At 37.3% G+C, this 69,763-nt stretch overlaps 8 protein-coding genes across 11 annotated transcripts; 2 read left to right on the top strand and 6 right to left on the bottom strand.

The window, feature by feature from the left end:
• Window positions 1-17,074: 17,074 nt before the first annotated feature.
• On the top strand, window positions 17,075-23,264 carry LOC130710669 (chaperone protein ClpC, chloroplastic-like). The gene is made up of 10 exons (XM_057560011.1): window positions 17,075-17,286; window positions 17,675-18,256; window positions 18,948-19,063; window positions 19,174-19,299; window positions 19,409-19,594; window positions 19,823-20,038; window positions 20,720-20,937; window positions 21,235-21,310; window positions 21,397-21,486; window positions 21,782-23,264. The coding sequence occupies exons 2-10, from the start codon at window positions 17,692-17,694 to the stop codon at window positions 22,958-22,960; spliced, it is 2,772 nt and encodes a 923-aa protein (XP_057415994.1). The 5' UTR covers window positions 17,075-17,286; window positions 17,675-17,691; the 3' UTR covers window positions 22,961-23,264.
• An 815-nt stretch (window positions 23,265-24,079) lies between these two features.
• LOC130715547 (pentatricopeptide repeat-containing protein At1g71210, mitochondrial-like) lies at window positions 24,080-27,109 on the bottom strand. The gene has a single exon (XM_057565664.1). The coding sequence runs from the start codon at window positions 26,962-26,964 to the stop codon at window positions 24,358-24,360; it is 2,607 nt and encodes an 868-aa protein (XP_057421647.1). The 5' UTR covers window positions 26,965-27,109; the 3' UTR covers window positions 24,080-24,357.
• An 879-nt stretch (window positions 27,110-27,988) lies between these two features.
• On the bottom strand, window positions 27,989-34,349 carry LOC130714438 (dual specificity protein phosphatase PHS1-like). Its single transcript, XM_057564335.1, has 11 exons — window positions 34,020-34,349; window positions 33,658-33,747; window positions 33,341-33,483; window positions 32,470-32,671; window positions 32,091-32,267; window positions 31,818-31,978; window positions 30,336-31,419; window positions 29,830-29,979; window positions 29,503-29,730; window positions 28,988-29,145; window positions 27,989-28,692 (listed from the first exon to the last, which is right to left on the bottom strand). The coding sequence occupies exons 1-11, from the start codon at window positions 34,038-34,040 to the stop codon at window positions 28,332-28,334; spliced, it is 2,775 nt and encodes a 924-aa protein (XP_057420318.1). The 5' UTR covers window positions 34,041-34,349; the 3' UTR covers window positions 27,989-28,331.
• Window positions 34,350-40,406: 6,057 nt separating this feature from the next.
• On the bottom strand, window positions 40,407-43,521 carry LOC130714954 (serpin-ZX-like). 2 transcript variants are annotated; one of them, XM_057564940.1, is made up of 5 exons: window positions 43,289-43,521; window positions 42,157-42,585; window positions 41,430-42,038; window positions 41,238-41,310; window positions 40,679-40,818 (listed from the first exon to the last, which is right to left on the bottom strand). In XM_057564940.1, exons 1-4 carry the CDS (start codon window positions 43,496-43,498, stop codon window positions 41,260-41,262), a joined length of 1,299 nt encoding a protein of 432 aa, XP_057420923.1. In that variant the 5' UTR covers window positions 43,499-43,521; the 3' UTR covers window positions 40,679-40,818; window positions 41,238-41,259. The 2 variants fall into 2 exon arrangements, with proteins under 2 accessions (XP_057420922.1, XP_057420923.1); XM_057564939.1 differs by having other exon boundaries at window positions 40,407-40,818; window positions 41,238-42,038.
• A 1,502-nt stretch (window positions 43,522-45,023) lies between these two features.
• Window positions 45,024-53,269, bottom strand: LOC130710964 (coiled-coil domain-containing protein SCD2-like). Of its 3 annotated transcripts, none has more exons than XM_057560373.1 (17): window positions 52,725-53,269; window positions 52,363-52,517; window positions 51,251-51,326; window positions 51,050-51,091; window positions 50,897-50,959; window positions 49,780-49,829; window positions 49,644-49,671; window positions 49,472-49,546; window positions 49,271-49,381; window positions 49,130-49,190; window positions 48,891-49,007; window positions 48,684-48,814; window positions 48,396-48,465; window positions 47,718-47,759; window positions 46,922-46,962; window positions 46,009-46,132; window positions 45,024-45,362 (listed from the first exon to the last, which is right to left on the bottom strand). In XM_057560373.1, the coding sequence occupies exons 1-17, from the start codon at window positions 53,046-53,048 to the stop codon at window positions 45,223-45,225; spliced, it is 1,650 nt and encodes a 549-aa protein (XP_057416356.1). In that variant the 5' UTR covers window positions 53,049-53,269; the 3' UTR covers window positions 45,024-45,222. The 3 variants fall into 3 exon arrangements, with proteins under 3 accessions (XP_057416356.1, XP_057416357.1, XP_057416358.1); XM_057560374.1 differs by having other exon boundaries at window positions 48,684-48,802; window positions 52,725-53,268; XM_057560375.1 differs by having other exon boundaries at window positions 52,363-52,513; window positions 52,725-52,856.
• Window positions 53,270-53,906: 637 nt separating this feature from the next.
• On the bottom strand, window positions 53,907-55,691 carry LOC130710966 (acyl carrier protein 1, chloroplastic-like). The gene is made up of 4 exons (XM_057560377.1): window positions 55,503-55,691; window positions 54,753-54,848; window positions 54,538-54,666; window positions 53,907-54,274 (listed from the first exon to the last, which is right to left on the bottom strand). The coding sequence occupies exons 1-4, from the start codon at window positions 55,560-55,562 to the stop codon at window positions 54,149-54,151; spliced, it is 411 nt and encodes a 136-aa protein (XP_057416360.1). The 5' UTR covers window positions 55,563-55,691; the 3' UTR covers window positions 53,907-54,148.
• Window positions 55,692-56,445: 754 nt separating this feature from the next.
• On the top strand, window positions 56,446-59,530 carry LOC130710965 (mitochondrial phosphate carrier protein 3, mitochondrial-like). The gene is made up of 6 exons (XM_057560376.1): window positions 56,446-56,926; window positions 57,337-57,698; window positions 57,783-57,826; window positions 58,605-58,819; window positions 58,944-59,068; window positions 59,205-59,530. The coding sequence occupies exons 1-6, from the start codon at window positions 56,633-56,635 to the stop codon at window positions 59,242-59,244; spliced, it is 1,080 nt and encodes a 359-aa protein (XP_057416359.1). The 5' UTR covers window positions 56,446-56,632; the 3' UTR covers window positions 59,245-59,530.
• A 409-nt stretch (window positions 59,531-59,939) lies between these two features.
• On the bottom strand, window positions 59,940-65,938 carry LOC130713803 (uncharacterized). The gene is made up of 14 exons (XM_057563609.1): window positions 65,674-65,938; window positions 65,530-65,596; window positions 65,295-65,405; window positions 65,063-65,160; window positions 64,646-64,729; window positions 64,369-64,502; window positions 64,150-64,222; window positions 64,013-64,058; window positions 63,751-63,860; window positions 63,558-63,665; window positions 63,423-63,482; window positions 62,667-62,728; window positions 61,069-61,381; window positions 59,940-60,648 (listed from the first exon to the last, which is right to left on the bottom strand). Exons 1-14 carry the CDS (start codon window positions 65,755-65,757, stop codon window positions 60,439-60,441), a joined length of 1,560 nt encoding a protein of 519 aa, XP_057419592.1. The 5' UTR covers window positions 65,758-65,938; the 3' UTR covers window positions 59,940-60,438.
• Window positions 65,939-69,763: the final 3,825 nt, after the last annotated feature.

The following is a 69,763-nucleotide window of genomic DNA, read 5'->3' as shown; positions in this document are numbered from 1 at the left end:
ATTATTTTTGTTTTGTTTTGCGGAAAGCAGTTTTGATTCATTATATATCAAGGTGTATATGTACTCTTTTCGTGATATACGTATCAGTTGTTTTATATTTTAATACAACATGATTGTATTCAATATTCAAGGGACCATTATTATTCTTGAAATGGTTAATCGTCTACTTGGCTCCTGTCTTTGTCTCGCCGTCTGAAATTAGTCCCTCCCCAAAAAAATTGCAAATCAGGATCCTCTAGTTTGCAATTTGTGTGGAGCAGGTCCTCGTCGGAGCACCGATGAGGGGTGATTTAGCTTGCTGGGTAGAATAATGACGCCTAAGTGGAAAATAAAAAATTTACACATCAGAAAATAAATTAATTAATTATGCTGATTTGGAATTCGTTTTTTTCCTAATTAAAATTAGAGTTTAATGGATATGCACTGACATTGTAAAATAGTTTTACACAGTCATCCAATCAAAGCATGCCACATATGAGAGATAATTACATTTGACTTTAATTTTAATTAAAAGAATAAGATATTTTCTGATTTGGCGGAATTCAATTGGATGTCTGTGTAAAACTATTTTACATTGTCAGTGCATATCCATTAAACTCTTAAAATTAATGAAAAAAATTTGATTAATGAAAACTTAATTAAAATATCCATCTTCATCATCCAATTAAAACTCAGAAATCAAATTAATCAATCTTTCATCTTCTTCACCTTCAACAAACCCACCCACCGACCACCATGAACCCCCGCCACCAAGCCACCACCACCCAAACCTAGCCACCGGGCCGCCACCACCACCCAGAAACCCGCCTCCACCTACAACGACCTTAACAACCCAGCAACCATTTTCTTCCCTTTCGATACCCACCATGAAAAAGAGAAAGAAAGATCAACAGAGAAAGACCAACCCCCACCTGCAAATCGAATCTCTCTTTCCCACCCCCACCCCCAACCAAAACCCCAGATCTTCTTCCTTCTCCATCCCCCAACTCATTTTCTTCATCTTCTTCAAACTCAAAAACACAAAAGCTTTTTTAATTCTTCTTCAATGGCTCCATGTCCCTCTTTCCTCTCTCGCTCATTCATCTGTTTCTGTCCCTCTTTCCTCAGTCGCACCCCACCTCACCCTCACCCGCAACCCACCCCCATCCCCACCTTCAGTCGCAACCCACCCCACCTCACCCGCAACCCACCCCCATCCCCACTCTCTCGCAACCTGACCCACCCTCACCTGCAACCCACGCCAGAAACCCACCCCATCCTGCGACCTCAACCCCAAATTACACAGCAATAGAACTGGGCGGTGGAGGCGATTTACAGATCTGAACTGGGCGGTGGAGGACAATTTGCATATCTGAACTGGGCGGTGGAGGATGAGAAGATGAGAACGTGGTTCTGGACTTCTGATTTTGATTTAGGGTTTTTTTTTTTTTGGGGAAATTGATATTTTAGTTAGATTATTAGATTATATTTGTTAATAGTTTTTTTTTTAATTTGTTAATAGATTTAATATTAGTTAATTTGATTAATAAATCTGACTTGTTATTTATTTTTATTTTTTTTAAATCCACATAAGCTTACTAACACAGTCAGCATGCCAAATCATCCCTCACCGGAGCACGGTGCTCCGGTGAGGACCTGCTCCACACAAATTGCAAACCAGAGGATCCAGATTTACAAATTTTCCGGAGAGGAACTAATTTCAGACGGTGAGACAAATACAGAGTCCAAGTAGACGATTAACCCTTCTTGAAAGAACATCATCATCAATTCATCATGTTCACAAAAAAGGAAACTATATTGCAAAACATTTATCAATAATACTCGTTTTAAAAATTTCTTTTCTATCTCCACTCGTTTTAATTTTGTTGCAGAAGCCCATGTGAACAAGTACTACTGTCGGGATTCAGGTTAGGGAACACGAACACCACAAAATTTGATCAATTTGATAATAGTCAATAGATATTGATATTCATTTCAAAAAAACGATATTGATATTGATTTATGAATTATGAGTGATTGTACATTTTTCGTACCAAAAGAAGCATCGTGAATGGTACAACAGTCGACACGTATTGAAAATATTGGACCACACATTTTAAAAATCAATCAGGTGAAGAAGCCCCCACCATAGTCACGTGGAGCGCTTAAATAAAAAACAGAAAATATTATGTTCATATATCACATTAAAAAAATAAATGTAAATAAATTATTTAATATGTGATGTGATAAAAGATGTATAGAGAAATACGAAAAATATGAGTGAAAAAACATGGAAAATAAAGTTATATGTGAATGTATTGAAACTCCGTATATAAACAATTTCCACCTATTTTCTTTTATCATTATTCAGAATAATAAGTAGAAAAAATGTTTGATAGTATCATACGAAATGCAAAAATCACAAATTAACTATTACTTTATATATTTTCTCTCAAATGAAATTTAACTACGAACCACTTTATTCCTTGGGCTTGTTTGAATACATTTCGCACTATAAAAAATCCAATTCATTTTAGATTTGCTGTCATGTGATTATTTAAGGCATCACTTTTGTACCGTTATAAAAAAAAAGAGTTTAATATCCCTCAATTCATAAAATAACATGCACATTGATGTACTCCCTCCGTTCCTATATATAAGTCACAAATAACTAATTCTCTTAGAATAAGAAAAGTAGTTACTAGTAATAAATTTGTAAAAAAAATGATTTACTTTCCTAGATTACCCTTTTTTACTTTCATATGATTTTCTCTCTCCAAGTTAATACTTTTAAAGTTTATCATCTCTTTCATATTAAATATGAGGGTGAACATGAAAAAAATTATTTAATGCTTCCTAGATATTAGAAAGTGACTTATATTTTGTAACAAATTTTTTTCAAAAAATGTGACTTATAATAGGGAACGGAGGGAATAAAAATGAACCAAACTCATTTAAAAAGGAAGAAGAACCAAACTCCTCAATTTAAAATTTGTAGCGGATAAGTCACAATTTATTTATTTTAGCACTAGTACTTTTACCCGTGCGATGCACGGGAGATTTTCATTTTAGTTTATTGCGTATTTTTTTTAAATATGTGTTGTTTTTATTGTGTTTGTTAAAAGATAATTTAAGAATTAAAAAAATTAATTATATATATAAGAAAAGAAAAATTTGTTTTTTTCATAATGAATGTGTTTGGTTATATTTTGTAAAAGCGCAATCATTTTATTTATTTGTGGTTTTTACCCCAATTTTACTAAATGCTACATTTTTTAATTTTTATCCTATAGAACAATTTAATAATTTTTGAAGTCATTGTTAGCTTAAATTTTTATATTTTGCTGCAACTGGATGTGGAGATTTTCGTGAGGAAAGTCTTGGTGCTTTGGACATTGATCTCAAGTGAGTTTCCGACTATGGTGAATGGGTTCCGACTGTTGTCAAAGCAAAATATGAGGGGTAAGGGGTGTAACAGTAGCCATGAGATAAAAGAGGGAGGGATATAATAGTAATAAGAGGAAATGATATGATAGTAACTTTCTAAAGTTATTAACAACCACTCATTTTTTTTAAGTTCTTTTCATATTATTTATGAGACCCAAATTGCTTCTCAGAACTTCTCCATCATGTTCCATATGAATTGTTGATGGACCTTAGTCTTTATCAATCTGATATGACCCTTGGGTGTCAACTTAGAAAAAACTAATTCAAATAATTTCAAAGTAAATTATATATTGTCGGCGTATAAAGATTAAATGGATCATAAATATGAAACAAAAACATAACTAAATAAAGGATTGATCATTCTTCTTTTGTAGGTTTGATAAGTTTGGCATTAAAGCTTCCATAACCATCAATCAAGTAGCATCTAAGACACTCTACAACTATTATCAAGAGCAAAATCAATACTTTCTTTTGCAAACCTTGAAACTTCAGAACCCATTGTGGAATATGCTGCATTAAGGGATGGACAGTGATTATGATATCTGGTTTGTACTCCATCAGCCCTGTCACCCTTCTCTGTAAAATGAGACGGTGCAGTGCCAATTTGAAAACACCCCTTAATTTTATATTTTTATAAATATTAAACATGTGATTTAGATACATTTGAAGAAATTACTGCAATTTTGCATAGTAAAAAGGAAGGACTTGCATTGCAATTCTCGACAAATGAATAGCGGTTAAAGGAGAAGCTATCTAAGAAGTCGTACTTATCAGCTAAAAGCTATATTAGATTATGGTATACTGAATTCTCTGGGTTGGGCATGCTATCTGGCACTAAGAATGCTATTAGAAGTAATAACATCTCGTGTAAAGAACTTGACAAAGTAGATAGATAGATAGATAGATAGATAGATAGATAGATAGATAGATAGATAGATAGATAGATAGATAGATAGATTGATTTTCTATATGATTTTCTATTAGTGTTAATTACGTTGTGGTTTTATAAGGTTAGTGTGTGGTGATTATATTTTTTCTCTTAATTAGTAATTAAGTAGTTAAGAATTTAATTTTCAACTTTTATAAATGAAGAAGACTCTTTTATCGATTATCAGTGTATGGAACCCTGTTTTGAAAATAATAGATAGAAGTTGCATATGTAGGGGGAAATCTCATAATTCTTTTTTGAAACATCTCATAAAAAATTATCACACCTAAACTTTGTCTTCACTATAGATTAATAAAAAATAATGAATAGTGTCAGATGAAAAAAAACGAATGAAAACTACGAGTAGTGTTGTAGTTTATTTCCTCCAATAAATAAATTTTTCTTTTTGAAAACTATTTCCTCCATTATATATAAAGTCGGGAGTTTGATTTTCGTCCATCAAAATAAGGCTTAATACATCAGAAGACCCTTGTAATTGTAAAGGGAATTAAATCCAGGGCATAGAAAAATTTTACATCAAATTGGGTCCCTAATTTTTTTTTTTAATTCAATTAAGGCCAAAGAGTGCCAGCCTTCAATTTTATCCCAATCATCAATTCCACGTGGTTTTTATATTTTTTTTTAATTAAAAAAATTATTTTTAATTCCAACTCAATTATTTAATCAGAAAAAAATAAAAAACTTAATAAAAAACCTAATCTAATAATCCTTAACTAAACAATCTAATAATATAACTAATAAACTAATCTAATAATCTAACCTAATCTAATCTAATAATCCTTATAATCAATTCCTAATTAAAACATTTTCACTCCCAAATTGAACCCTAACTGAGGAGAGAATAAGAAAACTCATTCTTCTTCTTCTTCTTCCACACCCCACCCACCCAACAAACCTAGACAACCAGAACCCCACCGCCCTCAATCCACATGCAAATCCGAACTCAGTCTCACCTCACCAACCTAGATCCGACTCAGATCGAAGCATATCCGGACAAATTGATGCAAGGAGACGGCAAAGGTGCAGCAAGGAGAGCTTGGGTTTGGCAATGGCAGCAAGAAAGGGTTGAGTGTGGTGGTTGGGGTGGGTTTCGGTTTTGTTGGTTGCTGGCTGAAGAAGATGAAATTTTGGGTGGGTAGATGGTGGTGCTGCGTGGGTTTGGTGGTGTTGAGGTGGGTTGGAGTCTTGTTTCTGGATTCTGGATTTTTGGTGTGGTTATGAGTTTTCAATGGTGGAGAGGGAAGAGGTGAGAAAGGTTGCAGGGAGCGTTTTGTTTTATTTTTAGATTTAGATTTTTATTTACAATAGAGATTTTACTATGTTTTTATTTTTTATTTATACTTTAATATATGAGTTGGATTTAAAAAATTAAGTTTTATGATTTTTTTCAATTAAAATTTTTTAAAATGTCACGTGGAAAAGTTGAGTAGGCTAAAATTGAAGTCACTTCAGCATCAGACACATTTTGTCCTTAATTGAATTAAAAAAAATTCTTAGGAACCCAATTTGATGCGAAAATTTTCCAGGCCCTGAAACTGATTCACTTTATAAACTCAGGGGCCTTCTGATGTATTAAGCATTAAAATAAAGTATATTTGTGATTAACCATTTACGGTTTAATGTAAGAATCCGTGGCAAATGAATTAATCACTGTTCGTTATTGATACTCACCTCAAAGAATAAAAAGTTTTTTTTTTAAGTCTCAACAAATAAAGTTAATAGAAAAAAAAATATATATAGAAAAAAAATTGATGTGATGTGTTAGCGGCTCTATTAATAACTCAAAAAAATCTGACTTGTGAAAAATCGAGAAGGCCAAAGATGATAGAAGGTTCAGTGACATCACTCTTCTTTCGTATGCCAATAATGGATCATGGTCTCGTTGCAATGAATAATTATTGGTTGACACCTCAAAAATGAGGTGAAAAGAAAAAGTATGAGAGAGAAAGTATGAGATGTGATAGATGATAAGATGAAAGTAGGGGTGAGCATCGGGTGGGTCGGATCGGGTTCGGGTGAACAGTACCGGGTTTGCTCGGGTTTAAAAGACCATTTTCCTGAACCGATTCCGACCGTGGTCATGATCGGGTGGCGCGGGTTCGGGTGGCGCGGGTAAAAGGGCGGTTCGGGTGGGTTGGAGCGGGTGGTTAACCAGAAAGAGAAAATCAAAGATGAACAGACATGCTGGCATGGAACGGCGCGGTGGCGGCACGAGATCGACGAAGCTGGCCTCGAATATGGAACGACGAAGGATGACTGATGATAAAGATGAACAGCCATGGAACGGCGGTGGCGTGGTGGTGCGGAGGTGGCCTGTTGGCATGGAACAGCGCGGGATCGACGAAGTTGGCCTCGAATCTGGAACGACAAGGGACGATTGATGATAAAGATGAACAGGCATGGACGGCGACGGCGTGGTGTGGCGGAGGTGGCCTGATGAGAGTAGGTTTTAGTGGTGGCGGCGGCGGCCGTGCACCTGGTGAGGAAGAAGGTGAAAGCTAGGGTTTTTAGAATTAGGGTTAATAATAAGGCTTTATACTAGTTGAGATCAGATTTTTTTTATTGGGTCATCTGTTATTGCTTGGGTTGTTAATATTAGGCCTTAATAAAACAAAAAGAAGCAAATATTGGGCCTTACTTCAGGTTCTGACTAAATAAAAAAAACAAAAAAAAAACACTTCGGGTTGGGCCGGGTTCCGAGGGATTTTATTTTCCCACCCGGGCCCGACCGTATATACCCGTGTGGACCCTTCTTTTCCCACCCGCGGGTCTGGCCATCCGAACCGGTCTGCCCGAATTCATTTTTTTGGGCTCGGTTTTTTTCGGTCCGGGTCGAAATGGGCCCGATGCTCACCCCTAGATGAAAGAGATAGAAACAAAAATAGGTGGAAATGAAGTGTTTAAAAAATGAGGTGTGTATATATCATTGCTGCGTTGCAATTAAAATGATTAGATGTTTTTTTCTTCCTTCTTTATCAACACGTGTTTCCCATTCCACACTTCATTCTTTGATCTGTGTTTTTTCTAATGTGAACATGTCCTGCTATTCTCACCATGCTTAATTTCTCTTGTATATCCTGTCTTTTTCTCATTTTTCATAATCCATGTGTGCGAATTTGTTAGAAATTTAGGTTTGATAATCCTTGATAACTTCAAAGAATTGTGTTCGTACACTTTCCGAATAAAGTATTTCGACTCTATTCTTGCCTGGGTTCACAAAATCCTTGTTGGGATAATTCTTGAAGAACAATCTGTTTTTGGCAATAGAGAACAGATCATGAATGTAGAGAGAATGTATGGTTTCTGTTTTCTGTCTGTTTCAATTTGAGGCCAAATGACTCCTTATATTGGAGTTTGTTTCAGAAACCGAAAATGGTTAATAAAACAGTTAACTTTTCGAAAAATTTCGAACGGGGCGATGCCCCGCACCCTGCCCGCTGACCCAGGGGCTCCGCCCCTTGGAACCCCGCAATCTAATCGCGGTCAATTATGCGTTGGCTCAACAAGCGTGCACTCCGCACTACCCTAACTCGTTTTCGAGCTTAACGCGTAATCGCATCGGTCTACAATAAATCACATTACTATTAAAATCCATTGATGATACTAAAATCACCAACAAATCCCCCCATTTTAGTGTAATCCTTGATCTACTCAGTATATATAATAATATATACAAGTGTATAACACACAGATATAACAATCAAACAAATGCATAAATGAAAATGTCTTGCGATTGAATTTTCATCTTAGTACAAATACACATTCCAAATACTCGAGAATCGGGGTGTCATAACGATTGAACCCGTCAATCCACTTGAATATCTGAAGATATTGTACACATATGTTTCTACAACACTCTACTATTCATACTTGACACTTTACAAGCCATGTGTCCTTATCCATTAATAAGGATATAGGAAGCCAAGTCCAAGCTTCTTGAAGCGGCAAAACTTCATGCTCACATAGGTGATCATTTTAATCTTGCACCTGCATTTGCAATTTTTCAAAGAACCATTAAGAAGATATACTTCAACCTAGCCATCACTTGTAGGTCTGAGCACATACCTTGGGAAGATAAACACAATTGCTCAAATCTCTAACTATGATCTTTCCAAATTGAATTCTGCTTCTAACGTTGTATTAGAAGGGAATTGGGTATACCATAGCTAGTAGATTTAGATGGACTTTAATCCCATCACAATTACCGACTTCTTCACTAAGTATCTAGCTAACCCCTCCGTCAAGTGATCAGCTAAGTTTTGTTGCGACCGAACAAACTCAATGGATATCACCCCATTCATGATTAAATCTCTAATCATACTATGTCTAACACCCAAGTGTCTAGACTTTCCATTGTATATTTGACTATAAGCTTTAGCCAATGTAGCAGCACTATCACAACGGATAGAAATAGGTGATATTGATTTAGGCCATATTGGAATCTCATATACCAAGTTTCTTAGCCATTCCGCTTCTTTACCAGCAGCAGCTAATGCTACAAACTCAGATTCCATTGTAGAACTAGTTATACATGTTTGCTTCTTGGAAGCCCATGAGATGGCACCTCCCCCAAGCAAAAACACTCATCCACTTGTAGAGGATGAATCTTCAACATTATTTATCCAACTAGCATCCGAATAACCCTCTAACACCGAAGGAAATCCCACATATGACAATCCATAATTCATAGTACCCTTTAAGTACTTGAATACCCTAGTTATCGCAAGCCAATGATGTCTACTAGGATTACTAGTAAATATGCTCAACTTTCCAACCGCATAAACAATATCCGGTCTAGTGCTAATCATAGCATACATCAAAGAGCCTATAGCTCTTGAATATTCGAGCTGATCCACAGGTTTACCTGTATTTGGCATAAGCTTTTCTCCCGGATCCATGGGAGTACTTACTGGAGAACAACCTTCATGATTAAACTTCTTGAGTATTTTCTCAATGTAATGAGATTGCGTAACTACAATCCCCTTATTCTCCCGTTTAATCTTAATACCAAGAATAACGTCCGCTTCTCCCATATCCTTCATGGAGAACTTTGATGACAAAAAATTCTTCGTTTTATCAACTTGATTTTGGTCGGTGCCAAAAATCAACATGTCATCAACATATAGACAAATGATAACTCCTTTACCGGATGTATCAAATTTGCTATATACACATTTGTCAGCTTGGTTTAGAATGAAACCACTAGACAAAACAACCTCATCAAACTTTTGATGTCACTGCTTCGGAGCTTGTTTCAGCCCATACAACGACTTAACTAGCTTACACACTTTATGCTCATTACCAGACATTACAAATCCTTCAGGTTGCTTCATATACACTTCTTCTTCCAAATCACCATTCAGGAATGCAGTTTTGACATTCATTTGATGGATCACTAGATTGTGAATAGCCACCAAAGCAATCAACAAACTAATAGTGGTGATACGAGCAACTGGAGCATAGGTATCAAAGTAATCAATTCCTTCCTTTTGTCTAAAGCCTTGGATAACCAATCTAGCTTTAAACTTATCAATTGTACCATCGACTTTCATCTTTCTTTTGAAGATCCATTTGCAACCCAATGGTTTGCAACCTGGTGGTAAATCAGATAATACCCAAGTATTATTTTTCATGATAGAACCAATCTCTTGAGATTTCACAGCTTCATCATACGTTCTTGGATCCTCCTCTATACTATAGCAATAATAGTATTGAGTATCAATCTGGTCCTTTGATCATTCAACTAAATATAATTGAAAATTAGGCCCATAAGATTTAGATTTTCTAGCTCCTTTGCTTTTACGAGGTTCGAATGTCTCACTTGGTACATCATTTGAATGATCATCCTTTAGATATTCATCCGAATTTGGTATAGAGTACTTTGGTCTAGGTGTAGAAGAGAAACAATTCTCATCAAATATGACATCTCTCGATTCTATAATCGTGTTAATAGAAATCGAGTCATTAGGTTCTATAACATAAAACCTATAAGCCTTGCTGCCTTGGAATGCTCAACATATCCAACAAAGATGCAAGCTACACCCTTTTCACCCAAAGTTTTCCTTTTAGGGTCCGGGAGTCTAACCACAGCCCTGCAACCCCAAACACGTAGAAATGTTAAATTGGGTCGTTTCTTATACAAAATTCATATGGGGTAGTCTTGTTCCTTTTATTAGGAACCCTATTTAACAAATAACAAGCCGTTAACATGGCTTCTCCCCAAAATCCTTCACTCAAACCAGAGTAAGATAACAAGGCATTCACCATTTCTTTAAGAACTCTATTTTTCCTTTCAGCCACACCATTTTGTTGAGGTGTACAAGGTGTCGTAGTCTCATGAATGATTCCTACGGATTGAAAAATACAGGATCATAATATTCACCACCTCTATCCGTATGTAATGTTTTAATCAACACATTCTGTTACAGTTCAACTTCAGTTTTATAAATTCTGAATTTTGCTAAGGCTTCGTACTTAGCATGCAACAAATAAACATAGCCGAATCTGGATGCATTATCTATGAAAGTGACAAGATACTTTTTATGCCCTAATGATGGAGTAGCATGCAAATCACATAAATCACTATGTATCAATTCAAGTATGACAGATTTCCTTGTTATACTTTCAAAAGGTTGCCTAATGATCTTTGTTAATATGCAAGTTTTACACTTTTCTACATTTCCATCAAAAACAGGAATTAAATCATCTTTAGACATGTCAACATTCTTTTATAATGTACATGTCCTAGACGAGCATGCCACAAAGATGATTTAATAACATTCGAAATGGACATAAATAGAGAACCACAATCATTAGGAACTCCATTCAAATTCATCATAAACATACCATTATTATAATATCCAAATCCTACAAACACACCAGACTTCGATAAAACATATTTATCGGATTCATACACTTGCTTGTATCCAAGCTTATTCAATACAGGACCAGAAATTAAGTTCTTACGTAGTTTAGGAACATATAAAACATTAAACAAAGTAATAGTCTTTCCAGAACTGAATTCTAACACCACGTTTCCTTTGCCTTCAATAGGATCAAAGTGATGATCTCCTATGTAAAGGACAGATCCGTCTTCCACTGGAACAAAAGTCTTGAACCAGAAACGATCCTTGCAAACATGTGTTGTGGCGCCAGAATCAATCCACCACGCGATAGAATCATCCTTGGTTTTGGGATTGGTCCTTAGACCCTTTTCCCGAACCACTTGCATTCACGTTGTCGTGCTTTTTGCCATAACGACAATCCCTATTGAAGTGGCCTGTTTTGCCACACTTCTAACATTCTAGTTTCGGTTTCTTGTTAGAACCGAAACTGCCTTTGTTGTTCTTGAAAGCACGCTTCTTTCCTTTGTTTCTATTGTTATCGTTCTTACCACCCTCTTCGATCATCTTAACCGAGGGTCCAACAACTTCTTTTCCTTTTCCCTTGTCACCTTCCCGCGCCCTTAGAGATTCTTCTATGCGCAAGTGACTTCCAAGTTGAATCAAAGACAAGTCGTCTTTTCCATGCTTCAAATTGTGTTTGAAATCCTTCCACGAAGGAGGCAACTTGTCTATGATACTTGAGACAGATATTGTTTCATTCATCTTCAATCCGTGTTGTGTGAACTGTCCAAGGATTCAGAGGAGTTCATTGAATTGTTCCATGACAGACCTCGATTCAACCATCTTGTAACTGTTGAAATCGGTTACCAGGAACTTTTTACTAGATGAGTCCTCTGCCATGTACTTGAATTCGAGACAATCCCACAATTCCTTTGCAGATTCCACGTTTTGATAAACATCAAATAAGGGATCAGACATACCGTTAAGAATGTGCCCTCTGCATATGTAGTTGACGTTCTCCCACTTTGATCTGCGCCTTATATTTTCAACTATGTCATCCTCCAGAAGTTCTGGAATTGGTGTAGACAGGACGTACACCACCCTCAATGCTGTCAACATGAAATGCATCTTCTTCTGCCAACGCCTGAAATCTTGTCCTTGAAACTTGTCAAATTTTCCGAAATTAGTAGTCATCTCCTTGACGGTGCTTCCTCCAGTGCTTCCTCCAGCCATGATTATCAGAGTACTTTGTTCGTTTGTTAGAAATTTGGGTATGATAATCCTGGATAACTTCAAAGAATCGTGTTCGTACACTTTCCGAACAAAGTATTTCGACCCTATTCTTGCCTGGGTTCACGAAATCCTTGTTGGGATAATTCTTGAAGAACAATCTGTTTCTGGCAATAGAGAACAGATCAGGAATGTAGAGAGAATGTATGGTTTCTGTTTTCTGTCTGTTTCAATCTGAGGCCAAATGACTCCTTATATTGGAGTTTGTTTCAGAAACCGAAAACGGTTAATAAAACAGTTAACTTTTCGAAAAATTTCGAACGGGGCGCACCCAGGGGCCCCACCCCTTGGAACCCCGCAATCTAATCGCGGTCAATTATGCGTTGGCTCAACAAGCGTGCACTCTGCACTACCCTAACTCGTTTCCGAGCTTAACGCGTAATTGCATCGGCCTACAATAAATCACATTACTACTAAAATCCATTGATGATACTAAAATCACCAATAGAATTAAGGATAAAACTTACATAAAATGTCCTCTTGGGCTTATCTTCAACAGATGGCCCAACCCCATCACTATTGGTCTTCTTTCCATTTTCAAACAGACCTGTGCACCCCTCATTTCTTCCCCTGGATTTAACTCTCGCGCTCCACGTTACTTATTACTTATTAGGTAATTCTATCAATTTTACACATGTTTGTGTTTTCCTCATTTACTTTTGCCAATTTTTTTTCTATTTCTTGCTATGGATAAACAAGAGAATAAGTATCAAAGAAATCAACACCCTCTACTTGGCTACACCCAAGAACAACTAGCCTAGCTTTATATTTCTCAATGGAACCATCTGTCCTTAGTTTTTTACGAAAGATCCACTTGCAACGAATACTCTTACAACCAGGGGGAAGATCAGTTAAGAACCAAGTTTTGTTAGCTCTTAGGGAGTTCATTTCATCATTTATAGCTTCCTTCCAAAAAGGAGCTTCCGGGGATCTAACAGCTTCACTATAATTTTTAGGATCATCCTCAAGTAAAAGTGTGCAAAAATCAGAACCAAAATCTGTAGCTTTTCTAGTCCTTTTACTTCTCCTAGGTTCATGTTCAACATCTATATTAGCATCATTACTGCAGGACAAACCAGAACTAGAGCACTCATCAACTGGTCTAGATAAGCTACTTTTCATTGGAAAAATATTTTCAAAAAACACAGCATCACGTGATTCCATAATTGTGTTGTTAGAAATTTCAGAAATCTCAGAATTTATAACCAAAAATCTATAAGTAGTACTATGCAAAGAATATCCAACAAAGACACAATCAATAGTTTTGGGTCCTATTTTCCTTTTCTTGATAATAGGAACATTGACCTTTGCAAGACACCCCCGCACTTTGAGATATTTCAGATTTGGTTTTCTATTTTTCCAAAACTCATAAGGTGTCTTATCAGAATTTTTATAAGGAATTCTATTAAGTATATGACAAGCAGTATGTAAAGCTTCACCCCACAAATTTTTAGGTAAACCTGAACTTATAAGCATAGAATTTACCATGTCAAGTAAAGTTCGATTTTTTCTTTCAGCTACACCATTAGATTGAGGAGCATAAGGAGGAGTAAATTCATGAACAATACCATGCATTTCAAAATATTCACTCATTTCAGTAGAAGCATATTCTCCACCTCTATCAGATCTAAGAACCTTAATTTTCCTTTCTAACTGATTTTCAACCTCTGCTTTATATGTTTTAAATCTGTCAAACAACTCACTTTTATGATTAATTAAGAACACATAGCAATATTTAGAAAAGTTATCTATAAAAGTGATGAAATATCTTTTACCACCACGAGTTAAAACATCATTGCTATCACATATATCACTATGAATTAATTCAAGCAAGCTAGTTTCCTTTTCAACACATTTATTAAAAGGTTTTCTAGGTTGTTTCGCTTGAACACATATTTCACATTTTTGTTTTACATCAACAGACATCTTAGGAATAAGATCAAGTAGCATCATTCTTCTAACAGAATTCAAATTAACATGTCCAAGCCTACCATGCCAATAATTAGTGCACTCTACATTGGAGACAATCAAAGAAGAATTTCCATAATTTTCATTAGATGAAAAGGGCATAACATTCAACTTAAACAGACCATCACAAGTGTATCCTTTACCAATAAAAACACCAAATCTAGAAATAACAGCTCTATTTGACTCAAGTACAAATTTGTAACCTTGTTTGACTAACAAGGAACAACTTATTAAATTTCTCCTAAAATCAGAAACATGATAAACTCCATTTAAAACAAGACTCTTTCCAGAAGAGAACTCTAAACTAATTTGGCCTTCTCCAACAACATGTGCTACACTCCCATTCCCCATGCTCACAGTTCGTGTACTTGATTCCTGGTATAAAGAAAAGAATTTTTTATCAGTACACACATGAACATTAGCTCCAGAGTCTAAAAACCAATCATTTGAGTTAAAAACAAAGTTTAACTCTGGGCTAGTGACATGGTACCTGTCAGATAGGGAATTGGAGGCAGCACCCACAGAGACAACATTGGCTTCAGGCTTATGGGTAGACATTGGTTGACGACGACGTTGGAAACAGTTCTTAGCAACATGATTCGCTCGTCCACATATAAAGCAAAAGGTCTCATTCCCTTGAATTTTAGCCACATGCCTATTGTTGTTATTAGGAGCATTGTCTTTATTTTTAGAGAAAGCTGGTTTTTTGAAAGACTTATATCTGTTTGGCCCATGCCTATTAAAGGACTTTGAAGAGGATTTACTAGAGCCTTCAACCATGTGGACTTTAGCTTGAAAATTAGAGGCTTGCAAATTCTTTTGAGAAAGACGATGTTTTTCCTCAATACGCAGACAGATAAGCAACTCATCAAAAGTAAAACCTTCAGGCTTATGTTTCAAACTTCTAGCAAAATCAGACCAAGAAGGAGGCAATTTTGAAATCATGAAGGTCACAAGCATGACATCAGGCAAAACAATTCCTTTCAGTTTCATGTCATAAACAATATTTTCAAACTCATGGATTTGATCTGACACAGACTTCTTATCAACCATATGAAACTCAATCATTTTTTCACAAGAATAACGACTTAACCCTTTCTCAGCTGAACCATATTTCTTTTCAAGGGCTTCCCATAACTCAACTGCAGTTTTGGTATGACAAAATATTTTATAAATATTATCAGACAATGCACTCAAAATACGACCATGACACAAGATATCTTTATCTGTTGCATCATCATTAGCATCCTCTTTAGTACTAGCAGGGGTTTTAGTACCATCAATTTCAACAACCTCTTTAGATGATGATGTTGTTTGTTTTCCAGTTTTAGAACCAGAAATCACAGAGAACAGACTCAACTCAGTAAGCCAAAATTTCATTTGTTGTTGCCAACAATAGAAATTTTCACCACTGAATTTTTCAGGTTTGCTAGACATAGCCTTAAGCATTTCCATAGCAGACATTTTGAACAGAACAAAACACAGAAGATGTAGACAGAATTAAAAATTTTTCTCTCTAAGAATGTTAGAAAAAATTGATCAGTGGAAAACACAAACAGAAACTAAACACGTGAAAACCAGCAGACAACAGACAAGGCAGGAAACAAGCAATGCAACATAACAGACAAATAAGCCTATAATTAAAATAACAAGAGAATGAGTTCAGAGTATCCTGGGTTGAAGCACGCTAGGCGCTGTCCTTAGAGAGAAAACGCCCCAACTGCACTGGGTAGATTAAGAACTTGATGCGCTCCTCTCCCAAGATACGTCAACCCGTTGAATCTATCGTGTGCAGCGATAGATCCCTGAACTAGATGAACAAACAGTGCTCTTTGAATATTGATTGATGAAAAACCAGTGAAAATTAGGGGAAGAAGAAGGCAATAGTATGTCCTGTTTTTTCTGAGTCTAGAAAGCTGTATCAGGACTCCTTTTTGTAAAGCTTTTGTGCCAACGTGCAGCCAGAGAAATAGGCAACGTGAGGAAAAAAAATAAAGAACGTGTAATGGGAGTGGAGAAAGTTTTTATCAGCTATAAAAACTGAATTGTAAAACAGAATCCCTAAAAGTAGGATAAGGGTTTTGAAATAAAATCATATCAGATAGATAGCTTTTAAAAATAAAATATCACTAACATAAAATAGGATTTAAATTACCTAGATATGAAATTTTCCAACAGATTTAACTCTCGCGCTCCACGTTACTTATTACTTATTAGGTAATTCTATCAATTTTACACATGTTTGTGTTTTCCTCATTTACTTTTGCCAATTTTTTTTCTATTTCTTGCTATGGATTGTCACATAGTCCCATGAAAAAATCAGTATTTTATTTTAACTTTTTAGGTTGTCTATTTTTGTAAAAATATAAATTCAGGTCGTCAAATTCAAAAGTTAATAAGATTTTCTAACTACTTAATTAAAATTCTGAACTCGAATTTCAGGATTAGATGATAAAAAAAATTAAAAATAAAATTAAAATCAACCATGTTATCTTTTTTAAGATAAGATGTAAAAAATAAGCTATGATGGGCTTTGATGAGACATGGGCCTATAAAATACCCACGGGCCACGCAAAGAAAGTAGGGCGGTGGAGTTACATGATCATCATCATCGTAATTCACACACCACGCTTCTTCACATTCATACTTAACGTTGTTGTTGTTGTTGTTGTTGTTGTTCTTGAAACGAAGACCGCACTTTATCTTCTTGTTCTGGTTACTCTCTCCTTCCTCCTCGCCGGACCGTACAATCACCTTCATTCTTTCTTCTCTCTCAATTTTTTAGTACCAAGTATTCCAGGGTTTCTGGTGAGTTTCTCTTTTTGTTCTGCACTTATTGCAGTTTTGGAACTAGGTTCTGTCTCTTCCCTTTGTTCTGTTGTAGGGGTTTATCTTGCGCACCACATGTTTGATAAATTGTTTTTTTATCATCAAGATAAACCGAGTTCATTTTTCTCTTTGTGTACTGTTATCCTGAGTGCCCTAGTCATTAGTCTGTGCACATTCCTTGAGTTGACTTTAAAAACTGTGTGACATGTAGATTGATTGTTGATACTTGATATGCCTTAATGTTTTCATAGGATTTTTATACTGTTGATATGCTGAAGAAACATACACATTTAGTTATCTGGGTGCATTTTGTGTAATTTCAATTCAAGTGTCTTACTTGTCTGTTGACATGTTTTCATCAATGCAGCGAGCAATTCAGGAATCATGTCTAGGGTTTTGGCTCAGTCAATTACTATCCCTGGCTTAGTGTGTGGGCGAAGTCATGGTCATAATAACAGGTCCACAATGTCGAGAAGATCTCTAAAAATGATGTCTACCTTACAAGCACCTGCGTTAAGAATGTCAGGATTCTCAGGACTGCGTACTTATAATAATTTGGATACAATGTTGAGACCTGGACTAGATTTTCGTTCTAAGGTGTTTGGTGTAACTACCTCCCGAAAGGCAAGGGCTAGCAGATGCATACCTAAAGCCATGTTTGAGCGTTTCACGGAGAAAGCAATCAAGGTTATTATGCTTTCCCAGGAGGAGGCGAGACGGCTGGGTCATAATTTTGTTGGAACAGAACAGATCCTGTTGGGTCTTGTTGGTGAAGGCACTGGTATTGCTGCTAGGGTTTTGAAGGCTATGGGGATTAGCCTTAAAGATGCACGCGTGGAAGTGGAAAAGACCATTGGAAGGGGTAGTGGATTTGTTGCTGTTGAGATTCCATTTACTCCTCGTGCAAAGCGTGTTTTGGAACTCTCACTGGAGGAGGCTCGTCAGCTTGGTAAGTGCTATCCTACCTTTACCCACAAAGTGTTTTGATTAATGAAAAGTTTCTTCTTTGTAATCAACCTTACCAGTTTGCCTTGGTTTTCGTTTGTCTTTGTTGTTTGAAAGATAGTGGAAGTGATTTGGTTATATTTTGTTTGTTAAGGTGCATTTATCTATTTTACTTGAAGAGTAACCTAGGTTTTGATGATTAATGAAAATAGAGGAAAGAAGTAAACAGGTGATAATTTTCTTTTTTGGAATCATCTGTCCATTTCGGACCAGTTTTCCATAGTTTTTTCTTTGGTCTTTGGTGTCTGAAAGAATGTAGAAGTGATTTGGTCCTGTGCATTTATCTATTTTACTTGAAGAGTCACCTAGGTTATTGATTTTATAGAAAAAAGAGGAAGGAAGATAGTAACAGGGCATTGGTAAACTACCTTACTGTATAAAGTTTCACTCACAATCCCCTAAAAGTGAATGGAGTGGAGAGAAGTGTGAAATAGGAAGATAAGAGAGAGAAAGTGAGAGATTTGATGGATGATATGATTGAAAGAGAAGAGAGAGATAGATAGAAAGTAAAGGTTGACATGAAGTGAGAGTGTGGTAATGAAATGAAGCATATCTCATTTTATTTTGGGGTGGATGTATGCAATATTTCGTCTTCACTTGATGAAACAGTTGGGCTTACTCCTTGAAATTTTCAGGTCACAACTATATTGGGTCTGAGCACTTGCTTTTGGGTCTTCTTCGAGAGGGTGAGGGTGTAGCAGCACGTGTTCTTCAAGACCTGGGTGCTGATCCTAACAATATTCGCGCTCAGGTTGCTATTATATCCTCATTTATTCCTTTTCTCACATACTTCTATTATATATGGATACGTCTTATATCTTTAATTTTTTGTTAATCTTGTACACCACTGGGTGGGAACAGGTTATTCGCATGGTTGGTGAGAGTAACAATGAAACGGCTGGGGTTGCTGTTGGCCGCGGAGGTAGTAGCAATAAGATGCCAACTTTGGAGGAGTATGGAACCAATTTGACCAAGCTAGCAAATGAGGTAATTACCAGTTCCTAGTTTTCTTCACGACAGATAGGAGATAGGTTTTTTGTGTTTTTAAAAGCATACTTATTTTCTTCCACCCCCCCCTAAAAATAAAAAATCCCAGGGAAAATTGGACCCTGTTGTGGGTAGGCAGCAACAAATTGAACGTGTCATTCAAATTTTGGGTCGTCGTACCAAAAATAATCCTTGTCTTGTCGGCGAGCCTGGTGTTGGAAAGACAGCTATTGCCGAAGGTCTTGCTCAACGGATTGCAACTGGTGATGTCCCTGAAACCATAGAGGGAAAGGAGGTTAGTATGAATTATTTTACGTTGGTTTCATTCAGGGGATTTGCTGTTGTATTATCAGCTTTATTACCAACTTGCTTGGAGCACCCTGCCTTATTTTCAGTCATTGGATTTGTGATATAAATTTTGCATTTGTTTTTGGTTACGTATTTAATATATTTATTTAATTATTAGATTTGGTGTTTTATCACACTTTTGGGGATAATGAAAGTTTCGTCTTTGCATGATTAGGTAATAACCCTTGATATGGGTCTACTTGTTGCTGGAACTAAATATCGTGGAGAATTTGAGGAGAGATTGAAGAAGCTAATGGAGGAAATCAAACAAAACGATAATATAATACTTTTCATTGATGAAGTTCACACACTAATTGGAGCTGGAGCAGCTGAAGGGGCGATTGATGCTGCAAACATATTAAAACCCGCTCTTGCCAGAGGGGAACTACAGGTAATATTTCCCTTGACAACACTGTTTATTATCGAAGAAACACATTTTTAACAGTTCAATCTAGGTTAAGACTAATAGCCTAAAAATTCAAAATGATCACCTATGAAGCATGGGTACTTCATCTTGGCTGCTGTATATGATCCAGTTACATACCCGTGCCTGGCTTTTGTTGGGTACTTAAAAATATGTACCGGGTAAGTTCCAGATAAATTTTCTACATATAAAAAGAAATTAGGTACTGTTTGGGTAAATTTTGGGTACTTCTTAAGTACAGATTAACCAAAACTAAATATTTTTTATCAGCTTTTTTCATTTTATGTATACAAAATGAAACCCCTACCCGTATCACACACCTAAGGACACTGATACCCTATCCTTGCCATCAATCATATCTAACAATTGTCTTGTTCTTTCATGGCCAATGCTCGCCTGCATTGGATGATAATGGATAAGTTAATAAATCAAGTTTCCTCTCTTGCGTCGTGCATAAATCCTCTTGTTTTACCTATACCTTATTTTTTTTTTATAATCTTGTACCTTGTACCCGCACCTGGTACTGGTACAGTAGACTTATGGTGAAATGTGAAGACATATGGTTATATAATGATTATATCTAGACTAAACATGCCACTATTACTTATTTGGAACTGGTCCAAAAAATTGTCTGGGTATTATATGCAGTGTATAGGAGCCACAACACTGGATGAATACAGGAAGCACATTGAAAAAGATCCAGCTTTGGAAAGGCGATTCCAGCCAGTTAGAGTGCCGGAGCCAACCGTGGATGAATCCATACAAATACTGAGAGGACTTAGAGAACGCTATGAGAGGCACCACAAGCTCAGTTATACAGATGATGCTCTTGTAGCTGCTTCACAGCTGTCACATCAATATATCAGGTTTGTCATAATTTATACATCTGCACTTTCTCTATTCATTTTCCTTTTCATTTATGCTGTAAGGGAATATTTCTTTTAGTTGTTATTTACATGATCAAACTGAACTTTTCACTGAATTTATGTTAATCTTCTGGAATATAGCATTATGTCTTTGAATTGTTGTCCGACAATTATTTGAGACTGTGATTCAGTTGTTTCATATAAATGAATCTAAGTTCTACTTTATTATCTTGTTATTTTCTTAATGTTGTGTATCTTTGATAATTTCTGGCTTATAAAAAATGGTGCTTCGTGCAGTGATCGGTTTTTGCCTGACAAAGCTATCGATTTGATTGATGAAGCTGGTTCCCGAGTCCGTCTTCGACATGCACAGGTACATTGTTTCGCTCCCCTCCCTGAATCAACAGTTAATCATTTGTCTATTGTTGATCTAATTGGACCATATTTCCATATTTACAGTTACCTGAAGAAGCAAGAGAGCTTGACAAGGAGGTCAGGCAGATTGTGAAGGAGAAAGATGAAGCTGTTCGCAACCAAGACTTTGAAAAGGTAATGCTTTTATCTGAGATTTAACTTGTAACGTTTTCAGGATATAATACAACCTTAGTCCAATGAGTAGCCTTGTTTGTCTTCAAAAAGTGATGTTTTACCTTTCAGTGAACATTGAGAAAATGTAGGGTTTGTTTTTTTTTTTTTTCAAAAGTTCTGATCTATTTCTAGTTTATTGAGTGTAAAGTGCATGTAGTGTTTTTATTCTTGTTCAATTATACCAATTACGTCTCCAAATTCACTCACTTTTTGGCTTATAATTTCCGGGCTTGATGATACATGGTTTTCTGAACAGGCTGGAGAGCTGCGAGACAGAGAAATGGATCTTAAGACACAGATCTCAGCACTTATAGAAAAAGGCAAGGAGATGAGTAAGGCAGAGAGTGAGGCCGATGGTGCAGGTCCAGTTGTGACTGAAGTTGACATACAACATATTGTGGCCTCCTGGACTGGTGTTCCTGTTGACAAAGTATCGTCAGATGAATCTGATCGCCTTCTCAAGATGGAAGAGACATTACACAAGCGAGTTATTGGTCAGGATGAAGCAGTAAAAGCCATTTGCAGGGCTATCCGTCGAGCCCGGGTTGGACTGAAGAACCCTAATCGTCCAATTGCAAGCTTTATCTTTTCTGGGCCAACTGGTGTGGGGAAGTCCGAGTTGGCCAAAACACTGGCTTCATACTACTTTGGTTCTGAAGAGGCCATGATTCGGCTTGACATGAGTGAATTTATGGAAAGGCACACAGTGTCCAAGCTCATCGGTTCACCTCCTGGATATGTTGGTTACACTGAGGGTGGTCAACTGACTGAAGCAGTCCGACGCCGTCCCTACACTGTTGTACTCTTTGATGAGATTGAGAAAGCCCATCCTGATGTATTCAACATGATGCTTCAGATCCTGGAAGATGGAAGGCTAACAGACAGTAAGGGGAGAACTGTGGACTTCAAGAACACCCTTCTTATAATGACATCGAACGTTGGAAGCAGCGTGATTGAGAAAGGAGGACGTAAAATAGGATTTGACCTTGATTATGATGAGAAGGACAGCTCTTATAATCGAATCAAGAGCTTGGTGACTGAGGAGCTAAAGCAGTACTTTAGGCCTGAGTTTTTGAATAGGTTGGACGAAATGATTGTTTTCAGGCAACTCACAAAGCTGGAGGTGAAGGAGATAGCTGATATAATGCTGAAGGAGGTATTTGACAGACTGAAAACCAAAGAAATTGATCTTTCAGTGACAGAGAGATTTAGGGATAGAGTGGTTGAAGAAGGTTATGATCCTAGTTATGGGGCAAGGCCTCTAAGACGAGCCATAATGCGGCTCTTGGAGGACAGCATGGCAGAGAAGATGCTTGCTGGAGAGATTAAAGAGGGTGACTCTGTTATAATTGATGCTGATTCTGATGGTAAGGTGATTGTGCTCAATGGTAGTAGTGGTGCACCAGAATCACTGCCAGAGGCTCTTCCTGTGTAACATGGTGGCCTTGCTAACTTGTTTCTAGTTTTTTAAATTTATACACTCATCTGTTTTAGCTGTCAACTTTTTTAATTGAACTGGTCAGGTTTGCCCAATGTAGCCAACATAGCAAGCCAATCGGTTGGAATGAATGATACACAAGGCTTTGTTTGCCATACCTTGGATAGGTAGCATCAATGAACAATTTTAATGAAAGCACATTAAAAAAATTTCACTGCCCTAGCCTTAAGGTCTTTTGTTAATGTATAATCGCAAATTGTTGGATGATAATATGATATTGATAGGTTCTCACTAGATTAAATTACTGCCGCCAAATGATTAGGTTATGTTTGGATATGCGTTGATAATAATACTAACTTTGAGAAAGTGAACGTAACTCATTTTATAAATTGAGATGAATGTGCTTTTATATTAACTTTACTAACATCTAAACACACTAACATGTTTGGTTTAATATTAATTCATTTAGAAACACTTACGTTATGACAAAAGCTAATCATTAAGCATGTCACATCCGTTTATTTCAGTTATAATAAATTGATTTAACTTATTCAAAATACAAATAGTACTTTATCTAATTGATTATGAAAATTGAAAATAATTATAAAATAATAATAATTATCGATAAGCTTAGCATTATATTTTTTAATCTCTAAACAATATTACAAAATAATTATATGCTCCCGCGTTGTTGGTGTCTTATTTTAGTAATATATTAAATTAAATTAAATCTAAAGTTAAGAGGTAGAACCGTCACATAAAAAATATTTCACTCTTATTTCATGTCACATAAACAATTTTTAAGGCATTATAACATTCTCCTTGTTTTATCTTTCAACTTTTAAATGATCATTTTCACTTAAGTAACATTTTTAACTTCAACAGCATCCAAGACATTTTCCACGTCATCAACATCCAAGACATGAACCTCTAATAAGAAAAAAATTCAAAATATAACCAAATGAATATAGTTTAACTAATAATGTTTAGTTAGCATACCAAATCCACCTCCACCTTGTGAGATTAAGTAGGAATGAGAGAGAAATGAATGATATAATTTGTGATTGACAGGAAATGCAAAGAGAAATAGAAAGAAAAATAGGTGGAAATGAGATGGGAGAGAAAGTGAGGTGTGTATATATCATTACTCATAAAATTACACTACAAGTTACAAATATGACATTTCAGCTTTAAAGCCTCAATAATTTTTGTCGTGTAAGAATTTTTAGTATTCTAAAAATATAACCATCAACTCTTACTCCATTGCATTGAGTTTGCAATCCGGTGTCCAGGAATTCTACACTCGAGATTTAACATTTAGAAGTTAGCAAAAAAATCAATTAAATATAATATCTTACCAGTGACCCATTTTTCAGCACATCAATTTATTCTCCTTAAATGACATTTCTAGTATTCTCTGGTGGATTAAATCCTTTTTTGAGCATTTCATGAACCCATCGCTTAGCCTCATCTTTCCTGCCATGATTTGAGAAACCATGTGCCATGAGTCCATAAGTCCAACGATTAGGCTCAAGACCCCTTTGACACATCCTATCAAACAACTCACAAGCTTTGTCCATATCATGATGAGTTAGTTTCCTCATCAACAAATTGTAGGTGTAAATGTCAACTGGAAAGCACTTAGCTATTAATTCCTCCAACTCCTGAATAGAATAGCTTACTCTGAGACAGCCAGAAAATGCACCAATGATCAAGGTCAGCATTGAACTATCAAGAAACTCCCCCTCTTTCTCTCTTCTTAAATCTACACATGAATGATAGACTTCCGGTGATATCATTGAATGAAAAAGAAGTACATTGCCAAGAAAAGAAGTTAACCGACGTCCTGCTTTCTCATACACATTAACAAGATTTACTGCTTCATAATATCTTTTCAATGAGCAAAGCTTCTGCACAAGAACCTCATAGCATTCAATGCTCGGATTTAATCCAACTTTTAACATTTCAAAACAGAGCTCAAGTGCAATGTCTGCCTTGTCAGACTTGCAGAGACCAACAATCATGCGATTATACAATTTTGTGCTCACCACAACCTGGTGCCTGATATCATTAAAGAAACGCAGAGCATCAGAAATCCTTCGACTTCTAAAATAACTCTTCATTACAAGGATTTGAGAAGACGCATTGGTCATGATGCCATTCCTTTGCATCAACTCAAATACTTCCCTAGCCAAATCAGGCTTATTGGCATGCATAGCTCCGTCAATGAAACTGTTGAAAATATCACAATGAGGTTTACCATGAGTCATCATCTCCAATAAATTGAAAAAACGTGTTCTTGGATTATCCATATGAAGTAAACAATGAAGAACATGTCTATACGAGGAACGCTTTAGCTCATAACCCTTCTCTTTCATTTCAACAAGAAGACGAGCAGCAATGTCTCCCCTATTTGACTTGATAAAACCCATAATCATCTTGGCGTACGAAAACCTAGCAGTTACTTTGTCAAGGTCCCCACGCATCAAATAACCATCTTCCACTCTTCCAGCTCGGCATAGAGCCGATACAAACCTTGAATATGTGGAAGAATTTGGCATAAATCTCCTTTCTAAGGCAAAATCGAGCAAGTCCCACATCTCATCAATCTTGCACTCTCTACATAAAGCATTGGCAAGCGTTGAAAAGGTCCGCCTATCAGGAAAATAACCTGTACCAGAAGAACTTCTCAACACTCTGTATGCCTCCTTAGGGCACCCATCCCAACACAAAGTAAGTATCAAATACTTGTAAGCCATGTAATTGGGAGACAGTCCAAACTGAGACCTGGAATTGAACAATTCTAGTGCAACATCGACCATCCCCAGTTTACAAAAAAAGCACAAGACAGCATTCATGGTAACCATATTAGGTGGAATGCAAGTCTCGTTCATATCCATCAACAATTCATATACATCTTTAAGCCGGTTCTCTCTCAAAAGCCTGCCAATCAAAATGTTATACCGAACCTTGCAAGGAACAAACCCTTCAGAATCTCTCTTCTGCCTAAAAAACTCAAGTGCTTCATCCAATCTCCCACCCTGCACAAGACCCCTTATCCACACACCATAAGCATTCTCCAATGGAAGCGATGTCCCAAACTCGCTAACCAACTCAACAGCACGCTCAAATCTATTACTCTCACACAATACACCAATAAGAAAACTCAACTCAGACCTGTGCAACTCCTTTCCACTACCCACCAAGCCATTGAGATGAGCTTCCGCCTCCTCCAACCGACCTTGCTTGCACAAATGCTTAATAACAATGACATTGGTCATGTGGCTCTCGTAGCCCCTCATGCAAATCTGGTTGGCAATGACATCAAATGCATTGTAACAGTTGTTCTCAGCAAGAGAATTCAACAGAATATGGTAACCAAACCCATCCAAGTCCAAACCCTGAAAGCGCATTCTGCCGAGCAGGTGGAGTGCAATGTCAGGTTTCCCAGCAATGGCGTATCCGACGACGAGGGTGTCGTGGTAGCGAGCCCTGTGGGGGAAGCTGCAACTCCTGAAGTCGCGGAGGAAATCGAAGACAAGCGGCCGGAGCCTGGCGCACGAGAGGATGCGGAAGATGGCAACGAAGGTGGTGCGGGTGTGGTAGAACCGTGGCTGGCGGCCGGCCCAGTCGAAGAATTTGAGGCATGAGAGGATGTCGCCGTCGTCGCCGCCGTGGCGGAGGACGCGGAGGACGAAGGTTTCGGAGAGGGGGAGGGAGAGTGCGGAGAGTGCGGCGGAGAAGTCGTCGTCGGAGGAGAGGATGTTGTAGATGCGGATGAGGAGAGGGTCCTGTGATTGGTGGCGGGTTGTGAACCAGGTGTTGATGGTGTCGGCGACGTCGGTTTTGGAGATGGCGAAGGAGGGAGGTGGAAACGATGAAGATGATGAGGGTGAAAGAGAAGAACAATTGTTGGAGAAGAGTGTGAGAATGGAAGAGAAGAGAGAATTGGGTTTGTGTTTGGTGACATGATGATGATGTTTGAGTGTTGATAGCATCATGGGAATGGGGATCTTGGTTGGAAAAATGTAATGGATCTTGTTTCTCTTCTGACAAACTAAGATGATGCTGCCATTGCAATTGCATTCTGTGTTTGTGTCTGGGTTTTTGTGGGGTTTAAGATTTTGGTTGAATGAAAGGGTCAAATCTACTATTGATCTTGGTAAATTCAATCCAATAGTTATCATTTACCCAAGTTATACTTCTAACCTTGTTGAGTGTTTTTTTTACCGGAGGAAAATTAGCAAGGGAACATGGACTAGCTAACTGCATCTAGATATAGAGATGCATAAATAAGTCTCTTTCAAATTTGAATTGGAGTGTCACATCTTCCCGCTTTATGAGATAAATGATCCGATGTGTGATTCATTTCTTGCGCGATATAAGAAACTGAATACTTGTAAAACATCCCTCTCTTGCCCCATCATGCTCCTAATATGACCAATAACATCCCTGGCCCAATAGGTGCCAACATCTCCATTAGATTGTAAAACAGTCATCACACAAGCACACCACATACTTGATATTAAGCACCAACGCATGCTTGAGTCCCAGTTCAATTGCTGTAAGTTCTGATAAAAAAGCATTGCCAGGTCCACCACCTTGTTGAGTGTTGACCAAACCAAATGTTTTTAACATCTAATAATATTTCTTCACTATTTTTCTTTGATGTTCTATCATTTGATAAATGAATGAATTGTAAAATCAAATATAGGAGATTGAGCAATGAGTTTTTTTTTTATTTGCAAAAATTGAGAATAAAATATCTAATATTTAATTGTGAATTTTTCTAATATGAATCAAAAGATTGTTTCCAACATATGATTTGATACATTATAATTATAAAATAATTTGGAAAGGAAACAATGCGATGCAATGTGAGTTTTCACTTTGATTATTATCTCTATATTTGATACTAATATTCACTATATTTGAGTTTCCACTTTGATTATTATCTCTATATTTGATACTAATATTCACTATATTTGAGTTTTCAATTTCATACCGAACCAGATATATTAACACTTTAATATATGATCAAATGCTTGCTTTTGATTGCAATATAGAGTATGTAGTACATATATATTCCATGATTCTTAGTGTATGAAATCATCATAATAATTCCCTAACTGACCACTCTGTTGGCATGTGAAAATACTTGCTTATGAGTTATGACTTATGACACGAACAACAACACTTCCAATGAACAAACTCCAAGCCTATATTCTACCTACACTTAATAGAATAAAAGCTATTTGCTAAAAAGTATAATTTAAAACACACTTTGGGGATTAGCTACTTATGTTGCCAAAATTTTCACCCCACCCAGCATCTAATTCGCCTGAGTAAAATGTAGAGTCTCTGGTTTCTATTGATCTATTATGGAGTGGGAAGATCTTTGTGTGGGGCTGACACTTCCGCCACGGCTAATCTTCAAAGCTGTTAATGCCTTCTGAATCTCCATTGTCATGGCACTATCTACACTCCCAGATGACAGCTTTCTGTGTGCTTTCTGCAGATGCAGCTTGAGTGAGCTGCTGCTTAGTCCAGCATTTTTTCCGCAGACCGGACAAACTTTCATAGTTGGCTTCCTCTGCTGCCACTCCATTGAAACCTTCCCATGTAGTTTCTGATCCAATTCTTGTAAGATCTTTGCAAAGCCATCATTGGGCTGCGCTCGCCGGTGTACTCGTTTCAGAGCCTGCCATGCTTCTAATAAAGTATACTTCCTGCACCATGAAAGTTTTCAGTTCAAAAATAGTCCAAGATGCCACTCACTGACCAGCGGATCAGGATTCTCTTATGTGGAAACTTTCTCATATTCTTCCATTGTCATAAAGAGATACACATAATGTTTCACTTGACATGATCCTGTGACATAAGAGGATCTCTAGGAGTAACAATTTTAAATATCATATAACGTGAACTTATGATTGCTAGATGGTGAATTATAACTAGATTGTTTATCATCTAATTGATGACTGCATAGCTAAATATTTTTATAAATTTTTCATGTTTACTTACTTCCTGAGCATTAAGTAAGCAAGGACCAACGCAACACTTCTGCTTCTCCCTTCAAAGCAATGAACTAAAACTCTCTGGCCTTTTTGTTCAACATAATCTATAAAATCACATGCTTCTTCAAATATGTTGTTGATGTCAAAATCTTCACTGTCACACACCTGTTAAAATGGGATTGTAAATAAAACCAATATGAATAAATTCCTGAAAGAAAATTAGAAAAGGATATCATAGAAACACAGAAGAACATGTCATATTGAATAGCAAACCCATTTTTAATCAAGAGAGCATATTGCTGTATCAGAATACACTATCAAGCTAAGGAAATAAAAAAATATTCATGGACATGCACCTAAGAACTTAAACACAAGAAGTTATTCCTTATTACAGTGAGAAAGCAACAACTTAACAAGGAAAAGCAGAGACATTAATCAAGCACGAGCTCAACTGATTCTCAGATCATCTAAATCTCATTAAACAAGATGAAAATGAAAAATAGACAAGTGAATATGACTTACTGAGAAATTTTTGTACTCGAATAGATCAGGAAATTGAGATTCAGATTGTCCGATCTCATTGGTACACAAACACAAAATATACGTGATTCCCAAGTATTGCAGTGTGTATACGGATCTTGCCGCCAGTGCTCCACCAATGAACAGACTACTTGTAACAGCAGATGGTCTCTCTGTACTTGCAGCTTCGGATATCAATGCAATTCTCTCAAGGATGTGCTCTAGTCTGACCTGAGAGTTAAGAAGAACATGCATCATAAATAAAAAATCCCTCATTAATAAAATGAGTTTAAAATACTTTAGTTTTGAATCTATCAAAGTAAAGATAACCTTGAGTTCATATGCATCAACAGCACTGTTATTATCACTACCCTCGAAAAATCCTGAATTGAAATTGTTCTCCTGGCATAGTTTGACGGCGTCATTTTTAAGCATTTCATTCCACTGTTCCAATTCCTTACTAGATTCAGCATCAAAAACCTGGAAGTCATGAGACAGTATAAAAGTCATGAACATTGCTCTAGTATTCTTATTTGCCAATTACCGGGATAAAACTGGGGGAAATTGATTCAGAAAAATACATGTTCTTACTCAAGAACACAAAAAGAACTCATGGTCAGAAACATGAGCATTGTCCACATCAGTCAATTTTGTGCATAGACATGCAATTAAGTCATGTTAATTTGCATATTAAAGAAATGTGTAATTGGCTGATTATTTATGATATCCATAATGTAAAATGGAAAAAGTGCACCCAAAAAAGAAATCAGATTACTCCCCAGCAGCACCGAAATCATATGACTAGAAAACAAGGTCTTATTACCTATGAGACCAACCTTGGCAAATTTATTGAAGTCGCGGAGCTTAGCTGTCAGGCGCAGATTACGAAGTGGCTCCCCATTTCCTTTCGAGAACTTTCCATGCCAATTTTCTCTTGACATAGGAGTAGAGTCATAGCCGTCTCTATTACCCAAAGATGATGCCCTACAAGCAGTTTTATGTGATTCTGTGTCAGTAAAATCCTGATGGTTATCATTAGCAAGCCTCTCCTTACTTGTTGGAGAGGAGAAACAACCACCAGGAGCCAGTGAAGGTGAGTCAGGAATCAAAAAATCGTCTTTGTCAGATTCCCCCGCAGATATTTTGCTTACAATGTTCATAAATGATCGTAATAAAGTATCTAGTCTTTGGTGAAGAGTGAGTAGGAATATATGGAATCCCTGCAGATCTCTAAGAGCATCACGGAAGCCTGTCCTGAATGCACGGATTACTGATCTCATTTCACTTGTATGTACATCAGTTGTATCCATGTCTTCTGATGGAGGACAACCTAATTTCCCTCCAGTTATATCATATAACAGGTTAGAGGCATATCCAGAACTATTCATCAGCAACTCAACCAACTTAGGGTAATTAACCTGATCATTTGCGCGTTTCCCCGCAGGGGGTCGCCGGGGAACACCGGAATCAATTGCTACGATGTTATGGTCAGCAGAAGACAGTGATTCTTCTGATGTTTGACGTCTAAGGCTTATGTCAGTGGATCTTGGTGATTCTGTGATCTCTGAAAGATCAGAGGTTTGTGATATCAAGCCAGAATCATGAGAGCTGAGTCTGCTATCAACTGAAGTTGACCTTCTTTCATTTTGAAGTGCCTTAATCAACTTCGGTTTGTATCGATTAATTGCAGAATCAAAAGCTGATCCTAGAGTATCTGTATTTGCTGAGATCATCTTTTCGGCCGACAACAAATTTGCACAATTCCCACGCCATCTAAGCACCCGGCAAGGGAGTCTGTCTTCATTTCTGATGACAAGGTCCAGCATCAGTACCCTGCCAAGAGCTTCTGATGTTCTTTCTGCAGATTCCCATGACTCAAATGCACTGGAGTTGTCAAGTAAAGGTGAACCATGTACATAACTGCAAGAAGAAAGGGAATCTTTAGAACAAACAATCAAAATTTATTTTGTAGAGAACAGCGATGTCAAGAAACTCCTCATAGCATGCTTCAGAAACTGACCAAGGAAAGAAATACAAAACACAAGTATCAAGAATGACACTTGCTTTGTCACATGAAGAAATGGAACTTCCATATATGAGAAAGAAAAAACATATTCCAAAAATTTACTTCAGGCTTGTCAGTGCTCAGTCAAACAGTTCTGAACTGAGCTTATTGAAATTCAATGAAAAAAAAGACAACAAAGTAGCAATGTCTTGTTCATTTAAGAGGTGGTTATTGGATATGGCGAAGCAAGCAAAGGTATTCTGTGCTGACATGTTATGAGCCTGATCACATTAAAATAAGATTTGGATCATACTTCATAAAAAAGAGACATCGGCTAAGCTCAAGTGCTTCTAAAAGTTCAAAACACGTCACTTCACCAATTTCATCACCCTCAGAATTTGCTGCTTCTCTAGCCTTTTCTGCAGCTTCCTTTATTTGTTGCCATTCTGGACTAGTATTGTGAATGACTCTAGCCTGCACACTCCATATAACAAAAGAGAATGAATATGGTAGTAGCGTAAAATTACAGCCGGATAGCCTAAGCTTGAAGAAGCGGTACTTATATTACAAAACCAAAGGGAACAACCTGTGGAGTTCGGACTCCCAACCACTTGGCGAATTCATAACCAAGGCGTTCAGACTGTGTTGCCATTCTTGATGATGCTATCTTTATAACAGCTGCTGCTTCTTTTGGAAAAGTGTCAGAACTCCCAAGGCAATTGAAAAAGGCAAAGAAGACAACCCCTCCAGAATTTACAGTTACCTATGTGCACAAAACTGAGGGGAAACTGAGACAGAAATTTTGGAAAATAATACACAATTGATGCATGTTTACTTTTCTATAATTTAGTACGACAAAGAAAACACAACACATGAAATGATTACTGTAAAGGCTTTTATTACACAAAAAAGTATTATATTAATGCTTGTACATGGTGAGTATTTGAGTATAGAAAATGATGAACCTCAAGAGGCTTGCACATTTCATCCTCAGAATGTTCATTGCTACTGCTGTGTTCGGTGTGGTGCAGCGACGAGAGCGTGTCCCAAGAAAAGGAGCTTGATTCAATATCCAACATGGCAGCTTTCCCGAGCCTCTCCCACAGGCTAATCTCTGTTTGATCAGGGTGTAGGTCCCCTTTAAAGTCCTCAATCGATTCTCTGATGCTGAGCACAAACTACAAGCATTAGCAACAGACACAAGGCTCACTTCAAAGCCATGACAAAAATTGCCAAGGCATTGAACAAACGCCTTACATACTTATTGATTGTTTGTAAATCCTTCTACAATTGATTCAAAAGTCAGAATTAGTGTGTATTTAGATCGACGTTTCGTCACAATTGATTGGAAAAATTGATTATAGTAAAAGTGAGCTGAAAGTGAAGTGCTTTATGTTTGGATATATTATGGAAAAGTGATTTTTATTGGGTAGCGTTGTGAAGTTTAGTTGTAAAATATCATTATTGATTATTCTCAACGCAAAAAGCTACTGTCTCTAGTTTCTACCAGAATTGATTTTGAGTTTGAAATCAACTCTCCAAAATGACTCCCGAACATCAACATTCATCTCATCCATAATTGATTTTACCCTACCAGAATTGATTGGTTTCCGCACGGGAAACCAAAGACACTCTCAATTCTGGAGAGAAACTTTTGTGACCAGTTTCTAGGTGATCCAAACATGTTCAGTTACACACTCACTTCACATGCCCTATTGGTTCCCCAAGGAAGAAACTTCAAACCTATAGCATCCAACAATGTCTTGCACACTAGAATTTACAGAACCAATGACAGTTGCAAGAAATGAAATAGAATGGCAAGTAGTTGTAACTAACCAAGAACTAGAAGACATGGTGATAGAAAGGCGGCGAGGGAAGCCAGAGGAACGGTATTTGGCAGTGCGTCTACGAACCAATTGGAGCCATTGCGTGAACCTAAACGCAGGCCCTGCAGTGATATCTCCCAACATATACAAAACCTGCATTACCCAGTTCCCAAATTCCCCAAACAATGTCAAAAAGCTTCCAACTTAGAACTTCTATCATCAATCCCCATTCTCCAAACAACGCCAAAAAGCTTCTAACTCTGCACTTGCAGTTTCAAAATGCCATATAAATTGGAAATGTATAAAAAAAGAAAGAAGTTAACAGACCCGAGAAGTTGCTGTGAGAGGCAATGGAACCTCAATCTCAGCCTCACCCTCGTCACTTTCCAGTTCCAATTCCCTGTCTTGGCCTTTGCCCTGAAATGCCAACTCCCACATGCAAAGATGTTGAATGTTAAATGCAAAAGAGAGAGCAACCAACCAGATCCAATGATGGATCTACAGCTACCAGTGAGTGCAGATCACGATCACAATACAATAAAGAATGCAATTGTGTGAGGATCTAAATTAGAATCATGATCATGATCACAAGCATTGTAGTTGTTGTTTTACTACTAGTTTTTTTCTTTTTCTTTTTATAATTATGCTAATTATACATGTTTTGTATAAGAAAGAAAAAGGGTGTGAACCTGCTTTTGCTCTTTTGCCATATGGTGTTGGTGTATGGTATACAAATATATGGTTTTTGAGGGGATGCAGAGTCAAATTGCAAGGGAGAAACGCACGGAATAACAGGCACAGTTTTCTCCTTTTTTTTTAAGGGGAGAGAGAAAGTTGGGAAGGTTATGTATGAAACACAAGACACAAAACAGCAAGTTAGTTCAACTGTCCAATGCTGCTTAGCAGAATACAAGGTTGTATGTATGCTAACAAACAGTATAGAGTAGAGTATGGTAGTAGAAGAAGGAGAACTAGAAAAACTTGATGAAGATGAAGTTGGGTTTAGGCGGTGAAAGAGAAAAATAAAAAGGTGAGTTTGGGAATATGTAAGATTGAGGTTCCAGCAAAGTGAATCATGTCTATCATGGTATTACCACCTTTATTTTTAATGATGGTGATAGATTCCAAAATGAATAGAATATAATAGTGATGTCTTCAGATATATTTGTTCTCGGAATGAACATTCAAGAGAGGTATAGTACCTAGAGGTAGAGGGATTGTGCCAAGAGAGAATCAGAATGAGAGAGAGTATGCTAAATTTCGAGTGTTATTTCATCCAATGAGCCAAAAAAGTCCCCTACACTTGATAACTACCTCCTATTTATAGAGCTTGGGTACTACCTATTGGGCCAATTGGGCCTCCGAGGTCAAGGCCCATCTGAAGGCCAGGGCCCCGCCTCAGGGCGGGATACATGCTGGGCGTTGCCCCTCTAGGGGCTCGCCCAGTCCACTAGTCCACAAGACACCGAGCTCGAGGTACGAGAGCTAAGGGTGTCTTTTAAATGCTTTTACATATGTCTTACAGTACACCAGAATCTGCACTGCCAACATGGCTTGAGAAAAGAGAAGTAAACTATATCGCCAACATGGCGTGAGCAAAAGGAAACCTGCATTTTCAGTTACCCAGTCCACTGACTTGACGAGCAACCCGAGCTGGCAAGTCCACTAGTCCACAAGCGGCGAGAACGATTACTTCGTATTGGCGATAAATTGGAGCAGGTGTATGATCGTTCGCCGGCGGAAAAGGTGGCAGGCATGGGTCATGTGCTGATCATTCAATCACCGACTGGCGGTAACCCGGCGAGCGACTGAACTTTGTTGTTGGTGTCACCTGCCAGGCGATGGTGTTTGATCCTTATAATGGCGAGGCTTTTCGCGCTTTCCCACAAACAATAACAATTGGGTTTGACAGCCAAAAGATGAAGGGCGAACGCCCTTGGTCCGCAAGTCCACAAGCTCGAAGCAGGAGAGCGAAGTGTGTCTCCAAAATGTGACCGTCAATCTCTGTCCCCTTGTGATTCCCCTAGCAGGTCGCCCGTTGCCACTTTCCACTTGGTACGGCGTTCCTCGGCTGGCGGTTTCGACCAACGCGCAGGAACTATTCCCACGCTTCTAGTTGCAATAGCTTCCCCGCCTAGAAGATCACCTAGCCACGCTACTTGGCGGGATCAACAAAGGATGTATAAAGCGTGTAGGTCGCCGACATGGCGCAAATGAAACACAAACCGCCAGTAGCGCAAGGAAATACGCAAATACATGAATCTCCGATTGACGCGGGACCTAGAAAGATGGTGTGGTGGCCCGCCTCATATGACGTGACTCGCTGAATAGAAGCTGGCTCGCCTGGTGACATGGTCTCCCGCCAATCTCCCCCGCATCCGCCCCTCGTAGCATCTTCATGGATCAAGTTGCTTCCTGGGCGAGCCCCCTAATATGGCGAAGGGACTCAACCAGTCCACAAGACACCGAGCTCGAAGCATGAGAGCACAATGTGTCTTCAAGCTGAAGTCGCCGCCGCATCGTCCCTAGGAGAAGATCCGCCCAGCACACATGCTCCTTCACTCGCCATAGTCTACAAGTCCACCAGACTCTGTGTCCAAGTCATGAGGAGTAGGAGTGTCCTCACTTGCCGCATCGCCATCACCATCTTGCTTTAGCCTTATAAGAAATTAGTTTGACTTGCTCGCCACTCTCAGCGTAAGGCCGCCACCATTTTGCGGTAGGTCGCTACCCTCATTTTTGGCGGTAGGTCGCAACCCTCTTGCGGTAGGTCGCGACCCTCTTGCGGTAGGTCGCCACCATTTTGCGGTAGGTCGCTACCCTCATTTTTGGCGGTAGGTCGCGACCCTTTAGCGGTAGGTCGCCATCCTCTTGCGGTAGGTCGCGACCCTCTTGCGGTAGGTCGCCACCCTTAGCGTGAGGTCGCCACCCTTTTGGCGACTTTTGTGTGTCTAAAAACTGAGTCTTACAGGTCGCCACCCATAGCGTTTGGTCGCCACCCTTTGGCATGAGGTCACCACCCTAGCGGTAGTTCGCCACCCTTGGTGTGATCGTCCCATTTTGGGACTCAAAGTGCTTTGGGTTCCAATGGCCAGTTGGATTACCAAAGCGGTGCTCAGTAGAATGGGCAATTTGTACCCCACACATCGCCAATGAATCCGGTGGTTACGTGGGCTTTTCCGGGGCTAATTTAGTTCATCGTGAAACTTGTTTCACTTTGTAACTAAATCGCGCCATCAGGAGCTTGTCCCACCCAATAACAAACCGCTTATGGAAGAGTCTTCCAAGTTTCATAAAACTTTAATGGTGTGCCTCAATTCACCCACTCCTTCTCTTTGATTCGATTTGCTCCTCTCTGTCTGAATCAAAACCAGTGAAGACAATATAACTTCTAATATCAACTTCAAAATAAGAAAATTAGGAAATACAACAACTGAGAAGGGAATCAAATGAAAGATGGAGGAAAAGTTTGAAGGAATTGGAAAATTTGTTGCCAGCGATCTTAACCATAGCAACGCTTTACTCGCCAAACTTCCACGGCCAAAACAAAACGTGCCCGCCAGAATTCCGCCGCCGGAGTAAAACGTGCTTGCCAGATTCCAACGCCAGCGACGTTCTCCCGCCGCCGAACTCCATCGCCAACAACACTTGCTCGCCGCCTAACCTCAAAACGTGCTCGCCAAAGCCAACGCGTGCTCGCCCAAGCAAACGTGATCGCCAGAATTCCAACGCCTCATAAAAAAAACGTCTCGGGATTGGCTCTGCTCTTCATGTATTGTGCTCTGGACAGATTCCATCGCCTACATGCTTCCTCGATCTGAAGCTTCACCTTCTTCGTCATTACCAATCCGCTCTCCCTCGCCTACATGCTTCCTCGATCTGAAGCTTCACCTCTGTTGACGCTCTTCATTGTCGGTCTGAACCGTGTTGCTCCGATCTGCCATCGCTGGATGCGCCTTGAAGAATCTCGATCTGTCATTCTCTCGTGAACGCACCTTGTTCTTTCCCCTCCGCCTTGCCACCGATCTGAAACTCCTCCTTTTATCGCTGCTTGGGCGACGTGTCGCCCTTTTCCAACTTCACGCGCTTTCTTTTGAAAGCGTCGTCCTCCTCATCAAGAACATAAGTGCTGGCGCGATCACGCATTTCCTCCATCGAACGCGCCGGCTTACGTGTCAATTTGCTGTTCAACCCTCCCGGTAGCAAACCGTTTTTAAATGCTAAAGCACAAGCTCGAGGCTCCTCGTCCTCAACCTTGACCGACGCTGCGCTGTACCTTGCCATGTACTCTTTCAGTGATTCTCCTTCTTGCTGGCGAATATTATATAGGTCGTTGATCGTCACCGGCTGATTCTTATTCGCCGAGAATTGCACTAGAAACTTGGATGAGAAGTCTCTGAAATTTGAAATCGATCCGCGCGGCAAAGTTGTGAACCACGCCATCGCCGTCGATTTGAACGTCGATGGAAACATCCTGCACTTCACCGCATCTGACGCCGCAATTATCACCATCTTCGTATTAAAATACAGAAGATGATCCTTCGGATCGGAATCTCCGCTGTAAGAATCCAGAACTAACGTTTTCATGTTATCCAGAATCGCCACACTCTCGACATCTTCCGAGAACGGACGGAACTCAGCCACGGAATCTGCTTCTCTGCTTCCATCACCTCGCTGCTCGCGGCGGTAGAAATCTAACTGAGCCTGTAGATGCTCATTCCGCTGCTGGATGTTGCCAATGCTGCGCATCAAATGGCGCCATTGCTCCTGCGTCACCGCCGGTTGTTGTTCCGGAGCAGGTGAATTCTCTGGTGAGCGCTCCAGAGATCCCACCTGTGAAGGCGATGGAGGAGGTGGTGGTACAGGAGGTGATGGAGGAGGAGAAGGCGATTGTACTCCTGTCGTTCGTACCGGAGAATCCAGGACCACACGATGAGGCCGCCGAGGCGGCGAAATCCGTTGTCGCATTGATGAATGATGTTGCCTCCTGCGTCGAGTCTCCATCCAAACCAGAAACGATGCAAACTCGATCGGAAAACCAATCACTAATCACAGAATCAAAATCAGAAAACCAGAGAATCGCCTAATCACAATCAGAGGTAACTTCATGCACAATCAATCCACGTGAATGGGAGTAGAGAGTTTACAGTCCCCACAGACGGCGCCAAATGTTCTGGGAATGAACATTCAAGAGAGGTATAGTACCTAGAGGTAGAGGGATTGTGCCAAGAGAGAATCAGAATGAGAGAGAGTATGCTAAATTTCGAGTGTTATTTCATCCAATGAGCCAAAAAAGTCCCCTACACTTGATAACTACCTCCTATTTATAGAGCTTGGGTACTACCTATTGGGCCAATTGGGCCTCCGAGGTCAAGGCCCATCTGAAGGCCAGGGCCCCGCCTCAGGGCGGGATACATGCTGGGCGTTGCCCCTCTAGGGGCTCGCCCAGTCCAATATTATTATACCATCACATGAAATTGTCTTGCTGCCTTTACTTTACATGCTAATTTTCTGAAGTTTTAATGAATGTTCAGATCTTGTGATGGTTCTTTCATCATTGTCTCCCTTAGCACCAAAGGCATTTACCTCTTCTCTATGCCTATGGTGCTGGACCAGCTGACTTGTTTTCCTCTTTCTTTTTTTTACTACAAGAAGGTTGTGTAAAAGATTTTTTTTTTCAAAAAATAAAATATCTCAAATTAGGAATTTGATGTTTATGTGGCATTGTCTTGTAATATAAATTTTAAATTATCAAATAAAATAAATTTATTTTTTAATGATTTAAAGATATTCAAAATATGTTTAACTAATCATAGAAAAAATGTTTAACTATCAAGACATACAGTGATAAAAAGTATAAAAAGTATGATTGACCCTCACATTATCTATGTATGTATGGGAAGAACTTCTGAGTTCGAGCCACGCACATTCACACAATATACTTCGGAGAGGGATGAAGGGCCTCAATTGTAACTAAATTCTGAATCTCAATAGTCGACATTCGAAGAGTGACCGGATACGATGTGGTTTATACAAACAAAAAAAGTAATATGTATCGGGTTGGGTTGAACGAAGTTATCTCAAACGTAATATCCAATTAAAAAATGGTTGGATTATAATAAACTTTATCGGATTAACCCGTTTACTCAATCTAACCCATAACTTTTTTATTGTGCCAGGTTGGATTGAGCGGGTGTCTAATATCAACTGCTTACCCGAAGCCCATGAAAAGCTGGGAGCCCAAGATGTCAGGCCCGGGAAACAGGATGATGAGGCACCAGCGAATTCAAAAGTGGCCCCTTTCTAGTTATCGCGCTGAACAGAGTGAAGTTTCCGTTTCCATTTCTAACGACTCTCCAACCAACTCTCTCTCCCTCTCTTCCTCACTCCCTCTCTCTCACCACCGCACTGCTATTCTGGTTCTGTAGTGAGATCTCTGTTCTTTTTCGTTTTCTGCTTTACAGTGATATGCTAATTGTTATCTCATTCTTAATTAAAAAAATATATAATTCTAAGTATGTTGTAACAAAAAAAAGAGAAACTCTTCTTCTATATCTATATATGTATGAATATGATGTTTTAGACCCTTTTGTTATCTGAGCTTTGCTGCATGTCATTCCTAATCAGATTTATTTAACCACAATTCAGATCAATGAAAGTTAATTCTAAGACTCCAAAATCTGGTCAATGAGAATCTGATTCTTAGGCCCATAAACGTGGAATCATACATACATTTTTCCGAACAGTAACTTCCATCTCTTACAGGCAAGTAACAGAACACGAATGTTGTCTAGCTATGCAAAAACGCCTGGCCATATCGGTCGCATAAACTTGGCTCATTCTATATTTCTTTTTAAATATTCAATTATTACCCCCACATTTTCAAGGACATGGAGAGGCTCTCATATATGATATAGTAAAATATAAACTTAGTGTTTGAGTTCATTCTTGTTGAATTGAACTGTTTAACTTTCTTCTTCACCTGAAAGGTTGAAGTAATATTAGACATGGAAAAGACTGAATTAACTAGATTAGCCTCTCAACTGAATTTTTGTCCCAACTCATGTTGAGCCAGATTGAAATAAATTAACATTTATTAAAATCTGAAGAAATCTACCAGCAGATTAAGGTCATCAGTAATAGTAATAACGCATATGATATTTTACTATGCTGTCAGCACACCAACAAGACAAAACTAGTGAACCTAATAAATATTGCAATTACATGGAGCTATTAATCCTTTCTCTGAAATGTGTTCAAAGGACAGAGGACGTGACACATTGACCTATGGAGTGGTAGACGTCCTCAAGCAAACTTCTTTATTCTCCTCCGGTTCAAAATCAAATTCACTAGATTCTGTCTCCTCTTCCTCTTTGGTGGGAACCTCAGGCTTAACATCGCCGTCCTCATCGCCTTAGCTTCTTCCTTCCTTCCCATTCTCGTCCTGTCCCGCAGCATATTTAAGTATTCTGTTTCCGAATCTTCCTCCTGAAACATTATATGTATAAGAGTCACTCAAATGCTTAAAGCATAACAAAATGAAATTTTACTTGCAGTAAATTGACGATACAATTATGCAATAACACAAGAGGAGTAGATGACTAAAATTTTATGTCAATTGTCTTTATTTTCATTCTCACTTGAACAAGGAATTATGTATTGCAACACATATTATTGAGTTCTTAATTTTAGTGGAAACTTTAAACATCATTGTGTTTCTATTGATTCTCAAACCCAAACACATCATAAGCCTGAATTACAAAAAAAAATCAAGAAACAAATACTATACCAATGAAGGATCTGGTCTATTGTATAATGCACAACCCAAGTGAAAAGAATTGCATGGTTGACATCAATAAGATAACAGTCCTAATCACAAAATACAATCAGATATAGAAATTGCTAACCTTCAACGACATGGCTGCTCCCTCAGGATGGAGCACTTGCCCAATGAAGAGGATTGTTCCGGTCAAATCTTCTCTGATCAAGAAGAGGAAAGGGTGGTCAGCTACAAAATCTATACCAGTACGAGCGGACACACACAATTTAACGTCACACATTGAACAGGCCACTCCAGCTTCAGTGCCTTCTTCATTTACCTCAATGGAAGCTTTGTGATGTATGCTTTCAACGCATAATTCATCCAAAGGAGAGACCACCATTTTTGTAAAATTCGCATTCGATTTTGAGAAAGGTGAAACCACTCCAAGCTCCTTTAGCACATTAGAAGCTTCAAGTTCAAAACAAATCTTGAATTTTGGAATTCTGAATTTCCGTACTCGCACTTTTTGCCGAGGAAGCTTGCCTTTCAAGAAACAAGATTCTGAAGCCAACTTTTCAATTAAAGATGGCAGTCCATCTTTTGCATTTGGTAGAAAAATGCACATGGAGAACCGAAGCTTTTTATCTCTACCTTGTTTATAAGAAAGACGGAGGACATTGAAACCATCAAAAGTTCTAATAAACTGCGTCTTCTTCTCGCTACTCATGAAGGGAACCTCGATTGAGGTACCATTAAGTAGGTGAAAATCATCAACGAATGTCATTGAAGGATCAAACGTGTGTTTCCACACACCCTTGAAGTATAGTGCATTTGCAAAGATAAGCTTGGTTAACTTGTGTACTGCATTGGTAGGAAGAAGCTCTGTAATAAGGCCATTAGTCTCTTTTTCAACCCACGAATTCACTTCACGACACACTTGATCACCCTTTAAATCCACATCAAAATCAAAATTAATATTTTTTCATCAACATTTTAATAGAAAGATTTGTTGGCCAAATAAATAAATAAATAAATTGAAGATGTTCCTAAAAAAGTGAGAGTACCTTGGTTCGAAAATCAACTAAAGCCAGAGTTGCCTTGTAATGAGTTGTCATAAGTTGTTTAAAAGAATGGGAAAGGGCAAGCGATTTATCAGCCCACATTTCATTGACAAAAGACAGGAGAAAAGAAGGAGTAGTGTCGGAGAGCACAGTGGAGAGGACCTGAGAGAAGAAGGTGTTGAGATGGTCGACAGAGTCAAATCGGAGGAAGGAAAAAAGCTCGTCAAGTGTGGAGCCAGCTGAACCAACTGCCATGACGCTAAGAATAGCGTGGAGAGAGAAGGGTGAAAAGACGAGGTTCTTCTCCTGGTATTCTTCTTTTGAGAATAAATGCTTTGTGATGCTGAGAGCAACCTCTGTTTGACACCTGATTGACTTTTGGAGGTCCATTTTTGCTCTAACAATAAGTCCAATACTTGAGTGTTCAAAATCCTAAACAATAAACAATAATAAGTCAATGATTAAAAAGGGGGAAAAGTGCATTATCATAAACACTTTGATCAAATAACACCTCCCTCAAAGAACATATTTTTACCACAAGAGAAATCATTCCCTAGAGAAGTCACTCCTGTCAAATAGGGTTGGAAATAGGCTAGGTCAGGCTTTGCGCGGCCCAAGCTTGACCTGTGTTGTAATTTTGGGGCTCAAACCTGGCCTTCGGCCTATCATAGGCCAAATTTTAAGGCCTAGCCTATTAGCCTGTTAAGAAGTCTATTAAATTAGACTATGACAGCTAAATAAGCATGTCACAAAGGAACAATAGAGTCCCTAAAGGTTAGCTCAAGTGGTAAGAGCTAGGCGACATAAGGGTTGGGGAGAATCAAGGGTGAAGGGTCCCGTGTTCGAATCAAAAACAGAGGAACAATATAGGAAAATCATTAACAGGTAAAACTCATTATCCCTGTCCATGATGTGTTAGAGCTCGAAAGAATTACCGCACACCGTTCACACATGTGTTCTTTTCTACAGTTAACAAGATAACAAAAAAATACAAGAAACCCTGAACCCCAATGAAGAAAATTAACTTTTAGGATAGAAATTAAACATAAATAAGAGCAAAGATACTGGATTGGAGCATAGGAAGCTAGAGGAAAATTTAAGAAACCACTGAAGGAAAAATAAGATAGGAACATACCGGTGCTTTGTGATGCTTTTCAGCAATAACACACCGATGCGGTGTTTGACGGTGGCCGCGAAAGTGATGCTTCAAGGTGCAGGCAGCAGTGCGGCGGTGAATAATGGAGGGAGAACAGGAAGGAAGGGAGTGGGCTCTTTTTTTTTTATTCTTATTCTTATACGTTTGCCTGTTTGGTGGAGAGGTTTCTAAACCTATAAACCTAATCATCGAAATCTAATCTAAATATTTCAAAATAGGAAAATAAGATTTGAAACTCATCAGAATCTTAAGTCAAACTAGATTAGTTGTAATGTAATTTATGTTTGAATATTTTTATTTTAAAACAGAATTTGATATCATGAATCATGTTTGATTAATATTAATGGAAAGCACTTTTAAGTTGTACAATTACTAAAAAGCTATATTTTTATAATAAATTAATATGAAAAAAATTCATTAATTATTTTTTAACTACTCTTTTTTTTTGAACTTTTTTGAACTACTATTGCACTTTAGTTAATATGAAATTTTAAAGAAAATAAAAAATGTAAATAGTCTTTTTTAAACCTATAAATGCAAATAAAAATCTTCTATAAACTTAAGACTAATAAAAAAAATTAAATAAACTGAAGATTAAATAAGGGTTTTATTACGTAGGGTCAATTATGGCATTGTGAAGATTAATTAATTATCCTCAACTGCTCAAAGCTAAAGTTTTTTTTTTTTTTAATATTCAAAGTTAAAGTAAAAGTGATTGTTTTGTTAAGTTGGGTGAAGGTGTGGGTTATGAACCAAAACTTAGTTAGGATGAAAGTGGGTTCAAACTACCCAAAATAATAGCATAATGTTTAGTGCCTATCAAAAGCACCTTGGGGGTGCAAACAGAAAAAGAAACATAGCCTTAGAGCAGCAATAAGAGCATCTCCAATGCTAGGTTCTTAGTTCTTAGCACTATTCATGTGGGCTCGTACTGTCATATGTGTTTAAGCAACTCTTTATAGATTTTGCTTCAACTATGAGTTCTTAGTTCTTAACACTATTTATCTGGTCATACAATACCATTATATTACTAATATTTTTTATTTTCATATAATTTTCATTTAAATTTAAATGCTAATTCAAACTTAAATTAAATGAGTCGATGAATGGAAAAGAAGAAATTAATTTTTTATGATAAAAACTCAAAATGTAAAACTTCTTATATAAGAACTAGTTCTTATTTATAAGAACTAAGAACTCCATGTCAACTCCCTCCAATGGTTAAGAACTCAGTTCTTAGTTCCTAGCTCAAAAATAAGAACTAAAAACCTTACATTGGAAATGCTCTTAGATGTGAGTTCTTAGGTTAAGAATTAAGAACTAAGTTCTTAAGCATTGAAAATGGCTCACATGGAGTTCTTAGTTTTTAAAAATAAGAACTAGTTGTTATATAAGCAATTTTGCTTCTTTGCCTAATTCTTTTCCCTCCTTCATCCCAATTGCTTTATTAGTTTTGTTTTATTACTTTATGAAAATAAAAAGTATAAATAATGTCGTGTAGTAAGACTAAATAAATAGTGCTAAGAACTCAGAGTTAAGAACTTGTGGTTGGAGCGAAATATGCAAAAGTTGCTTAAGAGTTACTTAAGCATATGTGACACTACGCCCACATAAGTAGTGCTTAAGTTCTAGCATTAGAGATGATCTTTATCAAGAAAAAAAGAAAGAATGTAATGCCTGTTATGCTTTGGCATTTTCATCTGATAACCTGGGGTTTCAGAACTGCAAATTTTAATTAAAAGACTGAAGATATATTGAGACTCACGAAGGTGGACATTACAGAATCCACTTTTCTCTTGCAATGTGAAGAGTCTTGCTTTCTTTGTATAAGACCCAAGAAAAAATGGTGTATAAAAAACAAACTAATGTAGCAAAAATTAATCTACATATGTGACAAAGAATCACTCCCATAATCAGGATGAAGCTTCCGATTCGGTGGAAAGCTTATGATTATCAGCTGGTAAGCTTGGAGGTTGATCAGTTTCCTTCCGAGATGCTTCCCAAAGTTTCTGTTCTATACCCAGCTTCTTCAATTCCAACAAACCTTGCTCAACTAAAATGAAACAGAATGTGTGTCAGCTTTAAGTCCATACAAAACAAGTAAGCATTGACGCTCATATGAAGCAATAATGCACCTTCTCTCTTTAACTTCTCTCATGTGTATCTAATAACACAGGTTACACACCAACATATTAGCTATCCTTTTTCTAAATCTTAGCTGACAGAAATTGCTTCATTTATGAAAGACGACAATAAGCACAGAAAATATGTAGGAGAAACCGGGTTGCACTGGCCTGATTCAGAGTAATGCTACTCATATTTCCAATTGACATTAAAAAGAGGGGAAAATGTTCTGTAAAAGTGCCTCTGATAGACATGAATTAGATAAATAGTCCCCCATCCAACAAATCAGTTGATCTTTCATACTATGATTGGGATGTGAGTAGCATTACAGGGAAAGTATGAATATGTCTAACTGATGAAAATGAGTAATTTTTGCAACATGTTGTTATGATCCATGGAGGAAGTTCCTTTGTCAACACATTTGCCAATCAGCTAACATTCACAAACCAGGTATAAAAGAAACTGACAGCAGATAAAAGCAAATCCCTATGTACTTTCAGGAATGTTTGATTTTAACTTGAATAACATATTTACCCTCTTCAGAACCACTCAAGACAAGAATAAGAAGTGATTACCATCAACGGCATCACGAGAAGTTGGTGTCTGCCCACTGCGGCTAATCCAAAACTGAAGACGCTCTTCTGCAACATCTTCTACACCATTGAATAAAGCTCTTCTCCAGAAATAAAGTAACCAAGCCTGAAAATATTTAGTTTATAAATTAAGCATATCAATAATTATATTTTAGTCCTCATTATTTTAATTCATGAAACCATGTGTCTTTCTTGTGTTGATGCGTATGCTCTGGAGATATCATACTAAATCAAATTAATATTAAGTAAATTATTTTTAATATGATATTATCTTTTAAATAGTTGTTCAATAAAAGAATATTATTAGTTTCTTTGATTTATTTAATCAATACTTGAATATCTTCAATCAATTAACACTGTACACATTGAGATCTTTGCAAATCATCATTAAATTTTGTTCTCTATCAATTATATTAATTTTAAAAAAATTTCAAAATTAGTAGTTTCAAATATTTTTATCTGTTTCTATCTTTAATTTAATTTTTTCAATCTCACAAAAGTACCCAAGCATTGCATGGATATTTGCTAGTTAAACTATATGTGCATATTCAAAATAAATTAAACTCTAAATTCAACTCTTAAGTTAATAGGTCAACCAAAATCCATAGCTAGGAAGCCTTCAATTAAAGATTTCATCTCAAAGATTATGATTAATCAGTAAAAACACTATAATTTGGAAACTAATTAAATCTATCTTGAACAGAAAGAAATTAAACAAAGAAAACAAAGCTCAATCAGCTTAGTAGGGGTCCCATTTAGACAACCTGCTCTTCTTTTCCATCGTCATAAAACGAGACAAATGACTATAGAAATGTCTGTACCCTTACTATGACAGCATACAAGGGTATTCAAAAAACAAGCGAACTAATATCTTTGAAAAAACAGCCCAACTTACCTGTTTGAAAAGAACATCTTCTGCTTCTTCATCACTTAACTCTGGAGGGAAAGAAAAAGAAAATCAACAAGAATCATCAGGTGTCGACCAGACAATTTTTCATCTTACAAGGAAGAATGTCTGAGTGTAGCCACATTTTACAAAATAGCAAAAGAAAAAAAGGCATCGGTCTCAACTCTCAAACTTAAAGCTTATCCTATAGACGAAGGTCCATTTATACATTATACTTTACAGTGTACACACTCCAGTCAAAGGTCATGGTTATCACATAGCCTAGTCCCCGAAGGATAGCTCAAGTTGTAAGACCAGAGGAACATGTAAGTGCAGGGATCGAACCCTGCAAAGAATAAAACCCCCATCTCCCCGGAAAAAAAATTGGCCGATAAAAAAACATAGCCTTATAAGATTGACATTGCCAAATAAGTTTTTCAAATGTCTTAGTGCACAACTTAGAACAAGCTGAAATACAGCCAAAATGATTTTTTCTTTTCATTTGTAGTTGGCACAGGTATTGGGTAATTTTTTATCTCTAAATGCCAATCATAAAAGTACCACCACGACCTACACAGATCATGTGCCCATCCTATAAAACAATGCAAATCAACTCATGTATATTACCAAATGTCAATCACCTTCCCCTCTATAGAAGGATTAAGAAGTGATTGAAAACATATTTAAGGACTTCCTGGTCCTGGACATGTGAATAGTAAAAGACTAGATAATAGATGTATAAAACATGCTCTTATTACAGTCCACAGGTTTATATCCTCACAAAAGCTGACAATTTAATACTTACCAAAAGCTTCAACAAAGTTGGGATCACCAGGTGCTGTGGAATCTGAAAAGAAATCAATAAATGTGAATAATAATATCAATAAAATAAAACTCTACCAAACAGATTCCTTGTCTCATAACACCACAACAAGATTTCTATACACTTTTTTGTACGCAAATCAAAATTAGCACAAACAGAACTCTCTTAACCAAGCAAAATTTATGTTACAAAGAATAGTTCAAACTGCTAACTGCAGGTTGACTATACAGCCAGACCAACTGAAAGAATATTAAGTACCCAAATTCAGTGGAAAGATATGGAGTGGAGAAATGTGACTTACTCTGTTTGAGAATGGGAGAAATATAGGGAGGAAGAAAAAAATGATGCGGCAATCTATTAATCTCTTTCATCTAATGTGGGAATCACTTGATTTTTCTTATTTCATCAAGGATTTTGATGTTGTATCAAGGACAAGAAAGACGTTATATCACTCTGATGAGAAGTCTCACATTAACTAGAGTTATAGTCAAAATAGTCTTTATAAAGAGTAGAGCAACCGTAACCCCCTACCTTGGAGTGAGGCCTAGCCCAAACAGTCTCACATTCTCTCTTGCTTGTTTCTACCCTACTTCTTTGGACATCCTAACATAGTGGAGAAGTTAAAATTTGAAGATGACACATGAAGATGAATTGATATACCTAAAATGGACTGCCGAACTAAATTTGGGTGTCTATGCTGGGCTAATGCAAGCACAACAGCATCCTCAACCTACAAAATCAGAGAGAAAAAGGATGAATAAAATCACTCAAAAACAAAAAGGATAGAAAGGAAGTGGAATTTCAACCATACACAACAGGAAATTAGAAATTGGTTTGTTGTTGTTCCGTGTTTTAAGAAAATAGTAGGCCTTTAAATATTCTCGTTGTATCGAAATTGTACAAGAAACTGAAATAAAAGCAATAACTTCAATGACATTGATGAAGAACCTTTAGTGAAGCAAGCTCTCTCAAACCCATCTCAATAGAAAGCATGCTTTCAATGTTTCCTTCCCCAGTGAGATCATTCAAATCACGAATAGGTTTGTTACCATCTGGATCATCGTCACCTGTTCCATGACCTTTAAGTGAACTCCATTGTAGCTAATTCAAGAGAGAGAAAATCCCAACTGAAAATTAGAGTATCAATATACTCACTTTTGTTCCAAGATTCCTCCTTAGCCTTTTGTCCAGCAGAAGTAACAACTTCAAAAGGAAGAGGAGCAAGAGATGACCAATGTTCATGTTGTGATGGTGCTATATCTGCACATATACCTATAATGAAATTAAAAAGAATTATAAGAACCATTAGTAAATGGGTGACAGAGATCTTAAAAAATATGCTTTTCTGAGTTTTCTTCTTCGGTAGACAGTAGAAAGCAATAGCTTTTTCGTACCATATTTTACAGCGAGACCCCAGTAACGAGCAAGCCAGCATCTTTTCAGAACAACTTCCTCCTAAAAAACAGACATGAAGAAAAATTGAGACTGATGGGAAGATCGACTGTTATTTCTTATTTTAATTATAAAACACAAACCATTTCTTCTTGGGTCAAAACCATTCTCTGTGTCATTATGCTAAGAGCCTTTGCTTCAGCTTCAGCTTCCTTCTGTTGATCTACAGCTGCTGCAGTGTCATCTTTTAAGTTCTGATGATTGAAGAAGACAGTTATTACCTAGACCAGTAAACAGATGACAGACCAAGCATATACTGGAATTTAAGCTTTCTTTTGAACTACCTGAATTTCCTCATGAAGGGCAGTCATTTCCTCATCTTCCCCATCATGTGTTTGTTTTGCAGACTTGAGAGCAGCCTGAGAAGAAAATAATGAGTAATCCAAGAAAAGAACACTCTTCCAATCAACATATGTTATATTTCTGCCACAATTAATATCCATTCTTCCTGCATACCTCTCTTTGACGCAAAACAGCTTCCTTCCTGCAAAAATACCATTAAAAAATATTACAATAATAATTTTAAAAGTAAACCCCTCCAAAAATGGTTCCAGTCAAAGGATTAGAGAATTTAAAGCAAAGTTTCTGCTACCTGCTCAGCAATTTGGCTTCCAGGGATATGCCTTCTCCAAGAGAAGCAACCTGCAAAAACCAAAATGAACATGGATACAGAAATAAGTAAACTCAGCATATGGAAAGAAAGCTATGGGTACCAAGTAAGTTTATTGTAAAATGCTAGTTGAGTCTCAGTTCCAAAGTTCCAAAATTATTGATCGTAAAAGCATAGTAATTTGAAATGTGATATTGAAACTACTTTTCAATAGGTTTCTCCATTTAATAGAAATTGGTTATTTTATTTCTTGTTTATTTAAGGTTACATAGGGATAGGCACACTTGGTTAGAGAATTACTAACCAACCAGCTACAACTTCAGGAAAAGATATAAAACAGAATATACATCATATAGGAATGCTCTATTAGAGACAAAACATAAAACATAGACCAGATCTGAATCACATAATTCAGGTCTTAATTCTTAATCAAATCTAAACTTATAACATCTGTTATTCCGACTTCCTGACAAACTTTACGTCCCCCTCAAGTTGGTGCAACTGCATAGATATATATGATGCAGAACTTGATTACAAGAAGTTCAAAATTAAGTTAAAATAGTCCCTTGGTGAGGATGTCAGCTAGCTGTTGAGTGGTTGGAAATGGCATACAAATAACACATTAATCTATCTTCTATTTTATGAGGTGTCTATCAATTTCTACATGCGTGGTTCGGTCATGCTGCACTGAATTTTGAACAATACTTTTAGCAGCTTTATTATCACATTATAGTTTCATTGGTGGAGTTCTAGGCTAGTGCAATTCTTCAAGAATTATTTTCACCCACAGTATTTCACAGTTCACACACTCATTGAGCCAAAACTTCATATTCCACTTCAGCATGGCTCCTTGCAACCACATTCTATTATTTACTTCGTATGTGACTTAATTACCCTATACAAATGTTGGTTAGAGAATTAATAACTAATCTGCTACAATTTAGGAACAGAGATAAAACATAATACACAAGAAAAAATAGACCAGATTTGAATCAGATAATTGAGATCTTAATCTAACTAAACAAATAGAATGCTTTGTTTGGAATTCCTGACAAACTTTTACAGTTCCAAAATTTAGTAAATATCTAGAAAAATTGACCTGTTTTTCAAGTTCCCTAGCTCTAGCTTCTGCTTCTTCAAGTCTTTCCTCTTCCTGTCTTAGCTGTATATACAATCAGGCATATATATGTTCAATTCACTAATAAATACCATGGTCATAAAACCAACTTTGCTGGGGTGTCAAGGAGCAGACCTTGTATATCATAATATTGTTCTCTTCTTTTAGCATATCAAGCTGCAATATCAAATGAAACAACTTCAAAACTAATCCTCAAAGATTAGATAAAAAATCTATGCAACTAAAGCTTAAAAACCAGTCTAGCCAATATAAGGATGACCAGTCATCAGATTTAGCTTTTAGAGACAGAAATTGAAGAATGTAAATATCATATACTTCATCCTGGAGTGCAAAAGCTTCACGCTGATCTCCTGTGTCTTTTGAGTTAAGTTGACTGACATATGAAAGAAACCTGAAATTGTTAAATAGTGGTTTAAATCCGAAGAAGCGCGAGTCATGGATATTACCAACATGCCTAATATACTAAAGTTAATTTAAGCATCACTTCATACACATTGTACATGAATGAATGACTATATAATAAATAAAATAAGGATTAAATTGTACATGCATAAAAAGGCATAAAATTCATGCACATTGAAAAATTAACATTGGTCAACATCAGGACAAGACAAGAGCATACGTATTCAACCTCCCAGTGAAATTCATAAAAAAAGATGTGGCATGAATAGAAAACATTTTCCTCTAACAGTTTTCATAATAAGTGGGTGAGCCAGGGCAATGATAAGTTGCTACCTTGTGACCAGGTTCTAGTTGCAGAAACAATCACTCCACTTACAGGGTTAAAGCTGCGTACATCTGACCCTCTCCAAACTCTGTGAATACAAAACATTTGTTTCATTTCTCTGTCACCAATCAACCCCCCCGACATCTAAAAAAACTGGCAACTAATTGGAAAAAGTTGATACAAACCAAATTTGCAGTAGCGCGCATGGCTGCATGCAATGAGCCACAGTTATTTTCCCTCCGTAAATAAAACAAGGATGATTTTGCAGGCACTGGGCATTGCATTTGACGAATTTGACTAATACCTTGGAAGCCTTAATTGCATCTCAATCTACTATTCCACTCTAGCATTTTATTTTCGTTGATGGAATAGAAGAGTTTTGAAGCATCAAATAACTACCCACTCACTGCAAATTTATGTTTTTTATTCTCTTTTCTACCTTAAAATTTGGAATGAGCCAAACTCCTTCAAAAGTCATATACATTACTATACAAGAATGGTACCTCCACTTGTTAGTGAGAGTTGGTGCCATTAGGGGGTTAGGAGTTAGGACTAAAGATCACTGAAGTCGAGTCATACGAGTGTTATCTTAGCTGACTTGTTCTTTTCAATTATGATAACCTAGAACTTCCATAAGACATAAAATTCACTCAAGACGATGATTTTCGCTTCAAAAAATGAAATTCAAAGAACACTCTACCTCTTGTCTCTACTTCTATTGATCGGAAGATCCATTGGAATAGTCAATTTACTGGGAGGCACCATTGTTGCTGTTGTTGAACGAACAAACGCCGCTGATCTTCCAGCTGATAGTGAGCGTGCTGAAAGACTATGCTCTACAATGTTCCGACCTAACTAAACAAACATCAAAACCCCCTTAGCATATTGAAAACTAAGTGACTGTAACACCAATTGAGTAATTGAATTCAAGCTTCACCACCAACTCAGCTAAATTGAAGTTCAAAAGCAATTCAACACTGAATTTTCAACCAATGCAAAACACGAATTTACAATTTCACACAATCCAGCAAGCGAATTCAAGAAAATTACAGTGGAATTTACCTTATGAGACGGAGACCGATTTGAAATCGGAGGAAAGGCGGTAATACCACCGTTCCTGGTGTAACCACTGGAGGGGGAGAGAGGGGCCGGAGCAGCGAACCGGAGATCATCGTCGTCATCATCATCGTCGTAGTGAGACGCCATGGCCTGAGCAAGACGCTGCTGCGCGGCTGCTTTGGTGGCTAAGTCTCGGTGCTTGATGGAACCGAGCCGCGAATGAGGGTGAGCCGGTGACATGACCGGAGACGATGAGCCGGTGCTGCTGGAAACGCCGCTCCACTGGCGCGTGGGCGCCGGAGTGTCGGTTCTGGTCTGATCCATCATAGCAGCACGCTAGGCTAGCTGTGAATTATTATGTGTGTTTGTAAAATTGTATTATTGAGTTTGATTGAGGGAAAGAGATAGTGAGATTTTCTCGGGGGTGGATTTTCCCGAGAAAACGGAAGAAAATTTAGGAGTGTCAGAGGCGGGTTCGTAGGAAGCGTGCAATGCATGAAGATAGTTGAAACGACGACGCCGCATCATGCAATGCAGCAAGCTAAGCAAAGGATGAAACAAAACTGCGATGGCGTGTATTATAATAAAATAATATAACCTTTTTTATTTATTTAATAGTATATATCGTAGGGGTTGGTTAACCTTAATGCAGCCTTGTATACGACCAATCAACATTAGACTTTGGCAAATATTTTATTGATCATAAAAAGTTAAGAAGGATGTGATATATTAGACTTGTTTTTGAATTTTCAAATCCCTTTGGTTCAGCATTCTTCATTTGACCAACACCACTACTCTTGTACCACCCAGAGAGTCCAAGGCGCACGGAGGAGGAGAACCTGAGAAGGAGTCAAGCTCGTGAAGATCATTGTTCAAGCATTCACTAGTTCCCACGAAATTATACATTCTACTTGAGTGATTGATCGAATTCGTGTAATCAACACGCTAATCTTATGTTTAGACATTTGATGGCACTAATGCAAATGGACTTTAGCACATCATTTTATATAAAATTTAACCGAACGCTTTTTATAAAGCAAATTATTGGCAATATAAATGCAAAAAAAGGAAGCTAAAAGGAAGATGTGAATTCCTTGTACTTTTCCAGTTTGGAAAATACTATGCAAATCCTTCTAGGGGAAAGTTTATAGAACAAACAAAAATTAAGCACTTGAAGAACAGCAATAGAACAAACATCAACTAAGATCTTGCCCTCCAAAATCAAGTGAGATCCTCATCTTAAGACCAAAAAAACAAGGCGTCTGTGATCAAAACTTACAACAAATAGCAAGTTGAACAAAGTTACAATGGGAAAATTTCAATCTGCTTCCTAAAGAATATGCAAAAACATAAAAATAACATAAAAATGGCACTTCTCCTCTCAATCCATTTCCTAGAACTTCAACTTGGTTCACCTCCTAATTACCTCAATCTTTCTTTTGAATCAAGCCCTCTATTAAATCAGCTGCTTCTTGAACAGTTGTGATGTTTTCAGCTCCATCATCTGTAACATTAATTCCAAATTCTTCCTCTAAACCCATCACTATTTCAACCTGCCGCAGTCAATTAAAAAAGATCTTAGCTCTAGCATCAGCAACACAGATGTTTAAGTGCATGTTCGAAATTTTTTCTATTATAATTGATTATAAAGTCAAAACCAATTCTGGAGAGAAGCATCTCTGAGTAGTTTCTTGGTGCCAGAATCGATTCTGACAAAAAAGAAGTTGATCCAAACATACTATAAAATAGCGTTGTTAAATTTAATCAACCAACAGGACCATCTAAATCAAAACTAAGAAGGCAATTAGAATCTTACAGTGTCAAGGGAATCAGCACCAAGTGCTGAAAACTTGGTTTCTGGGGTAAGCTCAGATTCCGGGGCGAGAGCAAGTTGTTTCCTCACAATCTTGCACACTTTCTCCATTGTCTCAGGCTGTGCCTGGACCTTTGACAAAACTCAAAAAAGTTATTTTTGTTTCTTGCAATTTTTTTAGGTGGATGAAAATGTACTTTGAAGAGAATCAATCTTACTGCACAAATGCGGAACCGAGAGGATCTCAAAGAAGGAAATCTCCTCGTGGTCCATCCCACAGAAACTGCCCTCAAACCTGAAATTCTGGAAGAAACCTGCATGTTTTGAGCACCCAAATCAAGTTTCTTACTACTAATTAGTTACCTCATTAATAGCATGTTTGGACCAGTTTCTGTTTCCTCATAATCAATTCTGAAATCAGAAGCTACTTACAAAAGCTTCTTCACAGAATGAATTTTGGATTTAGAATCAATCGTAGAATGGTTTCCAACCATGCACTAAAAAGTAGAGCTCAGGGAAAATATGGCAACAATCATATTACCTAGAAAATCCTAATTAATCAAGTATATCAAAGTGGATTGATATGAATAGAAATGCATGATATGTACAAAAAAAGGCATTTTTAGATGTTTATTCACTCCATTATGTATTCTAACAAGCATCTCATTGGTTAAATCAATACATATTTTGTACTGAATGCTTCATATCATATAGGGCTCTCATCTAATAGAAACTTCCTTATCCTAATGAATTATGCTAGTGTGCCTTGAAAGAATACAGAACAAGTATAATAATAATATGGGAAAATTCAAGTACTTTTTTATGGTGAAACTTTAAGTAAGTAACTTCATGCTTTCACAAATACCAAAACCATATCATTGCAAAGCACATGAACCTGTTGAAGTCTAGAGATAAGAATATAAGCAGGGTATGCATGCATTAAGAGAGGGGAGTTATGAGATATGAACCTGGCTAGACAACTTGAAAGAGGGTTGGAGGCTAACAGAAGTGGCTGAAACAGAGGCCATTGAAGCTTAGGCAAGGTGCAAAGAGGAGGGAACACAGGGGAATAAGAGCTAGGGATTGGGTTTGTGAATTGATAGTGATAATAAGATAGGTATCTGATCTAGTTGGTGCTTATTTGGAAAGTGAAGCCATGTCAAGAAGAAAGTGGAATTGGAATGAACGAGTGGTGCACATTGCTCTAAGAATGTCAGAATCTATCCTATTATTACGTGGCAGTTATCTGTTGCTGATCATAATAACAATGATGATGCTGGAATTTGATTACTCACTTTTGCAATTATCATTAATAAACCTAAGTTAACCTGCGCTTATATGATTATATCGATTTTTAAGATTGCATTTGTGATGTTTTGATGATAACATGGATGGCAAAAAGTTCAATATATATTTCCATGAATTATAATTTTGAATGGAGGCGATGTAGCACTACCACTTGTTTTTCCTCAATAATTTTTTTTCCAAATGTATTCTCACCGTCGATATCTATGAGACTAATTTTCGAGGTTCTGAGATCACATTAAGTGTGTAGGTCTCTTCCAACAAAAACTTTTCTTTACGCACCGCTCAGAAATCGAACCTTGAACTAGATACTTAAGGGGTTCAACTATCTACCAGTTGTCTCACACCTTATTAGTTTTTTCCTCTATAATTTGCTTATTAAGCAGTGGTGTAACTAAATTGTCATTTCAAAAAATATGTCAGTCACTTGGAAAAAAAAGATAAGAAGTAACTTATTAATAGTCAATACTCAATAGTGAAAGCCGAGCATTAACCTTGAAATTTGAGGGTGTTACAGAGTCAAAGGTTAACAGAAAGAGCACGAAAATTAGGGACATGAACAGATGTATAATCAATCTTCATTTCTTCATTTGCTTCTAAATCTCAGGCTGACATTTCATACACACTTCATTCCATCAACATTCTCATTTCCTAACCACAAACCTTCCCATTTTGTCGCTCATTTTCTCTTCCACTCAAACAACAATATTATATTTTCAATCTTTTGTTACCTAGAAACATAAACACATACATTAATTGTCACACAAAACACCATTTTTTGGTGAAATTCTTGATGGCTCCCTCTCTTGTCCCTGGATTCCTATACTCATCAAAAACACTCTCCCAATTGGATTCATCGATCAACACCAATCATGGTTTGCCACCATTGTCCACCACCTCCTCCATTGGATCACATTCATCATCACCATCACCACAAGGTAGGAGTCCTATGATCCCTTCACCAAAGGAGGGTATCCCCTTGTTTTCCCCTGCTTACTATGCAGCTTGTAGTGCCGGCGGCGTCTTCAGCTGTGGCCTTACCCACATGGCTGTCACTCCTCTTGATCTCGTCAAATGTAACATGCAGGTTCTTTTCTTTCCTACACTTTCATTCTGTTTTGTTCATATAGTTTTTTTTTTGTTCATATATTTGTCCATGTTTGTTTTAAATGAACTAATGGTGTGGATTAACTTATTTTTCCGCAGAATCAATTTTGAGACTCGAAAGACAAAAATGTCTCTTCATAATTGATTTTGACTTTAGAATCAATTCTTTAATTATTTTAAAACATGTTATTCAATCTGTTTACCAATAGATACATGTTCATGTAAGAATTATGTGAGTATGATTTTCTTCACCCTTCTACTTAAAATGAGGTTTTTAACTGCAATCATAATATTCAATCTGTTTATTCATGTTTTGAAGTCATATGATATGCATAACAAGGAATGTAAGCAAAACTTTGCATACAATCTAATATTTGCTGTTATTTTCAGATTGACCCTTTAAAGTACAAAAGCATCACATCAGGATTTGGAGTTTTACTGAAGGAGCAGGGCGCTAAAGGTTTCTTCAGGGGATGGGTGCCTACTTTGTTTGGTTACAGTGCTCAGGGAGCATGCAAATTTGGGTTTTATGAGTTCTTCAAGAAGTACTACTCAGATCTTGCAGGACCTGAGAATGCAGCCAAGTACAAAACGTTCATATATCTTGCTGGTTCTGCTTCAGCAGAAGTTATTGCTGATGTTGCACTTTGTCCCATGGAAGCAGTGAAAGTTCGTGTGCAAACTCAGCCTGGCTTTGCTAGAGGTTTGTCTGATGGGTTACCCAAGTTTGTCAAGGCTGACGGTGTAGCTGGGTATAGTTTTTGGTCTTGATCAAGTATCAGTAGTTTTATATTTTTGAATTTCCAAATTTGATGACAATTTGAGTTGTTGTGCAGGTTGTATAAAGGACTTGTTCCTCTTTGGGGCCGTCAGATTCCATGTAAGTTTGAAAAATTAAATGCTTATATCCAATTCTATGGTTGGTTTTATTACATGATTGGTTTATTACTCTCTTAGTGATCTTTCCGACTCTGCTAGTACAGTTGACTCAGCTTCTAGGTCGAGTTGATGGATTGGCTTCAAGCTTTGATTCATTAGAACTGCGGGGTCACCTGCAAAACGGACTCTGATGATCAAGTCAGTCAATGATTGATTAGCGTAACAATACATAGAAAATGTGTATACCACCTTAATTAGGGCTGGTGACCCCATATTTATAAGCAAGGTTGTTACCTGAGTGTTTTGCTCCCTCTATCTGGATAGTTTTGGATACCTGGGGAGTAAGTTGAGGGCAATGGAGATCCTCCCTTATCTCTTTTAGTTAGGATGGAGTCCTATTGAGGTTTGGGCCAACTCGGCCCAGATCGTGCCCTACCCGTAGACAGTTCGGTTGGGCCGAATAGATTGGGTCGTGGATTGGGCCAAGAATCCGTCCGTAACACTTAGCATAAAAGGCGCCAATTGGTATTCTCTCCAATTATTATTATTCATGCATATACTTATATCCAATTCTATGGTTGGTCTTATCACATGATTGGTTTATGACTTTCTTAGCATGAAAGGTGTCAATTGGTATTCCTCCAATAATTCTAGTCTTGAAAGGTAAAGGTTGCATGGGATGAAATTGTTTTTCATGGAGATTATCATGAATTGATAATGCATTACCTTGTTTTTTTTTCTGTACTTTTGCCTCCATTTACACTTTTTGATTCTGTCAGATACCATGATGAAATTTGCTTCCTTTGAGACTATTGTGGAGATGATCTACAAACAAGTCATCCCAACCCCTAAAGAACAGTGCAGCAAAAATAAGCAGCTTGGAGTGAGTTTTGCAGCAGGATATATTGCAGGTGTACTCTGTGCAATTGTCTCGCACCCAGCTGACAACCTCGTTTCTTTTCTTAACAATGCCAAGGGAGCCACTGTTGGCGATGTAAGTGAATACATAAGTTTGTAAATACATACAATGTTGCAGAATAAAACACTACATAACATAGCATGCTTGTTTGCATTCTGTGCAATGCTGACTCAAGTCCTTTTTACCTTTGGATTTGCAGGCTGTGAAGAAGATTGGGGTGGTGGGTCTTTTCACTCGCGGCCTTCCGCTTCGTATTGTTATGATTGGAACACTAACTGGAGCTCAGTGGGGACTATATGATTCATTCAAAGTGTTTGTAGGGCTGTAAGTAGCTCTTCCTATCTCCTGGTTTCATAACATAGTTACTCCATGATATGTACTATGTGATATAATGTCCTGAGTTTCTGTGATATGTTTTTCTTTCTTGTTAAATATATCATTTTGTTGTTTGCTCTTTCAGGCCTACAACTGGTGGAAGTGCTCCTGCTCCTGTGAAATAGAAACCACACAAACAACGTGCAAGTGGAAGAGAGGTTATCATGACAGAAATAATGTTAGGCTGCTTTACCAGAGCACCCCCATTCTTTCATTATCGAGATGAATTTTCAGATATTGTATTTTATTTTAGTATTTTTTTCAATCGGAACTTGATTATATAGCTTGATTTTCAGTTGGTGAGATATATGTAGTTTGTCTTCCAAGTTATTGACTTACGGAATGTTTGGTTCCACATTTGCATACGCTAGAATTGATTCTCCAATGTCAATCAATTTTTCAATGTTTGAATGTCAAAATATTTTATAATTGAATTTCACAAATTATCATACAAAAATCACTTTTCACATTAATGTGCCCATCCATAAAACGTTTAACTTTCATTTCGCTTTTACCTTGGCATGTTAGAGTATGCATTCTTAGGGTGAGAATAGTGTATTATAGGCAGAAGCTACACTCACTTTCCCAATTTTTCACAATGTGATTCAAACACACTTCATCCTTTCACCACTTTTTTCAAAACAAGCAAATGATAGCATGTGGAGGGTATGACGCTGTTACGCACATGAAGGATACTTAGATATATATGGTATATAATAAAACAATCTTGACAGTTCATCGCGTTGAAAAAAAATGTCTTACATCTTATATTGTAAGAATTATCATGTTACACCTAGTATACCTAAAAATTCTTATATAATACAGCAAAAAGCAATTGATCTCGTATTAATGGTCTTTGCTAGCATTAACATTTAATGACTTGGTCATCTAAATTTGTCATATACACCATTGATTAGCAGTGTAACTTTTACATTACACAAGCAGAACAATATGGAAGTTCCATATTTGATTAAAGAATTAATCTAACCAAAATAAAAACACTGGAACCAAAAAGTGTGAAATTTTTTCATCCAGATCAGAAATGCTCTTCATCTTTTATTCGCTTGCTAATTTGGCCTTTAAGTTAGGAATATTGCATAGCAGGGTAAGCCAAAAAGTTCTCACTGGCTCAGAACAGTTGTTAAATATCTGCAAGCACCACTGAAATGTCAAATGCTGGAATCAGACCTTCACCACATCTCTATTCCAATTTTCGTCCAACTATTTCCCTCTGATAGAATGCCTACACCAGCATCAACTTTCTCACAATTTCATTTTCTAATAACCTTAAAATTGTCTCCTGCAAATTTAGTGCTCTTTCAAGACTGATCTCGGTCCAAGTGCAGTGGATATATGGTATCAAATACAACCATTGCTAACATGTGCCGTACTTCTTGCAGGTCACCATGTGCTAAGGACTCGTAATCAGTTTTCCTATCTTGCTTTGACAAAAATTTCCTACCAGCCCTTGCTCTCAGGCAATCAAAAATACTGACAGTTTTTAGGTACATTCCTAAAGGGATGAAAACCTGTCAAAGTGTCAAAGATTAACAATACAAATTACAGAGTAGTGATGTTAATCGGAATTCATTAAACTAAAATATCAATAAAGAAAGAATTGTCTACCTTCGTCATTCATCATCAAACAAGGAATCCAAAAATTATGAAAAATAAAAATAAAAGGTTTAATTTTCCTGGTAACTTTTACTCAATATCTCACCAAGAAATTCAGCAAGTGCAGTGATGTCTGTGCCACAAGGAGTACATTTTGATCCTTTCATACTTCGTATGCTTGCACATGCATGTATGTATGTTACTCGTGGTGAATAAGATTATTTGACTTAATGAAAGGGTTAATTGGTTAGGCAGTATAATATCCTAGTTAAGTTCATCTGCTGAATAACACTTCCCAGAAGCATGTATAAAATCAAGAAAAAAGATGTGCTTACCATATCTGAATGAGGAGCTTGAGGATAGTCAGCCATAGCTTGAGATACCATATGCCTAGTTGTCATCTGTAACAGTGACTCTTTAACAGACTCTGCAAGATCCAAAATCTCATCTGCCAAAGCCTCTGCTTCCAGATCCGAAGGATCTAACAATTCAGGAAATCTGTCATCATGAGGTTGGTTGATCCTCCTAGATATGTCTACTGCTTCCAACAAATTTCCACCATTATGAACTGCAAGGCTAAATGCAGCAACAACCAAGGGATTCCTTGGTTGATCACTCAATGTTTTGTGTAATGCAAGGATACCAACCCTGAAAGCATAGATTCCTTATGAGTCTTGCCTTGATGAACCTACTTGTAATCAGCTTATAAATGCTTCTGGCAGAGTATATCTAATATTTCATATCACATTCAACTTGAACACCAATAGTTTTTATATACTATTCTTAACATTGAAGCGGAACGAGAAAACCAAACTCAATTCCATAAGAAAATCAAACTATGCAAGCAACCAATCATTTTAGATATATAATTTTGCTCTAAAGACCATTTGGTATCCAGAATCCATGTTAGGCTCCGATTAATTCAAGTTAAGACACATGAACCCACTTAAAGGAACAAGTCTGAGTTGAGTCAGGTGAACCGACTCAAGGGAACAAAGCTCTCACAGCACTTATATTAACTTTTCAATCAAAGGCTCTCAAAGTATCAGTTCAAAAATAATTTTCTAAGCCATTTCTTGGATATACGTGCAAACTGCAAAGCTCTTCATTGTGAAACCTAAATCCATTGATGGCTGCACCTAAGGCAAAAGATGGCATAGATATAGTGGGAAATTGGGCATTTACCCTAACAGTCAACAACCATCTCTTTAGACACATGAGTGTATAAGATCCTTTCATTCCATCCCATGTAGGACCTCTTTTTTGGAGGAAAGAACCCTTGTTCCTACGACACTTGAACCCTTTCCAAGTTCTAGAACCCATTAATGCGTGCCAAAAACAAATGTGGGGCAAAGATAGTATAGAAGACTACAACACTTCCATAGGTGGAAATTTTTAACAAGGCAATTGCAACAGGATAATCACGTAACTTGAATTGCATCATAAAATAAGAAAGTTGAATTAGATTAAGGGCTGGAATTCAGTAAAAATGAGTCAGAAATTTAAGTTCTGTATGAGCTTTTCCCCAGAAATAGGATGGCAGAAAGGACTTCTAAAACTTAATTCATATCTTCAAACATATGCCAACCTAGGATATGATCTCAAAGGAAAGCTGATTAACACATGAGATGTTGCTGTTCTCATTATTTCAGCACTACACATTCATTTTATAAAAAATGGCTAACAAATAGGATTCTCTAAAGCTATACACTTAAGTAGATAAAGTGCACAATTCTAATTGATAATTCAATAGTTGATATTTTGATAAATTTCATGCGTATATGTATATAACAAAAAAGTTCTTAAGTTTTCAAAGTTGATTTCCAACCAACGGTTCTAATTCTGCACTTTACCGTCTCAAATGTACTTACATTAGAGGAGCCAATCCAGCAAGTAAAACAAGAAACAGACACTGTTGTTGCACAGATCTTACCATAAGCTGCTGTGACATGGTCGGTTTGGTGCCAAAAGTTTATCCAAATTGGAGAACAAAGACTGCAGATAAAATTCCAAAAGATCTAATGAAAAATGTGCCAAGGTGGTGCTAAAATGTTTTGCACTGAATTAATGCTCAACAAACACAATCATTATGAGATAATCGATTAAGCAGTATTAAAATTGGAAAAAAAATCCCCACCCATCCCCTTCCATTCGCTGTTCAGAACTTGAAAGTCTTTTATCTCTCTTTTTTTAATAGGAGCAATATCCTTACTGCTTGGAGTCCTTGGAACCCTAAAAATATTCAAATAAAATAAAAACAGGCACCTAATTAAGCTAATATGTAGTCTAGATATTCTAGAAAAGTTTGATAAAATAAGCATTCACATATCTGCAGATAGTGGAACCAAGGAACTCGGCATATAACTCAAATTAAGAAAATGATACAAAATCTTTCAAATCCTAATTATAAAACATGATGATACATGTGGATAGATTTTGGTAATATAATGCTCACACCCATACTTAATTTTTTGTGGATACACAAACACACCTAAGGGGTAGACACATAGCCATAGTAGATATCTTTTGCAAACATCTATCAGGTTTGAGTCTAATCGTCATCTCAATTTCCAAAAATATGCATGTTTCTAATGCACAACTTGATGGATAGGGCATCCAATAAGTTCTGAGTCAGTCTAGAATCCTGCAAGTTTTAAAGTCTAAATTTCATACAGAGTAAAGGGGTTACCAAAAGCATATTGGTTCTTTTGTCCCGCCTCCGAAATCGATGGTGAACAAAATAAACAGCCTGTAATGTCAAACGTAAATTAGTTAACGTTCCAGGCCTGAGTTTTAGAAATTAGAATGCAGATTAATCATGTACCTGAAAGGGGAGAAGTATATCTAGAAGTCCAAATCTCCATAATAGTCTCAAAGAAGCTTCAGCAGATCCATAAGCTAGCATATAATTCATTTCCATCATTAACCTACCCTACAACCATAAAAGAGGGACACATAAACCAGCATAATCTCATGCATGTTTATAGTAAACCCAGGAGAAAGAACACATTAAATACCTTATCAAGTCTTAATATTGAATATGAAAGATTTTTTACAGAGTGAGCTGTTTCCCTTGAAATACTAAACCCTAAGCGAGCAGCAATCCTAATAGCGCGTAGAATGCGAGCTGCAGAAAACAAATGGTGGCAGACAGTCCTACATATCCACTATTTAGAAGAATAGCTATGTTCAAGGCAGTTTGCGTTGCCCAAAATATAGGAAATAGATATCAAGTAGGGTTTTTTTCTTTAACATAGTGATTTTTCAACAAAAACTCACCACAATCCTCCTGAAAAGAAGTAGCTGCAGGAACCACAGTTCGCACCTATTTATAGAAAAAGAAGTTACATAAGTTCAAATTACTGATTAGAAAAAGCAATATAAGAAACCACAACTTCAAAGAGATACATGCACACTTTAGCTTTTACAATATCTTCCATCCCTCCCATGTAATCATAAACAATTTTTGCATACGGATCGAACATCAACCTGGAAGAACATAAAAATAACAGCATTAAGAGCTGTAATTGTATATGAAGTGGGGATGTCATAGATAAAACATTTGCAGCAAAACGCAGAAAAAAAGAAACAGAACTTCTATTTAAAAATTGCAAAAACTGGTGCAAGAGCAACACCCGTTAATTGTGAAGTCTCGATTCAAACAATTCTTCCAGCGAAGAAAATCCTCATTGTCACAGCCATTGGGTGCCTCAATATCATGCACAAAGCGTGTACGCGGCTTGAATTTATTAGTATTAAAACTTGAAACCTAATTGAAAGGGAGAACAAAGTTATTGTGAAAAACAGGGTTAAAGGAAACTAGGAAAGACAACCATAATTAGGGTAAAATTCAAGCAATCTTCCCACTATAGATGGTTCAAAAGGTAAAAAATTTAAACAAGACAGACCAACCTCAACAACAGTGCCATCCATATGGACATGACATATTGGGAACCTTTTACCAACTATCTCACACCATGAAAATGATCTCATGACCTACAAAATGAGTCAAGATTCACCATGCAACGTTAAGGTCTAAGGCAACAAGCCCAAATAGAAATTTAAAGTTTCAAATAAATTAGCTTCGATCACGAGGACTAAAGGCAGTGGTTGTAACATGAGGACTTTGCGTAAAAGCTAAACTATACAGTCTACCTGCCTTAGCTCAGATATATTGGAACTTAAAGCGGCTTTCGAAGCCAGAGGGTTAGACCCCAATAAAAAATCAACATGTTTATAAACACTAGATATTTTCACCTACAGAGTTGTCCAGATAACCATATACATCCATAATTTGGAAATAAAATAGTAATAGGAAATAAAGGTAACCTCTTTAAGATCCGCAGAAGTTAAAATATCAAAGTCTTTTGGTGTTTGTTTTAGTATAAGATCCCGTACACAACCTCCAACAAGATATACATCATACCCTACAAGGAGAAAGAAAAAGGGTTATCAACTATGCATTTCCCTCCCTAAACCTGCAGACATAAACCCTGGAACATTATTCTTAAGGGATGCACACACAAATACCAAGACATTACCGAATGAGAGCAGCACATACCCTTTTTCTTCAGAGTGCTCAGAACCCTTTTGGTTGGATGTGCTATCATGGAATTTCGAAGTCCAAGCTCTTTAGAATTCAATTTCTTCCAAGCTGGGGTCTTCTTATTTTCTTCAAACACACCAAAACAGGGAAAAAAAAAAGAGAAAGTATTTCACAATCACCAACCACCAATCAATAGAACCATACAGAACTCCCACACTATAATTCAACACAACACTAGTTGTTCACTTGCCTTGTTCACGAATTGAACCACCGCTACATTCCTCTGCCTCAGCCGGGGGAACAGATCTTGGGACAACCTACGAGGAAAACAAACAGAGATGAAGGAAGAAGCAAGGTGGTGTGTGTGGTTAAGATTGAGTTTCAGTTGAGATACCTTGCGAACACATTGGAATGGAGCGATGCGAAGATGAAGATTGGGTTTGCAGACGAATTTGAGAGTAGTAGCAGTAGCCATCATGTGCAGTGCTTAGGTTTGTTGAATTTCGGAGCCTTTGATGTTGTTGTGGTTGATAAGGGTTTTAGGGGGGTTTAAGGATAACGTCGTTTTTGGTATATTTGGTCTTTATTCCATTGACATGGGAATTTTGGTATTAAAGACAAAAATAATATTCATGATTCTTTCATTTTCAGATTTACTTTCATACATATAAATGTGTGTAAATAAGCTTTTTTTTTACACTAAGAGTGTAATTTATTTATTTATTTGGTTATTGGGCGGGTTAGAGGCCCAAAAACACATACTACACTAGAGCAGATTTAGGGAAGGACATTAACGTACAATCATAAAAAAGCAAGTTCCTAATCATGGTTATAAAAACCGGACCGGACCGGTCGGTTCGACCGCTGGAACCGGGAACCGGACCCTAGACCGGTCAGAAACAACCTCAAAACCGTGTGGTGCAAAAACCGGAGGTAAACCGGACGAACCGGCTAAAACCGGCCGGTTGGCGGTTTTGAGCGGTTCAACATAAAAAGAAAGTTTTTGGAGTTTTTTTGCCAAACTGGACCCAGACAAACAAAAAAACACTCTTGAAGGATGGGCCCAAAGAGATATCAGATAAACAAAAAGTTCAAGAAACCTAAATCCTTATTTTTAGGTTGAAAAAAATCAAAACCATAAATCTGAAACAACTTCAAACGTGTTTTTCACTTTCTTCCTCTTGAACCAGAATGGCAACCACAACAATGAGCAAACCCTAGTCTTCCAAGTTCTAGCCTCTTCACCTTCGATCCGCCGCGCAACCACCTCTTTCCCGCCGCACATCGCCGGAGTCATCCGCGCGCAGCACGTCTCCGAAGTCCTCCGCGCACCGCCGTCGCTGCAAGTCTCGCCTAACTCTCCCTTTCACAGCGGCCTGTGTTCTGGACTTGAGTTGTTTTTTCGGCTTGGGTATGCTATTATTGTGCAAAAGTGTGTGCCCATTGGAGCTGACAGAGGCCTCTGTGCGTTGAAGGAGTGTTGGATGTTCAACAGCTTTGTTCCTTCGAATTGGATCTGACAGAGGGGTGCCCATTGCCTTATTTTGCTTCTGGAGGCTATGTTCTTGATATACTAGTATTAAATTCCAGATAATTTACTGATATTTTATTTGTATCATATTTCCAATTTGGATTTGGCTTTGTATCATATTTGCATATCATTGGTGGTGGTCTCTTGTTGCAAGAGATGTCTCGAGACTATTTGTTTGGTTCTTTTTTTTAAGTGGTTTTTTTATATATTCAATTATATTATTCTATGGCACAATGGGCTCTATTATTAATATTTATTATAAAATAATATTAATAATTTATTGCGGTAAAACCGGTTGGACCACGGTTCAACTACGGTTGAACCTGTGAACCGTGAACCAGTACCCTCACCGGTTTGATCACCGGTCCGGTTTTGATAACCTTGTTCCTAATACACTTAGGAGAAGGTGTCTCCAAGGAATAAATGTCAAGGTCAAAATCATGTGTTAAATTAGTCAAACAATCAATCACTTGACTGGCTTCTCTGAAGATGCGGACCAACTGATCGTCTAATGATCTCTAGATAACCAATGATGAATTTAGTTAACCTTCCAAGCAGGGGCGGATGCATGTTGGGCTAGGGTGGGGCATATGCCCCCACGAGATTTTTGATAATACCAGCAATAAGCCAATACTATATATAGAATTAGGATATTACTACTAAACCATTCCCCCACGTTAATACTTAATGCCCCCATAGATGACATCTGCCACTAACATTTACTATCTTGTTTACATGTATGTAAATTACATTTTTGTTAATGGAACCTGCTATCTGTGAGATTAGCGGCTCAAGGAAACCGGCCAATCAGCTACCAATTAAATTTACCTTCATCACTTTTATCTTGTCTTTAAGAGCTTCCAATGTACCCATTAGGCCCTTACCCCATTTTTCTTAATTGTTGGTCGTTCATTTAGCTGCAAATTAATACTTTACTACGATATTGTCATTTTTTATCACTTATACCTTCCATGCTAACGAAATTTGTAACTACTTTTTTCATTAATATTTATTCGTATTAATGAACACAATTATTAATAGAACTCTTGAGTACAATGAAAATTTTAAGAATATAATATAAAATTATTCACGTGTTTTTATTTTAGTTTAAGCTTTTTAGCATAATTAAGTAATTTGGAATTTGATTTTTAAGGGCTCTTGCTCGAAGAGGTGTGTAGAATAAAATATAAAACTCATTAATGCAACTTTTATCTACCAGTTTAAATTTTTGAGATAATTAGTTATTTGACAAAAAATAAATAAATAAACCTATGAAAAATATGACTTGAAAAAACTTTCTTATCATTTTGGTTTAAGGTCAAAATTTTCATCAAATCTTTCTAATAGATGATAGGATCATATCTCAATCAAAAGAAAGTTTGTCCCCACAACTTAAAATTCCTAGATCCGTCACTGCTTCCAAGCATAATGCTGCAAACAATCACACCCATTATTAATCAACTTGATTGTCGCCTAAAAATCGCTATCTGTTACAGCTTTGGTTAAGTTTCAATCCCAAGATAGACGTATAGTTGGGACAATGGTTGAAAGCTTGCCCACATGAAATTCGAGGATTTCAAGTTTCTACAAAAACCAAAGATCCATCCACCTGAAGAGTCCTAAAAACGCCACCATAGCATGTCGATTATCTTGGCCCCCGAAGTGATCCATCCATATTGCATTTGAGCCAATTTGGAGGAGAAGGACCCCATGCAACAAAGATTTGAAATAATGTAATTTAATATGAAGTGGTAAGTTTTGTTCAATTTTATTAATTTAGTGGAAGTGGTAAATTCTATTGACGACTCTTGGGTGAAAAATAAACTTTTTAAAAAATCTTATTTGTAAAGCATGTCTTATTTTTTGTAATAATTTTTAAATTGAAGTCATAAGTGTTAAATACGACTTTTGGTTTGTTTTATGTTGAACACATCAACTCAAGTGAACCTACTACTACAATTTTTTTCTTCAAAATCTTTGGTTATTTATGTTAATCCCTCGTCTAGGAGATGAGAAAAGTGTTTTACGAATTGTAAGAAGCAAATTCAATTGCACGTCCTACGTTTAGATTATTTTCATTAATCTTTGCATTCTTATATTCCTTTATCAAACGAATAATTATATGTCGAAAGAAGACTCTAAAAGCTTCAGAATGAAGTTAACAATGAATAACTTAAATACACTTCTTAGGTAAAGAAAAGAGTATGGATATATAAGTTCAAGTGAGTTCATCCCTCTGCATTCTTATGTTGGCTCAGTTGGTAAGGATTATGTATTCAACTCCTGTTGTTCTAAGAGTTGTGTTAGTGTGTATGATCTATATGTGCCTATAAACGGCCTATAATCCGGTGACATGTTATAATTTGTAATGATGATCAGAACTGAACTCACTGAACTTTCATGTAATTAAAAAAAAAAGTGTAAGGGCGGAGGTGGCCATTATTATATAGACACACAGTACAGGGGATGTAACTGCCATAGTCTTTTCAGGGGCGTTGTTCAAGGCTGCTTGTCTTGAATTGTATAATGTACTTATTTTAGGCTTAATCCTCAAATTAGTCCCTGTCTTTGTGTCGCCGTCTGAACCAGGTCCCTAACCGGAAAAATTTGTGAAATAAATCCCTATCTTTGAAAAACGTATGGAGTCAGTCCTCGCCGGAGCTCAGAGCTCCGACGAGTGATGATGTAGCACGCTGACTGTGTAAATGAAGCCTATGTGGAATTTTAAAAATAAAATAAAAAAATAAACACATCATAAATTTTAATTTAATTAACAAAAATATAACTAATTAATAAATATAATCCTAAATCAATTCCCCAAACTAATCCTAAATTATCTTCATTTTCATCTTCATAGAAATCATCTTCATCTTCACCATGTCCTTCATCTTAATCTCATCACCATCTCCATCTAATACAGAACCAATGGGGAAAACAGAATTAGTACAGCAGG

This window comes from Lotus japonicus, chromosome 4 (genome assembly GCF_012489685.1).
Source record: "Lotus japonicus ecotype B-129 chromosome 4, LjGifu_v1.2".
Lineage (NCBI taxonomy): Eukaryota > Viridiplantae > Streptophyta > Magnoliopsida > Fabales > Fabaceae > Lotus > Lotus japonicus.
This window is presented reverse-complemented; position numbering and strand designations above follow the sequence as displayed.

Coding starts and splice junctions, on each gene's coding strand:
- LOC130715547 (XM_057565664.1), bottom strand. CDS start 26,964: ATGATGCTATCAACACTCAAACATCATCATCATGTCACCAAACACAAA.
- LOC130710669 (XM_057560011.1), top strand. CDS start 17,692: ATGTCTAGGGTTTTGGCTCAGTCAATTACTATCCCTGGCTTAGTGTGT. Junction 21,311..21,396: donor TCCGTCTTCGACATGCACAG/GTACATTGTTTC, acceptor CCATATTTACAG/TTACCTGAAGAAGCAAGAGA. Junction 21,487..21,781: donor GCAACCAAGACTTTGAAAAG/GTAATGCTTTTA, acceptor TTTTCTGAACAG/GCTGGAGAGCTGCGAGACAG.
- LOC130714438 (XM_057564335.1), bottom strand. CDS start 34,040: ATGGCAAAAGAGCAAAAGCAG. Junction 31,979..32,090: donor TGGGAGTCCGAACTCCACAG/GTTGTTCCCTTT, acceptor TGGAGTGTGCAG/GCTAGAGTCATTCACAATAC. Junction 29,146..29,502: donor TCGAGTACAAAAATTTCTCA/GTAAGTCATATT, acceptor CCATTTTAACAG/GTGTGTGACAGTGAAGATTT.
- LOC130713803 (XM_057563609.1), bottom strand. CDS start 65,757: ATGATGGCTACTGCTACTACTCTCAAATTCGTCTGCAAACCCAATCTT. Junction 64,730..65,062: donor CTTCTGCGGATCTTAAAGAG/GTTACCTTTATT, acceptor CTCATTTTGTAG/GTCATGAGATCATTTTCATG. Junction 64,503..64,645: donor TGGATGGCACTGTTGTTGAG/GTTGGTCTGTCT, acceptor CCTTTCAATTAG/GTTTCAAGTTTTAATACTAA.
- LOC130714954 (XM_057564939.1), bottom strand. CDS start 43,498: ATGATTAGGTTTATAGGTTTAGAAACCTCTCCACCAAACAGGCAAACG. Junction 42,039..42,156: donor TAGTTGATTTTCGAACCAAG/GTACTCTCACTT, acceptor GTGGATTTAAAG/GGTGATCAAGTGTGTCGTGA. Junction 40,819..41,237: donor GAGCAGCCATGTCGTTGAAG/GTTAGCAATTTC, acceptor ATAATGTTTCAG/GAGGAAGATTCGGAAACAGA.
- LOC130710964 (XM_057560373.1), bottom strand. CDS start 53,048: ATGATGGATCAGACCAGAACCGACACTCCGGCGCCCACGCGCCAGTGG. Junction 50,960..51,049: donor ACAATATTATGATATACAAG/GTCTGCTCCTTG, acceptor TTGTATATACAG/CTAAGACAGGAAGAGGAAAG. Junction 49,830..50,896: donor CTAGGGAACTTGAAAAACAG/GTCAATTTTTCT, acceptor TGGTTTTTGCAG/GTTGCTTCTCTTGGAGAAGG.
- LOC130710966 (XM_057560377.1), bottom strand. CDS start 55,562: ATGGCCTCTGTTTCAGCCACTTCTGTTAGCCTCCAACCCTCTTTCAAG. Junction 54,667..54,752: donor CTCGGTTCCGCATTTGTGCA/GTAAGATTGATT, acceptor GTTTTGTCAAAG/GTCCAGGCACAGCCTGAGAC. Junction 54,275..54,537: donor GTGCTGATTCCCTTGACACT/GTAAGATTCTAA, acceptor TGACTGCGGCAG/GTTGAAATAGTGATGGGTTT.
- LOC130710965 (XM_057560376.1), top strand. CDS start 56,633: ATGGCTCCCTCTCTTGTCCCTGGATTCCTATACTCATCAAAAACACTC. Junction 56,927..57,336: donor TCGTCAAATGTAACATGCAG/GTTCTTTTCTTT, acceptor TGTTATTTTCAG/ATTGACCCTTTAAAGTACAA. Junction 59,069..59,204: donor TTCAAAGTGTTTGTAGGGCT/GTAAGTAGCTCT, acceptor TTGCTCTTTCAG/GCCTACAACTGGTGGAAGTG.